Here is a 72089-nt window from a genome sequence, read left to right as displayed (position 1 = left end):
TGCATTGTGCTAGGGAACTACTGTGCCCAACTTCATTGGATGAAACAACAATTTAGCAACTTCGAAGAACAGAACTGGAATATTCCTATCTATTGTGACAATGCAAGTGCTGTAAACTTGACTAGGAATCCAATATTGCATTCAAAAGCTAAGCACATTGAGGTAAAGCATCATTTTATTAGAGATCACGTGAACAACGATGATGTATGCATACACTTTATCGACTCAAAACATCGGCTGGCTGATATATTCACAAAACCTCTGGACAAGCAAGCGTTCGAATTCATCAAAGGAGAATTGGGAATTTCTAATCCTCATGATTAACAAATTCAAAAGGCAAAAGATCCGCAAGTATCGAAAAAGATTAGGTAACCGGATCTACGCAACATTCAAAAGATCAGATACGCCTAATCTTTTAGAAAAATTTACCGTTACGGCTTTTCGATAAACGTGTGATACGATTGTTCTGACAATACATCTACTGTATTGATTGTTGATGTGATTTTTTTGTTGTTACAAATCTTTATTAAATTTTTCTTAATTATTTTTTAATCATTACCGTTATCCTTCTTAAAAAAAATCGTGTGTGCATGTGTGCCTGTTTAAACGGACCACGTTCACCACTCTACCTCCACTACCTTTTCAAACACCTCTCCCACTTTCTTCTTAAGACAGACACTTTCCTCTCCTTTTCACTCAATCCTTATCCACTTTAATTTTCTTCACTCTCACCTTCCCTCGAATCCTCACCATGGCTCCTCATAAATCTGCTCGAAGGCTAAGGCAAAAGCCGCCAATCCTTCCAACATAGATCTTATGGAGACTCTTGAGATATTAGCTCATAGTGCCCAGACGGGAGGAGAACCGGCTGGCTCAATCTCGACAAGCATAGCTTCACAGGCAGTTATAGTGTCTCCTACTACTAGCACGCCACAGTCCTTGGCCGAAAGAACCAAAGCAGAGGTTCCTTTGGATCGTCCTCCCGAGTTCGCCTTTCTAACTGGAGGGATCACAATTCCTCCTATGTTGATTAATTCTCAAGAGAAGTTCGACACTTGGTTCAAAAATATGAAGGAAGTACTAAAACCTAAGAAGAAGGTAGAACCATAGAAACAGATATCTGCTACAATCGCACTAACTCGTCCCGAATCTGCTGCTATCGAATTGTGTGTTGACGCACCCGAAGCTCCCTAGGAAAGGTCGCTTCGCAAATGTACAACAGAGGAAGCCACAAATCCACATAAAGAATTAGAGGAAACCAGTCCACCAAAAGAAACATCCGGTGGAACTCTTGTACTAGAGGTCGGTTTATCCGCTCCCGATCTTCCCAAGTCCCAGGCCCCGCCCGAGGAAAATGTTGAGGTTAATAAAGATCTCCCTAATGCTGATGAGGGAGTGAGTGACAAGAGACGGGAGGATGATGATGATGGAGTTTTTCAGAATTTCGAACCCACAAAAGGTTTTGAACTCAACTTGTCTTTCAACGACCCATTGTTCTTGAGCAAGGAACACGAAAATGCCTAGCTTTCGGTATCCAAAATAACTCTTATTTTTCCTCGCGTGATTGATTTCCAGTATCTTGACTCACACAGAATTTTTTCGACTAAGATTTTGAAAAAACACAAACTTTTAGAACTATGCACAATGGAGGATCCATTTTGTCCAAACTTGATCACAATGTTTTACTCAAACATGTACTTTTCGGATCCCCACTCTTTCATCTTCATGTTTGAAAGGAAAAACTATCTTGCTACGATCGAGGAATTGGTCGAGATTATCTAGAATAATCTTCGTCCCTATCAAAAGATGGAAATCCCTTCTGATGAAGGACATAGTTTCACCTTGGAAACGCCAAACTTCATTTGTGATTTATCGAAAGATTGTGCCTAAAAATATTTTACCCTTCAGAGTGAATTTTCTTCAAAAGATTCTGACTCTCATCCCGCATCCTAAGTACTCATCCTCAAATGATGTGGAAAGATTTGAAGTTAAGGTGATGTGGGCTCTGCTTATTGGATTTTTCATTTCAATTCCTCACCTCATCATCTTGCACATGCACCAGACCGCGAAGAGAAAAACAGGAGGACTATCTTATGGAGCATTGATCGATCGGATCTTTAAGAAAAAAAGCATCAACGTCTGTCGTGACCTAAAATTTAGGTTAACAGATTATCGGGTTAATTAAATCAATCAACCTAATTTGGACACTCTCAAGTCCTACCGAATAGCAACTTAGGTTTATTCATGAGAAAATATTTAATCGAAGCCGCCATTAATCATTTACGGTAGGTTGATTAGAAATCTATATAAAATAGTGAGAGAACTATTTTATCTCTACGAACTAGAGAATATGAGTCCGGGGACTTGATTACGCTAATTGAAAAATTAACGCCCTTTCGATACCAATTTCATGAAAAAAGCCTTTCCAATTGATTGATGTGAATTCGATAATTAATTGAAAAAATGTGACATGAAGACCATATATTAAGCGCCCAGAGGATGATTTTATTTGGTATTTTCGGTAATAAAAGAAAATATTAAAAAGCAATAAAAAATTTGAACAAAAATAAATAAAAATGCCCTCAATATACCTTTTAATTTTCGATTTTTTTGAAAATCCTCTCATTCCCAAAGATCCGGGCTTAAGCGAGATTTTATCCGCTACATCCTTGAGGATTTGAACCAGTATGCGGATATGTGTATAAAAAAACAACATCCCTTTCACCAAAGGGCAGAACATGAATTTCTATACTAAATCACCATCCCATTCCATAAGATCATGGACAAGGCGTGTGATTTATTTTCTCCGACGAGTCAAGGCACATAGCAGCATATATTATGAGCATGTTTGTTTATTTAAGTGCAAACTCTATAACAATCAAAAGCAAACAATCAAATAATCAGATATTACCATACAAAATAAAATAACGACCAAATCATCCATGAATTTCGAGAATCACATGTGGATGTTGAGATTGGTAGGTAATCTTGCTTTTTCTGAAAAGGATTCACATCTTTAAAAATTCGAGAAATTATCTTTTGAGATTTTGAAAGTATTTCGGGTAATTCCCAAGTTAGAAAGAGATAACTCCAGTTCAAGGCAATCTCATCCGCAAGAGTTATGACATGCTCGGGATTTTCGAAAAGATTTCAAATTCGGATATAAAATAATCCGAATATTCCAAAAGACATGTGCAATCTTTTCAAGATAACGTTCGGGATTTAGATTTACTCGAAAACCAAGTCATGAGATATATCTAAAATCCAACAAATATATCCAAAAGCCACATTCAAAGATATGTACTTTATCCACAAGATCTGCTCAACATTTTAGATAACTCAAGTTTAGACAAGAGGAATCTTTGTAGATAATATCGAGCAATCCAAACAAGTTCGGATTATGAAAAGCAAGATAACCTTGATATAAAAGATTAGAACTTTAACTTATCTTGAGATTGGCTTTCCAAAATTCGAACGTGGATCGTCGAGAAGCTTGCGGATATGGTGGACGACGACTTTTGCGGACAAAAGAGTGTTCACAATGGCTCTTGGCGCGGATTCATGTCAATGGCTTAGTGTCGAACAACCCGGGTTCCGTGCACGTCCTCCTCTTCTGCAGTGTTAACCAAATGTGATCTTTCATTCATCCCATAATGTCCGAGAAGGTTCTTGCATGAGTTTCGAGCACGCCGCATTATGGGTGATTGACAAGTCACCAAGGAAACGTGAGTACATGTAAAGAATTTAAGAAAAAAAAAAGAACTTGGGAGGTACCACCGTATCAAGAGAACTTGTGGACAAAAGTAGACTAAACCAACCCTTTTCCTCAAGCATGCAAACGATCGCGGAAGTATTGCTCGGATTGAACAAGGTGAACGCTCAATTTGGTGATCGACTCGGCGTGCCAAGCCGCACTGTCGTGGGACTTAATTCAACGAATCTTTGAGATTCCACGAATGGCCAAGAACATCATCCTTGGGAGGCTCGAAGCATGGGAACAAATTGCTTTCGGTGTGTGAAACTCAAAACAGCAGCCTCGTCTCGACACATGGAGGTTCATGGCTAGACTTCTCGCAACAGCGATGATACTCATATGAGGACTTGGCAAGGCACACGATCACGGTTCACTCGCTGATGACGAGAACTTCAAAGCTGCGCACAACTTGACAATGGATGGAGAAACCACGAACTCATGCGTTATCTTGGAATCCAAAAGGAACTCACTAAGTGCTTGGACTACGGGTAGATCTGAAATTTATCAAAATAAAAGAAGCTGAAGAACTCAAAACCCCTTTTGGTTTAGCTCGATGACCGCCTTGGTCTTCGCATGGAGATTAAGCCTAGAAAGGCTCGGGCTCAAGAGTTTAACGACGAAACAGATCGTGATGATGATTCGCCTTAATCCGATTGCCACGCGGAAACTTGTGGCTGCGTCGATGAAAATTTGCCTTCACCAAGATGGTCTCATTAGAATCGAGGGAATGCCACGATGCGAGAGAGAATCGAGAACAATATCGGCGATTGCTCCTTTGGCGTCTGAATCCTTCTCAGCATGTGTCATGCTCTTCTCTATTCTCGAGACTTGGAAGAATCTGCCAAAAGAAAACTAGATGTCTTTCTCTATCAGAATCCTCTCCACGTCCCTTTGGCCGTGTGCTTCCCTTCTTTGTGACCTCAATGTTGTCTATTGAATTGAGTCGCCTTTGGCCGTGTATTACAATGAAGTGGCCTCCTCTGAACCCTAAGCTTAACGTGGTATTTATATACTAGGGTCACCTAATCCTATTTGAGGTAGGATTCCTTAATGACCACCGGATTAAAAATTCTAATCTTCAAGAGTCCGATCTCATTAAAACTCCTCAATAATTTCCGCCACAAGAGGAATTGTCATGGGCTAGCTCAATTTCCCGCTCTTGCGGGCTTAACTAGACAATCCCAGGCTCAAATTGTGCTTTAATTAATTAAATAAATAAATAATTAAGAGCCTTTAACATTTAAATGAGCATAAATGGGCTGAATTAAATATGAAAATAGGTACAAGCCCTCTTAGAATTTTCGGCAATCTCCCCATGCTTAGCCGAATTTTCCATGTGATGCCTAGTCCGTCTGCTTGTCAATTTAAGCTCAATTACTTTCTCTAGCTCGAATACAATAATACGCACGAATGACAAAAAATAAATATGCAATGCATGAGAAATTTATTTTTGGTGAGAACTATGACTAGTTCTCATTTTATGCTTGAAATGAATGATTTTAGAAGAATCAAAATTTAGGTGTCAACAGCGTCTCCCGACTTTCTAAAAAGGTTCTCACTCAGATTGTTTTTGGGAAAAGGACTCTTGAGAAGATGATGCTGAGGGTTTCTCCGGAAGGATGGCTGAATTCAAGAGATGAGATTGTCAACATAGGACAAGGAGATGATGAGCGGGCAAGAGAGTTGCTCAATGAAAGGTATGTTGAACACCCGATTGCAAGGACCAAGTAGAAGGGCAAGGTTGTCGCAGCCAAGAATGCCTCACACCCCCCTCGACTCGACGAGTTTCACCTTCAGCGGGACCATCTGCTTTTGTGTCTTCGGACGTCCCGCAAGCTGTTGAAGTAGATGTGAGGGAACTAAAAGTATCCATGGTCAACATGTCCAAGTATCTAGTCAAGCTCGAAAGGACCATGATCAGCCTAGATTGCTACAACCCTTTGAACACCATTCTTGAGCCTACCCAAACTCCACCTTCCCACAAATGCAAGCGCACAAGTTCTAAATGATCACACCTACTGTTTTGCGCGTTTCTTGCCTATTCTTGTTGTCCTATGGATATTATTTTGAATGACTTGTTTAGGATGCCTAAAATGTACCTTGTCGTTGCACCACCTTTCTTGATGAATGATATGACATATTCATATCCCGTGTGTTATCTCCTATACTTTTTGTTTTTTTGCTAATGACAAAAAGGGGGAGAGTTTTTATATGGATGGATATGTGGACAATATGTTTACACAGGACATGCAAATTCTAATGGAAGCACAAAAACAAGTGGAGCCTAAAGGCGGAAGCCTAAGGACTTGAGAACAAAAGATTCTCTCTCAAGATATTTATTCTAAACTGCTTATCTTTTAAACATCTTGAACTGCGACTACAAAGCTCAATCAATATTTTTTCAAAATCAAAACATCAGCTTAGTTAGTTTCTCTCCAGATTCATTTCCAAATCTTTTTCAAAGAACTTATATATGCAAATAAGCCTTAAAATAAAATATCAAACTATAGTTTGCAATGCTGCCACATCGTTAATATTTTGATTGGTATAACTTTTCGTGTTGCCTAAAAAAAGACTCTGGCCACTTACCCGGAAAGAAAAAGACACTAGCCTTGGATTTGGATTGACATGTGTTGACGCCTAAATTTTGACTAATCTATTTTTTGCATAAAAATTAGAACTAATTTTAGTTCTAAATAAAAATCATCTCACATATTTATTTTTAGCGTACATTGCATTGGCATATAATTGGGCAAGCGGAACACTTAATTTAGCATGCGTCTAGACTAGGCATGGGATGGAAAAATACACCGAGAAGATTTGAAACTTCAGGGACTATATTGCAAATACTTAAAACTTCAGGGACTGTATTGCAAATACTTGAAACTTCAGGGACTGCATTGCAAATACCAAGAGAAGATAATGAAGGGAAGGTGATGAAGAGAAGATGATGAAGGGAAGGTGATGAAGAGAAGATGAAGAAGGGAAGATAATGAAGGGAAGGTGATGAAGAGAAGATAATGAAGGGAAGATGATGAAGGGAAGATGATGAAGGGAAGATAATGAAGGGAAGGTGATGAAGAGAAGATGATGAAGAAGGGAAGATGATGGAGAAATTTGGCTATAAAAGGGGAGAGTTCTTGAGAATTGAGGGGGAGAGGAAAAGAGAATTGAGAGAGTTTTAGAGTGGAAGAGTATTGAGAGAATTTGTGAGAGAAATTCTTTAGAGAGGAAAAAAGAGAGTTTTTGAGAAAAATCGTAAGAGAAAATTTGAGAGTGAAGAAAAGAGTTTTAGTCGAGCATCATCTTCGACGAGTCCCGGCACGTACTTCGCCTCTCGCCATCCAACAACGCCACTACTTGCCTTTTTTCGACGATAGCCACGTTCTTCCAATTCCGAGATCTTGAAGGAAGCCATAACGTGTACGTGAGTAAGATTTTGTGTAATAGAAGGTAACCCTTTCCATCTCGATCTACAAAAATGTAATCGTTTGGTTTGAATATTTGTTTGTTTATTTTAGACATGCCACGTGTTCCAAATTTTAGCATTATTACATGTTAATTTAATTTTGTAAATACTCGTGATTGGCTGCGTTTTCTTTCTTTCTAAATCACCCATGGTGTATATTGTACAAAGTTCAATGTTTTACATCCCCATAAAAAAGAAGAAAAAAATCAAAAAAATTGCATCTTTGAATTTCAAGTAAAATCCATCAAAATTGCCAAATCAAATTTTTTTCATGAAAATGGTACCGAAAGGGCGTTAGAGTAATCTAGCGTAACCAAATCCCCGAATTCAAAATCTCCGGTTCGCGGAAATAAGATAGTCTTCTCCCGCTATTTTATTTAGGTTTCTAATCAACCTACCGAAAATGATTAGTGGCGACTCCAAATTCAAAACACATTGTATGTTAATTATTTGAACCTTAAGTTGCGATTTGGTATGGACTTGGGAGAGTCCGAGTTAGGTTAGTTAATTAATTAATCTGATAATCCATTAGCCCGAAAATTAACCTGTTTATTTTTTAGGTCGCGACAGCTTAGCGACTCCACTGGGGAATTTAAGAGGACTTAGGCCAAATAATTTCATGAAAAAGGAATCACTTGATTTGGCAAACTTTGGTTGAATTCTCATTCTTAGGTGTTAAATGTTTTTGCAGATTGGGAGTTATAAGGGGAGGAGTGATTGGCTAACCATTTGTTTTGCAGGCTTGGTGAATTGGAATTGTGATTTAACTTTTGAATCATTGAAGCGGTGTTTGCCTTTAATTGTTGTGCATGATTTATCGTCTTTGCACTACACCGCACACAACCCGTGACCGAACCCGGGTCACACTAATAGTTTTAAGATGGTATTTAGATGGTCCTTTAACCTTGGCGGTAAGGCTTCGCTAAAGGTTATCCCATCTGGATCCCGAAATTTTTTTCAAAAAATGGCTCAAGGGTCGTTCTTATGCACGTGAGGCTACGATGCATGAGAATTGCCCTTGTCGACCGAACAAAGCCGAAGTGATTGAACCCGACTAGTCATGACTATTGTACGCGAGGCTGCGACTAGTCATGATGATTGCGCGCGAGGCTGCGACATGTCGCTTCGTTCATCATTTCACTTTGCAAAAGCCTTTTGGATAGATAGAATAAGATTTAAACTCACAATTCATGCGCATGTCTTTGTGATTGACATTTTCTTCATATGAACGGTAATTTCTTGTCTCTTTTATCCTATTATCTCGTTTTTATTTTGAGCTGGTCCATGGTTTAGGAGTATCGTTGTCTTATTTCCAATTTCGCACTTTGCTTCCGTAGCTTTTACAATTTCATCGGTTGTCCTCCATTCTGATTTGGCTTGTTCTTGTTGTGAGATTTTTACTAAATTCTACGATCGAGTTTTGAGTAAGTGCCAAACATGAAAGTTGTAGACCTATGTTTCAACTAATATCCTACAAAATTTCAGAATTAAATTCATAATTTAAGATGGCCTTTCGTTTTTTCAACTACCTGCGGTTATAACAGTTTTCTGAATGCGATTTTTCGGAAAGACACATTAAACTGATTTGATCCGCTCATTTCTAGTCCGATTGGCCAACATGAAAGTTGTTCACCATCTTCTCAACTACAAGCTCGTAAAATTTGGACGAATTTCAGTCAACGTGTGAATTAATACGGATTTTTTTTTAAAAGCGGATAAACTGAAAATTACATGTTTCAATCCTTTGGCTATAATCACTTTGTTCGTTTGAGTCTAGAGGGATGCCATGGACCGGCTCGATATTCTTGCTCTCTGTACTCATTTTGCGTTTGTTACTACGTACAGGTAATTTATCACGGATCCTCCACATATTACTCGATCAGCCGCAAGGAAGATGGCCGACATCAACGCCACCGTCGGTGCTGCCCTAGACGAGAAACTTGGCTCCTTGACCGAGCGCTTCGAAGGGATGATGTCCCGAAAGATGGAAGAAATGATGGCTGCCTTCGCTGCCAAACTTCAATCATCCACCACCAGCCCGCCGCTAACCATTCCTGCTCCAATTCCTCCTATGGACAACTCCGGTAAAGCCCCGGAAACTGCTCCCTATCAGACAATGCCGCTAGAAGACGTGATCTTCACGGGCGTGAGCTCGAGCACGCCGCCCGTAGTCCCAATCCCCCATGCCAGCCCCGTGGCCCCCGGGTTGAATGGTGATACGGCCAAGCGGTTGGCCCAAATGGAACAGAGGATCCGAGAGGTCGAGGGGACTCACAACATACCCCAGATTGACTTGTCTGTCTTTTCAAAGGTCACAATGCCAGAGAAGTTCAAAATGCCCGACTTCGAGAAGTATGATGGGACTTCTAACCCGGTTCAACACGTCCGGATGTACCAGGCAAGAATGAATAAGCACGCGACCAACGGCCCCCTAATGGTCCGGACTTTCCAGGCTAGTTTAAAAGAAGCTGCCATGAGGTGGTATACGGACTACGAGATCTATCGGATGGATGATTGGGAGAAAGCAGCTAATGCTTTCATCAAACATTTCAGCTTTAACTTGGACGTGCTCACCACCGCAGAAGATCTTGAACAGCTTGAGATGAAGAAAGGAGAAACAATCAAGCAAGATGCCACCAGGTGGAGGAATGTGGCATCTCAGCTGAAACCGAGTCCCTCCGGAAAGGGAGCTCATGAAGTTGTTTGTTTCCACTCGCCGCGAATTATGAAAACCCGATGCAGGATCCGTTGCTACGTCATTCAGCCATCTCATCGCAATGGCTGAAGAAATCGAGAACGGTATGAAGAAAGGTTGGTACGATGATGTCACCACGACGACTAAGAGGTTTGCGGTAAGGAAAGATAAGGAACCGGCTCCACGAGTTAACATGACCTACAGCCCGAAACCCATGACCCGCGACGCCAGTGCAGATTCCTAATCGCAAAGAGGCTAATTTCGGCGCACAACGACAAAGAGGGAATCAACGGCCCCCTCGGCGGTTTACTCCTCTACCAGGGAACCCCGTCACGGTACTCACGGTTCTACGTAAGAGAGGTTTACCGACTTCCGAGCCTCTACGATCCGGTAACACGAGCTCGCCAAAATATGATCCATCAAAGAAATGTGATTACCACCGTGGGGAGCCCGGACATGACACCGACAACTGTTTCGTGTTGAAGCATCGGATTCAAGATCTTCTTGATTCTAAGGCATTCTCATTCCAAGGCAACAAACAGCCAAATGTCCAGAAATAATCCTTTGCCGATCATTCGGTAAAGTTAATGTTGTATTCGGGCTGGGAATCACACAGGTTGGTGCTAGTAAGGATGAAGGAGTCTTCGATATCGCCGGTTGTTTTGATGATGTAACCATTGCTGCTATATCTGAAGACGGAGCGCAAAAAGAGGAACCTTACCCGGCGCCTAAACCTTCTAAATCATTCGTCAATGCCATATGTGATGATCCACTGGAGGGTTTAGATTCGGAGTAACATCTTTATGTTTATGCAATCCCCTGCGTGGGACCTTTTCTGTTTCCTTTAGGTTTTGAGTCACATTGGGATTTCTATTCCGTGTTGCACTCTTGAATTTTTTCCTAGAAGATGTAATTTCATATCAATAAAATTGCACTATTTTTCGAATCTTGTTGAAGTATCCCAAACCAACCCGATGACGATAACCAACGACCAACAAGTTTGTCATCATGGTGAGAACCGAGGGTTGGGCTTCTTCAAGAATTCATGTCCCACGGTTTTGAAAAAAAAATAATAATAACAAAAAATAAATAAATAAAGTTCTTCAAAAAAAAAAAAAAAAAAAAAAAAAACCGTAATTAAACCTTGTTTGTTTTTCCGATTTTGTTACTTTATGTTTCAGGGGGATACATGAGGAGGGAAATCTAGTGGATTCAGAAGTATACGACCTAGATGAGTGCATCCAGTTATGAGGAAATTCGTCGGGATTTCGAACGACATGAGGAGATCAAGCCCTTGACCGGTGAACAAACCGTCTCGGTCAACCTAGGCGATGCGAAAAACCCTAAAGAAGTTAAGATCGGGCCAAACCTTTCCAAAGAGATGACCGAGCGCTTGATTAAGCTCTTGAAGGATTACCAGGACATTTTCGCTTGGTCCTATGCGGATATGCCCGGTCTTGACCGTTCTATTGTCGAACATTGTTTGCCAATCGATCCTTCGGCTAAGCCAGCAGTGCAAAAGTCAAGGAGGGCCGGACTAGCACTGGTCCAAGATCAAAGAGGAAGTCATGAAGTCGCTTGACGTCGGATTCCTGGAGACTACAGAATATTCTGATTGGGTTGCCAATATAGTCCCGATCATGAAGAAGGATGGACGTATTCGAGTCCGTGTCGATTACCGAGATTTGAATAAGGCCAGTCCTAAAGATGATTTTCCCCTCCCACATATTGACATGCTCGTTGACGATACTGCAGGGTTTGAATTGTTTTCATTCATGGATGGTTTTTCCGGGTACAATCAGATCCCGATGAATGTCAATGACAAGTTGAAAACCACTTTCACCACACCATGGGGAATGTTTCATTACCGAGTGATGCCGTTCGGTCTCAGAAATGCTGGAGCTACTTACCAACGAGCCATGGTTGCCCTTTTCCACGACATGATGCATAATGAGATTGAGGTTTACGTTGATGACATGATAGCAAAAACAAGGCATGGAGAAGATCATGTCGAAACGCTCAAGAAATTGTTCGATAGACTCCGAAAGTACAAGTTACGCCTCAACCCCGCCAAGTGTGTCTTTGGGACCAGCTCGGGCAAGCTGCTCGGATTCGTGGTAAGCAATAAGGGTATTGAAGTCGACCCTTCTAAAGTCAAGGCTATTCGTGAGCTTAAGCCGCCGACGACGGTTAAAGAAGTTCGAAGTCCGATGGGCAAAGCTAAACTATATTGCTCGATTCATCTCTCGCTTATCGAAACCGCTAAGCCATTCCTCAAGCCGTTAAAGAAGAATGCGCTAATCCAATGGGATAGCGAATGTGAAGAAGCTTTTGGGAAACTGAAGCAAAGATCTCATGAGTCCACCCGTGCTTATTCCTCCAACACCGGGCAACCTTTAATCCTCTACCTCACAATCCTTAGTGAGTCTTTGGGTGCTATGTTAGCACAAGAGAGGCGGGAGGATGGAAAAGAACGAGCCATTTATTATCCGAGCAAGAAATTCACCGCTTTAAATGAAGTACACCGAAGCGGAGAAAACATGTGCGGCGTTAGTCCGGGTACTGCACAGGCTTCGGCAATATACCTTGCATTACCAGGTACTTCCGGTGACAGAGTGCGATCCTATCAAATACTTGCTTAATCAACCCGCCTTGATTGGTAGACTTGCCAAATGGCAGATCCTCATCTCCGAATTTGATGTTCAATATTTGTCCCAAAAGTCAATCAAGGGACGGGCTATAGCGGATGTCCTAGCTGAAAATCCGGGACGAGATGATGATGCCTATTATTCCGAGGATCGGATCATGTCGGTGGAAGATTACATCTGGACTATGTATTTTGACGGAGCTGTCAATTTATCGGGATCGGGCACGGGCGCGGTTCCGATATCTCCAGTGGTCGGCATTATCCTGTGGCCGCAAAATTGGTATTCCCTTGCACAAATAATATAGCGGAATATGAGGCATGCATCCTCGGTCCGGCAGCTGCGATTGAAATGGGGATAGCCCGACTCAAGGTGTTCGGAGATTCCGCTCCGATTATCCTTCGATCGTTGGAAAGTGGAAGACGAGAGATGCTAAATTGCTACCCTACCATGAGTATCTGGATAAACCGGTGAAGGAATTTGAGGATATCTCATTTGAGTATCTCGTCCGGGACTCATAATCGATTCGCGATGCATTGGCTACCTTGTCTTCAATGTTACAAATCGCCAATGGACTTGAGGTTGACCCACCGAAAATCGAGGTATTAAAAAAGCCGGCATATTGTATGGCCGTGATCGATGAACCCGATAGTAAGCCGTGGTACCATGACATCAAAACTTATATTCAGAAGCAGCGGTTCCCTGAAGAAAGTACCGTATCCGACCAAAAGTACATAAGGAAGATGGCTTCGAAGTTCTTCTTAAATGGAGAAAATTTATACAAGCGATCATTCGATTCTCGTCCCGCTAAGATGCGTTGATTCAACCGGCGCGATTCGTCGATGATGGAAGTGCATGAAGGGATCTGTGGTCCACACATGAATGGCCACATGTTAGCTAAGAAGGTTATGAGGTTGGGTTATTATTGGCTCACGCTCGAAAGAGATTGTATTCAGCATGTCCGGAGTTGTCACAAATGTCAGATTCATGGTGACAAGATTAATGTCCCTCCGAATGAGTTGCATCGGTTATCCGAACCATGGCCGTTTTCTATGTGGGGCATTGATGTTATTGGCCCTATCAATCCTAAAGCATCCAATGGGCATCGATTCATCTTGGTAGCAATTGACTATTTCTCTAAATGGATCGAAGCCGCATCCTATTTAGCGATCACAGCACGAAATATCGTGAAATTTATCCGTCGAGATATCATCGCTCGATATGGTTCACCCGAAGCCATAATCACCGACAATGGCTCAAATTTGAACAACAAGCTAATGGACGAATTGTTCAAGGAATTCAAGATCAAGCATCCGAACTCTTCCCCATATCGTCCTCGGATGAATGGAGCAAGAGAAGCCGCCAATAAGAATATTAAGAAAATCTTAGCGAAGACGGCCGAGAATTATCGCGATTGGCATGAGAGGTTGCCATTTGCACTTATGGCGTATCGGACCTCGATCCGGACATCTACGGGGCAACCCCGTATTCTCTTGTATATGGAATGGAGGCTGTTCTACCGGTTGAAGTGGAAATTCCTTCCTTACGTATATCTTGTCTCAAGCTATGTTGACGGAAGCCGAATGGATCCAGCAGAGGGCAAGCCAATTGAATCTGATCGATGAAAAGAGAATTAAGGCTATATGTCATGGCCGGTGTTATCAGCAGAGGGTTGCTAATTCATTCAACAAAAAAGTTCGGCCTCGATATTTTCGGATCAATGACCTGGTCTTGCGAAAATTGTTGCCAATAGTCCCACTCCCGGAAGGGAAGTTTGCTCCAAACTATGGTGGTCCATATATAGTAAAGAAGGTGCTCCCTGGTGGTGCTTTGATTCTGGCCGAGATGGATGGTCGTGTATTTACCAACCCAGTGAATTCTGACTACGTAAAGAAATATTATACTTGATTTACTCTGATGTTTTCATAATCGAGTTATAATATCAAGACAGATTCACAAGTTGTTCACATTCGGGCATTCGTTTGTTTCCTCACTACTAATCTTTGCTGAGAGATTGTTTCAAATGGGGGGGTCTCTCCGGCCCAATTGAATTGACCATCGGGAGCGTGAGATTTACATATCTACAAAGTAAAAGGGTTATCTTGCAAAAAATATGACGACCAAGATAAAATCATCAAAGATATAGAAGATGGAATAATGCGAAAGCAACATGCGAATGAGCAAAAACTTGCATCCATTTCATTCAGCGGAAAACCTTACAAACAGATCGGCGGGGTGGGAACGTAAAGCCAAACGAGAGCCCTAATGAGCATCACAAAGGAGTTCAACCGACTCTCCATACGGTTGATACCCCGCCTACACCGATCGCTCCGAGAATCAAGATCCGCCGCCTTAAAGAGGAGGAGCTCACATTTCTCTTTAAGCTTGGCTACCTTGTCCTCGTGATACTCGACAAAGCAAATTCCAAGTCATGGATCAGCATTCTCCCGCGGGCTATATCCAGGGTCAGATCGTCCATCCTTTCTTCCAGCCATGTGCATTGGAATTTCAAAACAATATTGAGCGGATCACGCTCAAAGATGGTCCGAGACATGGCCAAACGTTCCACCAAGTTCCCCCTCTCACGAATCAGCAGTGAGACTTGATCATTACCGTAGTCAAGGGCCTTCTTATAATTGTCGGCTACAAGACCGGCCAACACCAAGTTATCCGTCCGATCCTGATAGCGTGCCCTCACAAGATGGGCCAAAGTAACATCTTGATGAGCATGATTGTAAGCCTCCAGGAAGTTAGTGAAGAGGGTAGGGAAGATCCTATATTCCTCTTCTAACTTGGTACCTTGAATAGAAGTAGTGTCCATATCCCTAAACATAAGACGAATTTCAGTTTCGACCTCCGGATGGTTGGCTATATAAGAGTAGCCCTGGCCTAGGAGATTATAAAGTTTCTCCCATTTGGCCAAAACCTCAGCCGAGAAGACGTGTGCGGGGAGGGAGGCCATTGTTGTTGAAGCAACCGAAAAAGAATGGATCCGAAAGAGTGCTTAGAAGGTTGGAGATGAAGATATGAAAGCGATAATCGTCTCGGCGTTAAATCCTAATTTAAAGGGCAGGAAAAGTCATAGCAATAATTATTGTGGGGGCCGAGTTAATTATCCGGGTGAAACTACGGACGTTTCGTCCGTGAATCATGGATCTACCATCTCGAGGCTCACGAATTCGAAAAAAGTTGCGAAATGACTTAAAGGTTCCGCCATATTAAAAGAGGGACAAGCATACTGCAGAAAAGATTTGAGGGTCCCACCATGTTAGAAGGAAATGAAGAAGACAGAGCGGGAAACACGAAATCTTGGGAGAAGCACCGGCTTAGTGGTTTTCATCCACGTTAAAAGGGAGGCTCTGGAACATGCATGTTTACTCGGAAGAATTTGGAGAGAGTAAGCATACAACGGAGAGTAGAGTGAACAAAAGGCAAGTAAGAAGTATTTCAATCCAACATGTTTGGAGGCTACCAAAGCACTTACTTGGAGGCAACCAACCTAGACATCCCCGAGAATGAACTGCTGAATTTCGAGGCGGATCCAGCCAGGTAGTAAAACCCAACTCCCTTGGCGGTGAAGTTCAAGATCTCGATAACAAGAACAACAATAGCAGCGGCGGCAGCCGTAGTCAACCCCGTAAAAGAAAACATCAAATCAAAGAGCTCGAAGCTGCCTTTAAGGAGTGCCCTTACGTGAACGGGAAACGAAAAAATGAGTTGAGCCGGAAGCTAGGAATGGAGCCCTTGAAGGTCAGGTTTTGGTTTCAAAACAAGCGGGCCCGAGTGAAGGTTCGAAGTGAAAGTCATGAACTTGCGTCTCTAAAGGAAGAAAATGAAGAGCTTCGAGCGGACATCAAGAGGTATAGGGATGCTCTTAACATCGCTATTTGCCATGTCTGCAAGCAACCCCATCACCTTTGGTGGCATGTTCCTTGATGAGCCACATCCGAGCATTGAAAATGCTCATTTATCGATTCATCCTCCCGAGCAAGTTCTCGCACAATCGGATTTCGTTGGGGATACATCCCGAAAGTCGGCCTTGCGGAGGCGAAACCGATGCCCTTCGAGGGAAGTGACATGCATCACTACAATTGGAGTTTCCCCGATGTCACGATCGGCCAATTCAACACCGATGAAACTCCGAATCAGTAGCCTACATGAAGCTTGAGTTTTTATTATGGGCTTTCAAAATATCACTCTTTTGAGCATTACTAGCTAGCCCTTATGAATTCTCAAGAGAAGTAGAGACATGCGTGAATGAATGTACTGTTTGTTACAAAGTCCCCATGTGAGACATTCTTCCTTTTACGCCTAGAGTTAATCAAGGGGCAAAGAAACAAGACTATCCGCAAATATCATCATGCTTAAATGCGTGAATTCTTTGTCAGATTTGACTGAACGCCGAAAGGAAAAGCATTAAAAGCCTTCACATAGATAGATGCAAAAAGATTTGAGAAAAAAATAGCTGCCTCGTTATTAGAGAAAGCAAAAAGATTCGAGGAAATAACCGCCTCGGGAGGAAGTGAAAAGATCTGAGGAAGGAAATAACTCGCCTCGTTCGTAGGGGGAACCGAAAAGATCCGAGGAAGGAAATAACTGCCTCGTTCATAGAGAAAGCGAAAAGATTTGAGGGCTCCTACATATCAGAAAAGGAAAAAGATGACAGATTGAGTGAGAGGCAAGAGTTATTACGAAATGGATCCAAGGCACTAAGACCGGAAAGGAGAGAAAAAGTTGTCCTCTTTCGTAGAAAAAGCGAGAACCTATATGCGAGACTAACGGATCAGAAAAAGTTTATAAATGACCACCAGAACTCGTCACGAAAGACCACCATCACTTTTGTGATTTTCGGGCGGTGTTTTGCAAGTCCGAGAACATCTAAAGCTCGATCTACGGTCGAAACAGCCATTTTTGATCTACATATGGAAGGTTTTAAAAGAAAAACACGTTCATTCCAAAGGAAGTATGGGAACCTTCCTATCCCGAAGATCTCAGAGTCATGGTCATTGATGGCAACCCCGTTTCCCTCTCAATCCTCGTTGCTATCTTTGAGAAGTTGCATGTACGGGGTTTTTGCTAATGCGAAAGCAACGGATGCCTTACAAGTGCCGAGGCGGTACAAATATGATTTTGACATCGTCGTCACAGGCGTCGTAGGGATCGACATGGACGGTTTCGATCTCTTAAAGATCATTGATTCCCGAGTTGGACATACGGGTCATCGTAGTATCAGCAAGTAATGATCAGCGAGTTCATAACGAGGGCCATATCGCATGGTGCTCGAGACGTCCCCGCGAAGCCGATCTGCGTTCAAGTGCTCCAAAACATTTGGCAGCATGTTTGTAAGGAAGCAATTACTTGTACAAAAAAACCACGACCAAGGCGACGACGACGATTTTGTCCAAAAGAAAAGGCCCCTTTGGTCCGCCAAGCTTCATTCTATATTCATTGAGGCGGTTCGACGACTAGGAATCAATTCAAGACGACCACCGGGCTGTACATAAAATGATGAATATAGACGGACTCACCATGCAAAGTGTCACAAATCACCTTCAAAGGGTTAGAGATAAGGCGAGGAAGCACGATGCAGCTTGGGACCATGGCGACCGGACCGGAGTTGGCTGGAAGATCAATTCCGGGAAAACCTACAGAGCAAAAGGTACCCGGCCACTTCCCAATCAAGAATACAGGTCATACCAACCTTCCGCTGGTGTTTCTAGTAGCGGACCAGTTGATCATCCCTACAAGTTCCCGAGCAACGACGGAGGCTCAAGCTTAAGGAGTCGATCGCTCACGGCAATGTGATCACCGGTGTTAGCAAGTAACAATGCCCAATTCGAGTATCAATTGCTCGAAAAATCAGAAGATTACTTTGATGATGAGCTTGCTACCTTGATGAGCCTGTTTGGAAATGAAGGACCTCCGTAGCCGTGATCCGAAGCAAGTTATTATGGGTCTTCAAACAACGATTGTTGGTGTTTAGTCCAAGACAAAATCAGTTGATCGTTGAAGTGGCCAGCAAGAGAGGTGGAACCAATCTTGCATAAATACTCCTTTAATTCCATGTATAGTTCCCCTGCGTGGGATATTTTTTTTACTTTCTAGCTGTCTAGAATTTACCTAGAGTTAAAGGACGAATTTTCTCCTCTCTTGTCAAATGCGTAAGTTCCTTACTAAGCTAGGCCTATAGCAAATCAATTTGTGGACGACGCCTCCGAACGCCCGTAAAGAGAAATTCCGAATAGCCTTACTTGGGAGAATACGAGTAAAAGGCCAAACGGGCTCAAAGATGGGTAACTCCGTATCGTCCCAATTGGCTCTCGGTCATTTCAAACTCTAAATTATGCTTATTTTATTCTCGACAGGGGATTGCCAACCGTTTTGAGAACAATATAGCAAAAAGCGAACCAACCATGGACGCCAACATCACCACAACCTAGTGGTTGGGGGAATGACAGTGGTCCGAGGCATCCCGGGTTCGATCCTGGGATTTGGCATCAATGTACAAAGATTAATAAAAACTTTTTTGCTTCGCGATTCGGTGCCGATTGAAACTCAGCCAAGATGGTTACGTAACCTGGAGAGATAACATCCCGGACACACGATCGATCCGGATGAATTGATCTTTTCAATTCAAAGTTTGCAAGGAATACGTACAAGGGTAAAGCGGTATCGTTTCAACTCGTTTAGAACGTGAGAACGTACATTGACGCTTTCCCTTTTGATTTTTACGGGGTCACGCCTTTCCGGATAGGGAAGTATCCCTTCTCTCGAAAAATTAATGAAATGAGAAATTCCTGGAGCCTTTGACAATCTCATGTCTCAAACTAGATAATGAAGTTTTGCAACTCATTTGCATGAGCAGGGGCAACTCACAATTCACGCCCTTAAGAATTTTCTTACGTGCTTGCACCAAGATAAAAAGTTGCTACATTTTATATGCTCGAAAACATTCATACATTGCATAGTTTGTGCATGACTGTTCCTCGTATTTAATTTACCAACTCTGAATAAGGAATATGAACTACATAAGATACATCAAATGTATGGAATGGGGCATGACAGGATGATGAAAGGCAATTATTTCCCAAACACGTCCAATTTTTTCAAAGCGAGATGAACGGTGGCAAAATTCCGCATTCCCGAGGTAAAGAGTTTTCTCGCGAAAGGTACGATAACCGAAGTGACGGAGGCGTTCATTTCTCTATCCTAAACACTACAGGTTATCCATTGATTACCCCTTTTGAGCGGTGGTTTCATTTCTTCACCCCTGTCAAGAACCACCCCACACCGGAGTCCAGACGAGTTAATTCCAAGCAGAACACGAGGTAAATGGTTAGAAATTTTCTTGCTCGGACTAACATTAATCTTCGGGTGTTTCTTTGCATTTATACTCGAATTTTAATTCAAGTGCCTTAGGATGATGAAGAGCATTCACTTCTCTATCTATACACTTCATTCTTTGCATAGCCCACTTGAGCCTGCAAATTCATTTCTTAAACCCCCGTTGGTGATCATTTGCTCATTCCAAAGACGAAGATAGCATTTTCCCAAGGATTAGAATTGGAGATGGTCGGGTCAACGAGAGAATTCCCGAATGGACTCATTTCTTGTATGCTAGATTTTTTATGTTTACATAATTTTTCTTTGTAAATGTTTATGTTTGTTGTAATTCCTGGTTAAAAATCATTGGATTGTAAAAAAAAAAAAAAAAAAAAAGGAGAGGCAAACTCAACTTAAAGGAGAAGGGCCCGCTCTCGAAAAAAAAAAAAAAAAGCAAAATAAAGAGATATCGAAGAGCTCTCAAAGAAAAAGGAAAAGAAATCTCTTCTCGAAAAAAGAAAAAAAAAGAAAAAATGAGAGTCGGGAGTAAGAAAAGCAAATGCTGATCTCATATGAAAATTTCAAGCATAGGAAAAGCAAAGTGCCTACCAAAAGTAAGGCCAATGCACATTCATTTGTAAAGTACTTCTGAATTTTGAATGTACATTTTTGCATGTTAAGTTGTAAATTCCATGTACATGTTTGCATTGTGTCTCTTGCAAATCCTTGACAGACACTTGTTGTGAAGAAGACTCCCCAAGAAATCGGTTTGCAAAGTGCAATTTTCAGTAAAAAACTACCATCCCTCATTCAATGATGGTATTCTTTACGAAGACATTTCCGGAAGACCAAGATCGGTGACTAGTCGGCGATGATCACCAACGTCAAGCCCCTTCTCATTTAATTTCTGAGCCAAAACGAGCCTTTTCGTTCCTCGGTCCCCAATCCTAGCCTACGTTATAACCCTCCAAAGTCTCTTCGATTAGGGCACTTGAGTTAACGTAGAGTTAAATGATTTTAAGCATCACTCGAAGAAGTTCGAGCAAGATTATTTCTCTCTCATTTTTGCGGGGTTCTTGACTTGTAAACCCGGAGCAGATAACGAAGAAATTCATTTCAGCAGCCTTGACTCAACTAGAGTCCCCTTTGTAAACCTTTGACCTAGCTCTCATTACGGTCCTAATCAAGACCTCCCGGATCGGCTCGGTCGTATCAATTGCGAGATTACTTGGATCCTTATCGAATGCGATGATGGAAAGATTGAGTGATTTCTCTTGAATCCTAGAGACAGGATAAATAGCTTTTCTCGAGAGTGAGAGAAAGCCCTTTCGGACTGAAGTCCCCCCATTCGACTCACATTCGAGGTATTCGTAATGTGAGAACCTCCCTGGACAAAATTGGTAATGCAAACTTGACGGAATGGTTATGCATGAACCATAGTATGAATGATTGCATTATACTCATTGTTGAATATGTTTGTGTGTGTTACCTCTGACATTCTATGATAGGTAATACATTCCCGATGTTCGAGTTCCCTCCCAAGGTCTCGAAATTCATCCAAGGATTATTGAATGAGCAAGTTTTGCTGGCAAATGCCTACCAGGTACGATACGAGCAATCTGTTTCGTTCATTGATTAATCGTTTGGAAAACCCGGGTAAGTTTTCTGAACCCCTTTTCCAATTAACAACTCTTCTGATGACAGTTGTTATGATTCAATTCGAGCAATATGCCCCTTTTGTACTTATCGATTCCATTCGATGGTGCTCCTATCAAATATTGTTCAATTCGGGCAATATGCCTCTTACGTCAGGTCGTGAAGACATATGCACTGGCGATCTTGATATCTTATCAAATCATAATGACATAGCTCTTATGATTTTCGGCTCCTTTATCAAATCATGAAGACATAAGCACCCATGATTTTGATCCAAACCAAATCATAACGACGTAGCTCTTATGATTTTGGTTCCCCTTTATCGAATCGTGAAGACATATGCACTGGCGATTTCAACATTTAATCAACTCACAACGACGTAGCTCTTGTGAACTTGATTTCACTTCTTTCGACTCACAACGACGTAGCTCTTGTGATCTCGAACGACACACATATTTTGCGCTGTCTCGCACCAGAAAAAAGCCTGCGGTAACGGATAAGGCACCGATACCTTAAAATCCTTGCATCCGCAAAAAGAAGCTTGGAAATTAAGAGAACCATTAGCTTACGAGAAATTTGGTAAAACAGGTATTCTTGTATGCGATCCATGTGCGAGTTTCTCTAACATGAAAAATGAGAAGTTTTGACACATGTTATTTACAGTCTTGCATATCATGCATCACTTCATTACATAAAAAATGGGATTAAAACTCCCGCCAAAAAGTTCATCCATAATTTGCACTGTCAAAATTTAGGATTCAATTTTGTCTTTGAGCGGAACCTCTACGAGCCTCCACTCAAAGAGGGGCAGCATTGTTGACGCCTAAATTTTGACTAATCTATTTTTTGCATAAAAATTAGAACTAATTTTAGTTCTAAATAAAAATCATCTCACATATTTATTTTTAGCGTACATTGCATTGGCATATAATTGGGCAAGCAGAACACTTAATTTAGCATGCGTCTAGACTAGGCATGGGATGGAAAAATACACCGAGAAGATTTGAAACTTCAGGGACTATATTGCAAATACTTAAAACTTCGGGGACTGTATTGCAAATACTTGAAACTTCAGGGACTGCATTGCAAATACCAAGAGAAGATAATGAAGGGAAGGTGATGAAGAGAAGATGATGAAGGGAAGGTGATGAAGAGAAGATGAAGAAGGGAAGATAATGAAGGGAAGGTGATGAAGAGAAGATAATGAAGGGAAGATGATGAAGGGAAGATGATGAAGGGAAGATAATGAAGGGAAGGTGATGAAGAGAAGATGATGAAGAAGGGAAGATGATGGAGAAATTTGGCTATAAAAGGGGGAGAGTTCTTGAGAATTGAGGGGGAGAGGAAAAGAGAATTGAGAGAGTTTTAGAGTGGAAGAGTATTGAGAGAATTTGTGAGAGAAATTCTTTAGAGAGGAAAAAAGAGAGTTTTTGAGAAAAATCGTAAGAGAAAATTTGAGAGTGAAGAAAAGAGTTTTAGTCGAGCATCATCTTCGACGAGTCCCGGCACGTACTTCGCCTCTCGCCATCCAACAACGCCACTACTTGCCTTTTTTCGACGATAGCCACGTTCTTCCAATTCCGAGATCTTGAAGGAAGCCATAACGTGTACGTGAGTAAGATTTTGTGTAATAGAAGGTAACCCTTTCCATCTCGATCTACAAAAATGTAATCGTTTGGTTTGAATATTTGTTTGTTTATTTTAGACATGCCACGTGTTCCAAATTTTAGCATTATTACATGTTAATTTAATTTTGTAAATACTCGTGATTGGCTGCGTTTTCTTTCTTTCTAAATCACCCATGGTGTATATTGTACAAAGTTCAATGTTTTACATCCCCATAAAAAAGAAGAAAAAAATCAAAAAAATTGCATCTTTGAATTTCAAGTAAAATCCATCAAAATTGCCAAATCAAATTTTTTTCATGAAAATGGTACCGAAAGGGCGTTAGAGTAATCTAGCGTAACCAAATCCCCGAATTCAAAATCTCTGGTTCGCGGAAATAAGATAGTCTTCTCCCGCTATTTTATTTAGGTTTCTAATCAACCTACCGAAAATGATTAGTGGCGACTCCAAATTCAAAACACATTGTATGTTAATTATTTGAACCTTAAGTTGCGATTTGGTATGGACTTGGGAGAGTCCGAGTTAGGTTAGTTAATTAATTAATCTGATAATCCATTAGCCCGAAAATTAACTTGTTTATTTTTTAGGTCGCGACAACATGTTACTAATCTCTTTTGAACAGAAAATGAAGGTTAAAGTACATATCAACATCCGAACTATATTTACCCACCGGCCGGTGGCCTAGTTGGTAAGAATACTGTGACCTGGTGGTCACATGTTCGAACCGTGGTTTGACCGCAAGCTCGCCGGGGCTAGGCGGCGTTCGTGCTAACACCAGTGTCTTACCCGGAGCGCCGTGGTGGTGGGGTCCTACGGCTTCCCCGAGGACTAGTCGTGCTTCATCGCTGGTTGGAGCGTAAGCTCACCGGCCACGCGGAACCTCGGTCATAAAAAAAAAACATATGAACTATATGGTAAGTGAATTTAGCAATCGCAAGGAATTACATTGAAACGTCAAAATTGGTAAATGTATGCTTGGGAAATAATAAGCAAGAGTATATTTGGATTTATATAAAATATTTTTTTTTTCATTTCAGGCTTCATTTGTTTCACAAAAAATGAATGATTTGAAAAATATTTTTTGAAAAATGTTTGCTTGCAAAAATGAATATGTTATCATTGTGCAAGAAAATATTTAGACAAAAACTGTTGTAAAAAATGAAAATATTTTTTATTGGCTAATTATTCTGATTGATATAAGTGATTCTTCAAAAAAAAAAAAAATATTTTTTAATCACTTACTTTTTATGAAACAAACAGAGGATAACGGATATCCCCTCAATTGGCTAGGATGAGAATAAACTTCCGGCCCATGGTGCCAATTTCATGAGAAAAATAGGATAGCACCAAAAATTATGATTCGATTTTTAGGCCATTTTTTCCTAACAAAAGAGGGCGCAATGGGTAGTAGAAGTTTGATGTACTAATAATCATAATGAAACAAATTGATGGGATTAGGATAAAACATGAAACCCTATAGTCCTCCTTTTTAAATTACATTAGTAATCATGGTTCCAACGCAAATTGGTGTAAGCCACATTCATGGTGGGCTAATTCCCTAAAAAAATACAAACTTTAGGTCTAATGACTATTCCGGCTCAAACTTTTTTTTGTCTCATAAAAAGCACCAGCTTTAGGTCCAATGATAATTTTGACCCGAACTTTTTCTTATTCGGTGAAAAAGCACCAACTTTAACTCGGGTCCCAAAATCGGCCCCCCTTAATTTGGAACCATTAGTTGTCCAACGTGGCAATTTCACGTCATTAATAAATCCACATGGCTTGCCGACGTGGATTTAAGGCACTATTCACTATATTCTTAGCACGAAATTTGAAGTTGTTCATCTGCTTCACCTTGGGTATAGCTTGAAGGACGACGATTAACCTGTTCATCGTCTCCTTCACTTCACCCGCAAGCATCAATTGCCTCATTAAAATTCAAAGTTGTGTATTATCTCCCATGAAGAGACACCATGGACGAGATCCGTTAACCTCACGATTAGAGCCTTCTTTTTTTAACAAGCCTAACCCCACCCCCTTCCCCGAAGCGGATGAGCAAGTTCAGAACCTATAACCAAGAAGGCAATGAATAGTATCTTAAATCCAGGTCAACAAGCCACGTGGATTATTGATGACATGGAATTGACACATTAAATAGCTAATGGTTCCAAATTAACGCCAACCGGATTTGAGACCCTAGTTAAAGTTGGTGATTTCTCATGAGATGAAAACAAGTTGATGCCTAAATTGTTATTAGACGTAAAGTTGGTGCTTTTTTATGAGACAAAAAAAAGTTAGGGTCAGAATCGTCATTAGACCTAAAGTTGGAGCTTTTAGTGAGACAAAAAAAGTTCGGACTAAAATCGTCATTAGACCTAAAGTTGATGTTTTTTAAGGAAATTAGCCTCATTCATGGTAGAAACCTAAAAGGGCACACTGTCCTCCTATAGACAAATTTTCTTGCTTGATCTATTTTTTTTTTTTTCTCACTCAGATCACGCCTTTGATTGGTAGCTCACAAATTATGAACATTACTCGAATACAAACGTAATTATATATAAACGTGAATGATTTAAAATTCACCAATGTCGGACCCATATTTATAATTCACCAAAGACCCATCAACGGAAATTTCCCCCAGCTATAAATGTAGGAAAATATAAAGTCTATTTGGTTTAAAGAATTGTAATTTCCTCACATATAATTGTACATCGATGCTAGACCATGAAAAAATACTTTTAAACAAACTATAAATCTATTATGTTGATTCGCATGGTATTTACATGATCTAATAGCTCATACGTGTAGAACTTGCGTGAAGATGCATGTAAGAATTGCTCATACTTTAGGAAATAATTTATCGAGGATAATCTTGTTGGTTTTGATAAATGTGAACATATATTTTCAGGCTTCGTTTGTTTCGCAGAAAATGAACAATTTGAAAAAATAAATTCTAAAGATGGTCACTTATGTTGCTTATAAAAATAAATTAACGAAAAATATTTTCATCATCTACGAAGATGTTTCAAATATAAATTATTTTTGATATTGAAAACTAATTATTTTAAACAATACAAACATTATGTTTTAAAAAAATATTTTGTGAACCGATTATTTTTCATGAAGTAAATGGAGCTTTATAACAACTTTTACTTATTAGTTACATGATATGCGCATCATATATTATAAGTGTTTAAGAAAAATGAAAAATAAAATTTATGCGTGTTTACATAATACTTGCATGCAACATCTATTTTGCGTTGGATTAAAAAAAAAAAGAGAAATCTATTTTGCGTATTTACCTAATACTTTCATGTAATTCTTCTTTTATTGGGGAAATCAAACTGTCATTTCATTGGCATGCCAGGCCACACTAACCCACGTGCCAGCCGTGAGGGGGGGAAGAAGGCGGCACGTGCCAGGGCAGGGAGGCGTGAACGTATCCGGGGATCGCGAGCAGTCCAATTCGACGTGGGCGTTCGCGCGTGGGACTGCCATCCTACGTGGCAGTCGGCAACAGCGTGGCGGCAACCGCTTGCCGGGGCTCCCGGCCATTTCGTGCAGGCCGGACACGTGCCCACGGTCGGCGATCGGAACACCAACCCCATGGTGTGCCCACGCGCGATTTTTGGCGGTCCAGCGCGTCGCAGGCACTCCCCGTTTGCGTTTGTTGTTTTTTCGGGTGCGTTTGGCGTGCTTCCTTTGTGGAGTGCTTTTGACTTTCGTCGTTGATTCACTCGTTGCCGAATCCTGTCCGTTCGATTTGTCTGTTTCACTGCCACTGGCCCTCCTTTTCTCTGTCTCGGTTGTCAATCTGTAATCGGCGTGCTTTCATACTTATTATCCCTAGTTGTTATCTAGCTAGACTACCATAAAAACATAGTAGTCGTGTTGGTACATGAATTGAGCTTATTATATCTTGTCGTATTCGAATTTTCGAATCATATTTAATATGAGTACTTATCGATGTTTTCTCATTATACTAAGAATGAACGAACTTACGGTTAAAATGTGAAATATCAATAACAAGAGCTGGATAATGAAGGCGGTAATAATCCAAACGAGAGGATGTTAACATGGCCGAGATTGCCATGTCGCGATATATCGCTCACTAAATATACTAGCCACATCCCTAGATGCCCCACTCATTTTTCATTTCGGTAACCCAGAGACAAGAATGCCGGTGTAGTTCTCTCAAACATTGATCTCGCCTCTTTTCATCGACTAAGGTTTATCCTCTGATACTTCCTTTCCTATTACCTAGCACTCAAGTCTCCCACGATTGTTTATTGCTCATCTCACACCCTCTTCACTTCGGTCTATTCATTGGTATTGACTCGCGCACAACCATGAATGTGCCTTGCAATGAGGAGTCACATGCGAACGTCGAGACAAGGTCCTAAAGATCTAATCCACGATGGTAGTAGTCGGATGAGTGCAAACGATTTCTTCTATTGACACAAAGTTTAGAATTTCTTGCCATCTTATTAACCATAGTAGACGAAACATACTTCAATCATATGGCTCGTGAACCATCGCGTGATCTCCCTCTTCATAGACGCATCTGAAACTAAGATTGTTTAAGAGCTTGATTTCATCTTATACTGACCACCCCACGATACAATGAATATGATTAAAACGTGATGAGGGCCCTAATCACAGGATTAGTCGTTGTCAAGATCTACCCGTTGACCGTCTTGCCGATTCGTCCAATCGAGATTCCGAATGTCTTGGAACTATCCACCTTGTCCCCAAGCTTATGTGCATCTGCAATCTGTTTTTATCGATGGTTAACTCGGGTAACCCATCCATAAGCTTGGCCGTTGACCACTTATTTAAATAATTGTGCATTGAAAAAATCAAGATCATTAAGTGGGCTAAATACTTGCACCAATTCTTCACAAATAAGTCTAATGGGAAAATCCAAACTCATTGCGACAAAGCATTGATTAACAAGATCACTGTCCAAGCCCCAGAAGGACTTGTCATCTACCCTCTAATCGCACATGGGTGTTGTTACCTTGTTAGCAATTTAAAAAGCTTAAACTGTCGTGCATTGAGCCAATGATGAATCAAATTGAAAATGGGAAAGGTGCGTCGGTTTACCCTACATTTTTTCGATACTTTTGCAGCTAATTAAGGGGATGTGTCTAAATATTGCAAAATAATTATACGATATGTTACGACATTTTTCTTAACTTAATAACAATGACGTGGTACAATGTTGTAAGGCGCAAAGGATGTATCACGAAACTGCCGTGCTAACAGAAAACATAGTATCGGCGTGATTCTATAATTTGTATGAAGTAATCTCGTGGGCAGTTCCTAAACTTTTGTCCGACATTCAATGTACTCGTTGAACTTTTTTTTTTCTGTTCTATTTGGTCCCTAAAATGCTCCACTTGGAGAAAATAATTATTGTAAGGTTGTTGCAATCGTCTGAGAGGAAAAAAGATTAGATCTCTCCGGGGCATGCGGTTTGGTTAAAAATTGCAAGGTTTATATTTCTAAAAGCGCAAGATGCAAAGGAGTAAAGTTGCAAAAACTCAAGAGTCATTATCAATAATAATTACTATTACTACGTCAATAGTGAAAATGATAATCATGGTAATAATGATAACAACAATTCTGGGAAGACAAGAAGGCCAGGTGAGTTGACTTTTTGCTTCAGTGCGAATGTGGTGGTTGGGCTGGGCAGGTCGTGCAGTCCATGTTCCCTTGAAATGGGGTAAAAACTCCAAACCTTTCATGCGACCCACTTCCACTTCTTGCCCCCACATGTTCTGTACTTTATTGGCAAAAGATATTAAAAGTGTCAAAAATTTGTGTATGCCGCCCACACTATTGCAAAATAATAATAATAATAATAATAATAATCACTTAAGCGCTAGCTTTTTTGAAAAAATGATTACTTAAGTGCCAACTCCAATATAATTAGTCAAAAATCCGATATGACAATTTTTTTTATTAATATCTAAAACCAGGCGTGGCTCACGGGAGGTCCAGTTAGCACTAACAAAAAAGCTAAAAGTTCAGAGAAAAAAAAAACTTAATTAGATTAAAAAATAAAAAGCTAACAATTTAAATTAATATAAAAAAGATAATTTTTTAAAATAAAGAATGATTGAGAACTTGTTGGCAAGGGCTTGCATAGTCTACGCCGCCGCCTTTGCACTATCATTGCTGGCAATTGCGAGTGCGGGTGGGGGATGGTCGGCGGGGTCGCCAAGTCTCGACCCGTCGCTTGCAACTCATGCTGAACGCAAGGGCCAACGACTCGCCCAATCTGGAGGAGAGCTTGCGGGTCCTCGTTTGTGGCTAGTAGGGATCGCCGGCCACCGGACAGAGCCCAACGACCCCCGCCGGCCATCCCCCATCCTTGTCGACTGCACCTTGCCTCCTAGTTCTCCACTCCACCCTTCTCTCTTTCTTTTTTTAAGCTTATTTTTAAATTCAATTAAAAATTTTGTATCAATTTTGTATTTTAAAAAATTTTATTTTTTGGCTTATTTTTAAATTTAAATTTAAATTTTTATCTTATTTTTAAATTTAGTAGTCCATGAGGACTGAATTTTTTTTTTTAAAAAATATGCTACGTCATATTAACAGTTTAATTATAAATGTCACATAATAAATTTGGCAAGAATTTTTTCGATTTGACACTTAAGTTATTATTATTTTGCTTCGATTTCGCACTTAAGTGGGTTGGCGAAAAATTTGAACACTAAAATACCCTATACAAGTTTTAGCATTTTTAGTGTTCTTTTGCCGTATTTTATAAAATATTTTATGTTAAACTAGGGGATCGAATCCTAGAGCCGACGCTATCGGTTGAGGCGTAAGGGAATTTTCAATTCGGGAATTAGAGGTCGGTCATTCAAATCTGATCAACTCTGGGTCGATGGTCACCTCCATAGACCGAAGGCCCAAACTTAACCGGTTTATGGGGGCTTGCGGGGTGTTTCATAGGTCCACAGGTAGTCGGTTTTTTATGGCTGTGTCCCTGAGTTGTCAAAGAAACAGAAGGAGAAGAAGAAACTTAACTTGTGTGATTCATATGCGACATAAAAACATACTCGGTTTCAATTAGTTCAAACCCACTATAATTAGGAGGGTATATGTAATGTAATGTTGGTCATTTTCCTATGTTGTCATTTTGATTTATGCGCGTACATGGGAAGGGTCTCCTCTCCATTCAAAGGTTGCTCAACCAATCCACCAACTCAACCCTACTTGACAGCTTCTTCCTTCCCATCGACGGCATCATCGCCACGAATTGCTGGTATGAATATATGTAATTGTCACGAGGGTATTACATTGTGACGTATGGTTAGATATTCATATGAACATACTATATGTACAAGTGACTAAATGAACATACTACATTTAGTGTCTTTTTATATTAAAAAAAGAGAGATGAAATAGGCTTTTATTTCAACTTTAGCATAATTTATATGTTCCAAACATTAAAGGAATGGCAGGCAAGTGAACAATACCCAAGGACATTCGGGGATGGATGTAGACCCATTGGGCAAGGATAGAAATGGGAACCATACCACTAGGCCCAATATAGAAAAGGTTGGGATGATTTGTGAATCGAACAGTTCTTAATATATAGTTGAAATAGCGCTAGTGATGCGTCAACTTTTACCCGAAATTCAAGACCGGAGCTCTACTTTTTATTTTTTTGTACGAAACCACGTTCTCTAAAAAGAGCTAGTAGTCATCCCTGAGCCGATCCGGCGACGGAATTTCCTGACGTGGTTTGACGTCCATGAAATATTAGCGGTGTGGGAGAAAATCGGACCGCTCTTTCTCCCTCTTCTCTTGTCTGCAACTCTCCCCCCGTCCCCTTGCGACCATGGCCGCTTGAGTTGAAGCTCACAGCATCCATCGCCCCTCGAGCTCGAGGTCACAGCATCCCTGACCATGGCCGCTCGAGCTCGCGGCATCCACGGCAGCTTTCCACTTGAGCTCGTGGCATCCACCACCGCTCACCGCTTGAGCTCGAGGTCGCAGCTTCCATTGCCGCAATCCACTGGAGCTCACAGCATCCATGGGCACTTGCCGCTCGAGCTGGTGGTATCACGGCCGTTTGTGAAGTAGTTTTGATTCCTCCAAGTCCGCAATTCAAACAGATTTGACAAACAGACATTGAGCTTGAAAACTGAATATTGACCTAACTTATAAGCATCGTTTCCAATGGACGAAAGGGAAGAGAACAAAACATCGTTCTAGCATTTTCGAATGGGCTTGGAAAGTGAATGCCCCAGTTCAACTAGGCCCATTTAGGCCGCCTTGAAAATACCTAAGGGATGGGCTCGGCTCTGCTGGGCCACATCAAATGGGCCGACCTTGGGATTCGCCCTGTTGGACCATCGGACCCGGGGAATTTTCACGGGACTCGCTGTCGGTCCATGGGCCTATGTATTCATCTTTAGCGAAAGTTGTGGACCAATACATATACAATAAAAAAAAAAATTTTGGTCGAAAATATATAATCAAATTGAAAGGGGCAGGACGAGTTTAACAGCTGAAATCGCCGTTAATAAAAATTCACAATTGAGCCACCACGATTTTTTACATTACTGCACGAAAATTAAAGTTGCAATAATAAAAATTAAAGGTTGCTTTTTTATTTAAATGCTAGCATCTTCAAACAATTTTCCAGAAAAGTAAAATGAACCTTAACGAGTTCCACGTACGACGGTTTTAGCGGGCTCAGCAACTGGTGTTGAAGTTTGGTTGAAAAACAAATAAAATATTACCTTTTTTGCATCCCACATAGGATGAAAGGAAGAGAGCAATTCACTTTATTAGTTAGAAGAATAACATTGTCTTTCAAATAAAGAAATGGGCAAATGGACTACACCTCACTATACCCGCGTGCGGGTACGCAGTCGCGGTCCGGAATTGGCTCTATTCAACAATTATATTTTGTTTTTAAAATTTTTTATTTCAAAATTATTATTATATAAATAAATTTTGTGACTCATTGGAACAAGGCGATTGTTCATGGACATAAGATACTTTTGCATCTTTTCGAAGGTTTATGTCTGTTCGGACATAACCACCGAACCGACACTCTTGTAACCTTTGGAATGTTTGTGTCTATTCAAAAATAACTACCAATTCGGACATGAAAATGTGTGATTGGATGTACAATTTTGAATATGAATAGGTATGTCTTAACTATCCGTTATTAGACACGAAGAGTTGCAATTTTTTAAAAACAAAAAACTGTTTTCAAACAATGAAAAGGTATGTGAGAATTAACACTTTTTCGGGACGCAAAAAGGTGTGTTTTTTTCTCATTATATATTTAACTATTCTGCTCATTGTTCACAGCTTCTAATTTCAATTTTCGTCCTTTCAAACAAGAGAAATACAGCCTTCGTTTCCAATCGTTTCCTAAAGAGCTCTCGGAGAAATATTAGAATTGCTATCTAATATTCTCATTTGAGACTCTGTTGTATCCTGGAGGATTTTTGTCAGAAACCATTAGCAACGTTGTGGGACAAATAATTTCTTAAAGAAAGTGTTATCACGCCTGAGAATATGATTCCTTTGTTCATCCCATTTGACTATATTTTACCAACAACCGATAGGTGGAAGATCAGTTCACTCCTTCACGAAGCCCGCCCCGCTGGACTTCTTAGAAACCCGACTGCCAAAGGCCAAAAACCCTAGCGAGTGGCCGCTAACCGTAGCGAGGAAGATGCCGTCGTTGAACGACATGACGGCGAGCATCACCATGTAGTTCAGCCCGCAGCACACCGTGTAGAGAACCGTCCGAAAGATGCCCACGGCGAAATTACAGTCCGAACCTGCTCGCCGGACGAGCTTGCAGCAAGAGAGGAGCTCCACGAGCTCAGCCATGGCGAAGACGAAGGCAAGAGAGACGGCATACATCTTGGGGTCAGTGCCTGGCCACCGGTCGAAGAGGACCTCGGCGTTGTGGCCCCAGAAGAAGGTCATGTGCATCATCCCCATCTTCTTACGGGGGTGCATGCACGTGCAGTTCCGGAGGAAGCCGTAGTGGGGCGGCGGAGGAGACATTTTCCCCGGCATTGCGAGCTAGGGTGTGCTCCGAAGTGGGATTTATGTTGGATCAGTCGAAACGAAGTAGAGGATTTTGCAGCTGGTAGAAATTGTTGGATGAGGCCGAATTGTTGGTTCTGGTGCGCCAAGATACAGGCAAAAAATCAGGGTTTAAGCCCTCTTCAATGCTATGCGCCGGCAAGGTCCTTATCCCATTGTTGATTTAACTCCATCCCTAAAAATTCTGACCAAAAAATAAAATAAAATTTACATCCCTAAGATATTAAATAAGGACGAACATGAAAACTTTATCGTTTCAAAGAGGTTAACCATATCCAAACTTCAAATCTTAAAACCAGAGATATGTTCTTCAAATGTTCCCACATGCCCCTTTTCCATAGCAAAAAGCAATTGGGGCATCATTATTAAAACTAATGTAATGTTGCCTAAAATACTTCTTCACTGCAAATTTGAACTCTTTGATCGATGGATCTCCATGGATGCTATTCCCGTGACGGGGCATTGATCTAGAAAGCATGATCTTCATAGTTCTAATATTATCAGTATGAGAAGTGAGAGAAGTAATCCAAAGCTAACAGATATGCATGCCGGAGAGATCTGCCGTCTACTGAGTTAAGGTTTGCGCGCCAGCAAAGACGGATAGGACACGACCCGAGACGCCTCTAAAGGGCTCTTGGATCGGCCCGACTAGACAGCTGAGTTTTGTTCTGCTGTCTCTCTGCGCGAATTAAATGACCTTGGTTTTGCACTTCCAATATGTTACGACCACATCGTCCGATTGTTCTTCCACAGTTGGACGATAGTAGTCGTGCAAGCTGGGGACATTTCTTTATGGCATAGAACGATAACTTCCTTTGTCAAACGTGGATTTTCAGATTTATTCTTGCAGATTTCATAGGTCATACTGGTTTGGGATCTATTCCATTAATGAGAAGCACTGAAATATTCTAAATTAACCTAAACAACAGCATATATAATCGAAGGGCTAAGATTGAGCACATCGCAAAGTGGTGTGTGGGCGGAGGCCAATGGTTGGGACGCTAGAAGTGACCAAAGGCGATGGTTGTTCTCTGCAGTCGCCCGTCCCCGCAACGCCGAGGTGACCAAAACGCTCCCTCTCAGCTGGCCGATGAGGGACCGCCCGCCATCTCTGTATATGAAGGAGACACCTCAACTTTTGGAGGCTCAGAATGACCATGGAGGGGTTGATCCTCCAAATTCGAAGGTGGCAACTCCTACCAGCCGAAGACCTCGAGGGTGGCACACGAGAATCTGAATTCTACATCTTCTGCTGAGGGTTTCAGTAGTATTGACTTGTTGATTTCCTTTTCCTAATTTTAAAGGAATAGCTTCAACAATTTTACTAGTTTATGCATATTACACTACTATTTGACATGAGATCCATCTATAATGGCTTATAAAATAAAGACAAAGCATAATATTCTGTCATGATCAATATGGTATTGATCTACTAAATATGTTATGGACTTATGGAGAATCATGATGCTTAGTGTGGCAAACTATAATCATGTATAAATCCACATGCGTATTCACTTTCATAAGATAAGATTTATCATTACATATGCTTTACTTAACCTTAGTTTTAGGGCAACCAACAATTTATTTGGCTGTTCGCGGAAACATAAGTATTATGGTGAGCACTTACAGGACTGCTAAACAAGTGTCCTCACTAAATTCATCAAACTTGCAGTCGTCCTAGCGGAGGGCGATGCGAACCGATCCTCCCTGCCCGTTCCGCAACTCGAGCTTCGGGACCTTGATCGTGAGCACCCCATTCTCCATGGATGCCTCCGTCTCGTGAGGCTTGCAATTCTCGGGCAACACGAAGGACGTCATGAACCGGCCCCCGCTTCGCTCCACGCGGTGCCACCAATCGCTCCGGTCCTCCTTCTCGAGGCACTTCTCGCTGGTGATCTTGAGCACCCTACCATCCTCCAAGTCGATCGTCACCTCCTCTCTCTTGACCCCCGGGAGGTCGAGCTTGAAGACATGGGCAGTCGGGGTCTGAGTCCATTCGACCCTCGCGGTTGTGAGCGTCGATGCGGCCGTCTCGGCTGTGAAGTGAGGGCACGGCAGCCCCGGGGAGCTGAAAGGCGCTCCAAGGTGGCGGAATTGTGGAGACGGGTCCCAAGGGTCGAGGGCGAAAGGGTCGTGGAAGTAGGTGGCTTTCCGGGCACCTGGGGCGATGGACATGATTGCTTGCTTACTTGCTTTCTAATTCTTTTTATCGAAGCTTTTGTTATGTACGAGATATAAATGAGAGAGTGACGGATTGACTAGTGTTTGGTTGGAAGGGTTTGTGTTGGTTCATGTTGGGGAAATAAGGAAAACTGCATTTATATAGCGGAAGAAAAGGCACTTCCATGGATGCCTACCACTATTTTGTACTTTTTAAATGTCTACCTCAAAATGGGTTATCACCATTTCTTCAGATTGTAGTTGAGTTGATACATGGAACTAATAGCAAATTATTAACCTATTTGGAAAAGAGCGAGAATGGATGATAAATGTCGTCAAGCCCCTTACTTCACCGTGAGAGTTTCATTCGGCCGGTGACCCTCGCCGGCCCTTAAGGTTTGGGAAAAAAAAATCCAAAGAAAATAGAAAAGAAAAAGATAAAAAAAAAAATATTAAAAATTTATTTTAAAAAAGTCCAGTCATCGCCGGCAATGCCACGTCGGTGTCGACCAGTCAAATGGACTGAATTGGCACAAATGCAAAAAGTTTATGACTGAATTAGCCAAAAAAAAAAATTATGACTGAATTAGCACAATATATTGCAATAGGTTTATAACTTTTTTATGACCAGGAAACTCTATATTTTACGGATGTCAGCCTGACACAAGGCCAACCATCCTTGAGTGGTAATGAGTACATCTATTGAATATATTTAGGTGCCCAAACGTCAGTATTGAAGCATCTCAAATGAAAAATGATGTATGGAGATAGAATTTAGAGATGGAAAAAAGGAGACTCTTTCGATTATTGCGGAATTAGTCTATATTAATCCTGAGGCTTCTAGAAATAATTTGCGCCCATATGAGGAATATTACATGTACCAAACATTACTTTCCGAGATCGAATCTATCCTATACTCGTCATTTTTGGGATCACTGCCACATTTTATGTCATTTTTCAGGATGATGATCATAAGTTAGGGAATAAGAGACATGGCATGGTATGGCATGGCAATATACAATATCACTGCCACATTTTATTAAGTGGAGTCAATTCAAATTTCAACATATATTTTCTTCTACTTAAGCTTTGTTTAATATATGTAAGTTGACTTCATTGTCTTTTGAGCTTTGATACCCCTAAATTATTTTAAACAACCAATTGGACCTAATAGAAATTTAATTCAAGACAAAAAAATGTACAAATGACACAGACCCGCCTCAACTATTAAAATGCCTAAATAGATGCAAGAACAATTTAAAATCAAGATTGTTTTGTGGTTAAACATTTTTGTGTGTGTGTGTGTGATTTTCATTTTTGTTATTATTATTCCGGTAGATCCCAATTTCAAAAGATATTTTTTTGGGGGATGTCTATAAGATTATCTATCTCGGCTATACATATTAGAAATGGGATACAGTTTATTTAGCTTTGTGTGAGACACCGCAGCCTAAATTTGATATGTTATAATATTTTAGACACAATTACTCGGATGCAATTTGAGTTGAAATCCTGGCAAGTACCCCAATTTTTGTAAGGATATTGCAGGAATAAATTGAAAATGTCTTGAATGGGCGCTAAGGAATTGTCACATTTCTGACAAAAAAAAACAATATATATATTGTCACATTAGCTTGTACAAGGATCGTTTATGTGTATGTGGTTTAATGACATGAAAAGGGTCGATGGTCCCATAGTCTATCACGCACCTTGTTCGACAAGCAGAATTTTTCTAACCTTGGAATTATCCTTTTTTTCTATCTGGTCGGTCCTCGTGGTTCTGATTCTTTAATCAAATCCAACACCGAATTCGGATTCGTACTCCACATGAAGGAAAGGAAGGTGTGGGTATGACTGGCCACATCAATCGGAATCAAACTTAGCTTCGTGGACAACTTCTTCTTGAAACTAGAGACGAATATAACCCATTTTACTTACTTTAATAGCCTCTTTCCCGATATTTAGTATGGGTGAGCATTAGCTGGGTGATGTGATTCGGATTATTCGACTGAACCCAAACCCGACCCAACCCAACTCAAGTGGCAAGCTGCCATGGATGCCATGACTGGCCACATCAATCGAAATCGAACGTAGCTCTGTGGACAACTTCTTCTTGAAACCGGAGATATGATTCGGATAACTAGAGATAACCCATTTTACTTGCTTTAATAGCCTCTTTCCCGAAATTTAGTATGGGTGAGCATTAGCTGGGTGATATGATTCGGATCATATTCGACCGGACCCAAACCCGATCCAACCCAACCCACCCATTTGACACCTCTACTTGCCACTATAGCCGCTTCGGTTCAAGGCTGCAAGCATCCATGGCCCCTCGAGCTCAAGGTCACAGCATCCCCAGCCAAGGCCGCTCGAGCTCATGGCATCCATGGCATCTTGCCACTTGAGCTCGTGGCATCCACCCCCGCTCATCACTTGAGCTCGAGGTCGCGACTTCCATTGCCGCGATCCACTCGAGCTCACAGCATCCATGGGCGCTTGCCACTCGAGCTCGTGGTATCACGGCCGTTTGTGAAGTAGTTTTGATTCCTCCAAGTCCACAATTCAAACAAATTCAACAAACAGACATTGAGCTTGAAAACTGAATATTTGACCTAACTTATAAGTATCGTTTCCAGTGGACGGAAGGGAAGAGAAAAAAACATCTTTCTGACATTTTCGGATGGGCTTGGAAAGTGAATGGCCCAGTTCAACTAGGCCCATCTAGGCGGTCTTGAAAATACCTGAGGGATGGGCTCTGCTCGGCTGGGCCACATCAAATGGGCCGACCTTGGGATTCGCCCTGTTGGACCATCTGGCCCGGGGGATTCTCACGGGACTCACTGTCGGTCCATGGGCCTATGTATTCATCTTAGCGAAAGTTGTGGACCAATGCATATATAATCAAATTGAAAGGGGCAGGGCGAGTTTGATAGCTGAAATGACCGCTAATGAAAATTACAATTGAAACATCACGATTTTTTACATGACTGCACGAAAATTAAAGTTGCAATAATAAAAATTAAAGGTTGCTTTTTCATTTAAATGCTAGCATCTTCAAACAATTTTCCAGAAAAGTAAAATGAACCTTCACGAGTTCGATGTACGACGGTTGTAGCGGGCTCAGCAATTAGTGGGTGGAAGATCAGTCCGCTCCTTCACGGAGCCCACTCCGCCGGACTTCTTACAAGCCCGATAGCCAAAGGCCAAAAACCCTAGCGCGTGGCCGCCGACAGCGGCGAGGAAGACACCGCCATTGAACGACATGACGGCAAGCATCACCATGTAGTTCAGCCCGCAGCGCACCGTGTAGAGAACCGTCCGAAAGATGCCCGCGGCGAAATTACAGTCCGAACCCGCTCGCCCGATGAGCTTGCAGCAAGAGAGGAGCTCCACGAGCGCAGCCATGGCGAAGACGAAGGCGAGAGAGACAGCGTACATCTTGGGGTCGGTGCCCGGCCACCGGTCGAAGAGGACCTCGGCGTTGTGGCCCCAGAAGAAGGTCATGTGCATCATCCCCATCTTCTTACGGGGGTGCATGCACGTGCAGTTCTGGCGGAAGCCGTAATGCGGCGGCGGAGTGGATATTGTCCCCGGCATTGCGACGCTAGGGTGTGCTCCGAAGTGGGATTTATGTTGGATCAGTCGAAACGAAGTTGAGGATTTTGCAGGTGGCAAAAATTTGTTAGATGATGCCGAATTGTTGGTTCTGGTGCGCCAAGATATAGGCAAAAAATCAGGGTTTAAGCCGACTTCAATGCTATGCACCGGCGCAAAATCCTTATGGTATTGTTGAATCTGTGGATAGGAGCATACTCTTGAACCGGAATCATGGGTAGTACTGCATGATCATTTTTACAAACTAGACGTTGTTAGTAAAGCTTAGGCTCTGTGAAATATAGAAAATGAAGCGTTTCTAAACAATATTTTTCAGGAAGTTGTGTTTTTTTAAAAAAACTGCTATATTTTCCAGTATTTGGCGGAAACCTGAAAACGAATAAGAAAATAGTGATATTTTCGGGTATTTGGCGGAAACCTCAAAACGAATTGGAAAATATTTTCCGCCATTTAGTGAGAAAAATCAATTTTTATCGCACATAATAATCATTTTTTTTATTTTTTAGTTTAATTTTTTAATTTTTTTTCTTTTCTCTTTCTTCCTCCTCCTTCTTCCTCCTCGTTCCTCCGCCGCTCTTTCCTCCTTCCTCAGCCCGGCCATTGGCCATGGCGCAGGCCGGCGAGCTCGAAGCTCGGCCGGTCCCAATGAGTCCCGAGCTCGAGTGAGCGGCCATGGCTAGCGAGCGAGGAAGTCGAAGGCGGAGGCGGCCTTGGTGATGGACTCGGCGTCGAGGAATGGCTCCACCGGCACACCCCTAAATTTTGATTTTTAGAAAATCATTCATCTTTACATAAGATGAGAATTAGTCATAATTCTCACAAAAAATAATTTTCTCATGCATTGCATATTTATTTTCTATCAATCATGCATTCGGGCCATAGATGAAACAATTGAGCTCATTTTGACATAGAGACTGGACCAAACTTGGTCTGAAATTTTTTACTAAGGCTATGGGGCTGCCGAATTTTATTTATGGGTTTGGACATAATTCAAAATCAAATTCAGCCGATTTAAATATTTAATTATGCGAGGCTTTTAATTAAATACCTATTTAATTAATTAGAGCCCAATTCGAGCCCGAAATGAGCGATAAGCCCATGAAATTACCAAAATTCGGCTGGCTCCATCACTATTATCGTCTGGCCTAATTTTTTAAGGGAATTCTAATGGATATGGACTTTTCAAATATTAAATAAATTCAGAAAAATTATCCAGAAAATTAGAGTTCTGAAAAATTAAAACTCTATCTATCCGGCTGAGAATAACAGAGAGTTTTACCAGTTCTAGACTCCTCCAGGATCAGAAAATTTGATCGAACGGAGATCATTGAATCTTACTCTAGCTAGGAGTTATGATCCGACGGTCTATGGCAACTCCGACTCCAACTAGGATTGCTTGATCAAAGCTCTATATAATAAGACCCTCATCACATGCAGAGGGAGGAGGCCACACAAATTCATATACGGCCACACGAAGAGGTGAAGAAAAGATCGGAGAAATGTGAAGAAGGAGGTGACGTTACGGAGAATGAGATAGACGACTCCCTCCTTCTCTCTCTGATCTTCGCTGACACTTGATAGGAAGAGACAAAAAAGGGGAAAACGTGAAGAAAGATATTGGAAGCTTGAAGTCTAGCATCATCAACAATCCCTCGTGCTTACTGACATCCCTGCTCAAGCCGAATTACTGCAACAATTCACCTCCAGATTTCTTGCTGTTTAACACTAACCAAATTTCGTTTTCTCACTATTATTCGATGCAGGTTCTAAAGCTGCTCGGGCACGAATATTCCTCTGTTTTGGCCTGATTTGAGCTGCTGTTCGCTGCTCAATACCACACCATTCGGCTGCAATTCGAGCTGCTGTTTGGGGTGCAATTTGAGCTGTTTTTGGCGCCGGTTTCCTCTGCTTTTCAACCCAGTTTTCCCTGCTGTCCAGCTTGCTTTGCGCCACTGTTCAGCATTATTTTTGAGGTATTAACCCGGTTTCGTTGTTATTTGAAAATTTGACCTAGCTACTCTTTCCGTTAGATTATTCAAGTATATTCTCGTGGTAAATCAAACTTGAACAGCACAGTTTTGGACAAAAATTCCAGCAAGTACGCGTGTGCAGAATTTTTAGCTTGGAAAAGGTAAAAGTTCTCAACTTTTGATTGCTAATATGTGGTTGTTAATTTGGTAACTTGCATTATTGTTTTTAGATCTCTTTGAACCCATTGATTTTGCAATTAAACTGAAAAGTTCAAACCTTTTCCTATCAAATAATTGCTAAACAGAAAATCACCCCTTTTGCTACACAAAGTTCTGATTTTTCTCTAAGAAATTCAACTTGTTCATGGATTAATCTCCCCATAATCCTTGAATGTTATGGATAATAATTGAGCTACGTTAGATAATATCTAATTTGAAAGCTTCTTAATTCGATAATATCTAACTCTACGGGATAGACTTCTTGATCTCGATGATTATCTCTAATACGTGAAGTTGGTTGGATGATTTTATCTCCTGTGGATATTCAATGCTATGGATGAGGTTTACATGAATCAGACAATTATCCAAATTTTTTAGGATTAATTGAATTAGATAATATCTTATCTGTCTTGGATAATATTTGCTTTGAATTGTTATCTCATGATCATTGAGTTGGTTGGATTGCTTTATCTGGTTGAATGGACTTATCTTGTGGATTTCCTAATGATATTTGATTTAGAGATACGATTTGATTCGAATTGGATGATTATCCAAAATTTTGAAAACTATCCAAAACATTTTCCGATCCTTAAAGATAATTTTCTCAAATTAAATCAAATCTTGGATGAGGAAAGGTGGACCCCATTCATCACAATTTCAGCCACCCCTCTTATATTTTCGAAAATTCAAATTGAGTTGGTCCATTTTACTTCTCGTCTGGTCATGTTTGTTTATTTTATTTTTGTTATAAAGTTTGCACATTTATAAACAAACTTGCCCGTAATATATGTTTCCATGTGCCATGTCCCATCGGAAATTAAATTACAAGCCTTGACCATAATTTTATGGAATAGGATTGTAATTTAGTATAGAATTTTCGAGTTCTACCCTTTGGGAAAAGAGACAGATATTATTCTATACACTTATTCGCATGCCGACTCGAATCTTCGAGGATGTAGCAGATAAAATTCTGCACTAGCCTTGAACTTTGGGAATGAGTGAATTTATCGAAAAATTCGAAATTAAAAGGTATATTATGGGCATTTTTGTTTATCTTTGTTTAAGCTTTTGTTTATTTTATTTTATCAAGAAAACACAAAAAAAAAATCAAATCATTTTATCACATGGAACATTTTTTCAAATTAATCATCAAATTCACATCGATCAATCGAAAGGGATTTTTCATGAAATTGATACCGAAAGGGTATTAATTTTTTCAAATTAATGTAACCAAGTCCCCGGACTTATTTTCTCTAGTTCGCATAAATGAAATAGTTCTCCCGCTATTTTATATAGGTTTCTAATTGACCTATAGTAAATGATTAGTGGCAGCTCCAATTAAATAATTTTTCATAAATTTAACCTAAGTCGCGATTCAATAGGATTTGGAAGGGTCCGAATTAGGTTAGTTGATTTAATTAACCCGATAATCCGTTAGCCTAATTTTAGATCGCGACACTAATGTTTTATATTTATTTATGTGTCTAAATATAAGTTGTGGTCAGTAGATTTTAGTAGTTACGGGTGGTCGGTAAAGCTAATGATTCACCGCAATAGTTTCATTAAGAATATGTAAAAGCCGAGTAGACCTGGGAACCAACTCTACAACCTGTGACAAGGTAAGTTCCAGGTTCCAAGATATACAGAGTATGTTTCGGGTTCAAAAATGAGGAACCTATTCCGACGGATAGGTTCCAAGTGAAACATGTACGTAACTCGGAACCGCTTACCCTTACAAACCGGTGTGTGGGTGGAAGCCAATGGCTGGGACGATCAAGGTGACCAAAAGCGATGGTTGTTTTCTTCAATTTCCCACCCCCGCAACAATGACGACTTCCCCTCTTTGCAATCCCAATCGGTCCTTCCCCCTCTCCCTATCAACTGGCCGATGAAGGACCGCCATCTCCATATATGAAGGAGACGCCTCTACTTTTGGAGGCTCGGCCTCCATGACTATGGAGGGGGTTGATCCTCCAAATTCGAAGGTGGCAACTCCTCCATGGACGGAGGACTCAAGTACAAGTCAAAGACCTCAAGGGTGGTAGAGCGCAAAATAGAAAGGGAGGGAGCGAGACTCATAGCGACTTGAGAAGCTGCTAGAAGCTTGGCGGTGGCTCGGTATGAGTTGGCGACGCGGATCGGGATTGAACGGTTTGAGGTTCTATATAGTTTCCACTTAAAATCCAGAACCTACCCGCCAAAACAGATTCCTCATTTTTTAAAACCTGGAACTACCTTGTATAACTTGGAATCTGGAACCTACCTTGTCAAAAGTTCTAGGGTCGGTTCCAGGGTCTACCCAAATTTCACATGTATTCTTGATTAAACGATTGTAATGAATCATCACCTTAATGACCATCCTTTACTACTATAATCCACTAACATAACTTATATTTAGACACATAAATAAATATGAAATATCAATAAAGTAAAAGCCTCGATCATAAATATCACCGAAAATGAAAGTTCGGACTAATAGTTTTAGATTACACATTCATGATCGGACACCATGGAATGTCGTAGGATTGCATAAGGACATATATCAACAAAAACACAAAAACTTATTATATGTTCCAAGTTCCAGGTTTTAGAATCTACCCCTAGAACAAGTTCCTCATTTTTTTAGAATTTAAAACCTACCCTACATATTCTATCAGTCCAGTTTCAGATTTCATGTTCTACCCTAAAACCATGCTCACCCCTAATACGGATTTCACCGGTGGCGACGAGCTGTAGTTGATGGGAGAAGAGGAGACAGAGAGAGAAAGAGAAAGAGAAAGAGAAACGAGGGTTGGCTGTTGGGGTATTTAGTGAATACTGAATTAGGCGTGGAGTGCAGTAGAGCTGGATGAGTGCATGTCTTGTTACGGTGGAGACCGTGGAGTGGACCCGAGTAGCGGACGTGAATCTGAATTCTACATCTCCTGCTTAGGGTTTCGATACTATTGACTTGTTGATTTCCTTTTCCTAATTTTAAAGGAATAGCTGCAACAATATTACTAAGTTTATGCATGTTACGCTTGAATATTATGACATGAGATCCATCTATAATGCTTATAAGAGAAAGACAAAGCATAATATTCTGTGATCATCAATATCGCAAGATGGTATTGATCTACTAAATATGTTATGGACGTATGGAGAATCATGATGCTTAGTATGGCAAACCATATTCATGTATAGATCCATATACGTATTCACTTTCATAAGATTAGATTTATCATTACATATGCTTTACGTAATCTTAGTTTTAGGGCAACCGACAATTTATTCAGCTATTCGCGGCAACATAAGTATTATAGTGAGCACTTATGGGACTGCTAAAGAAGTGTCCTCACTAAATTCATCAAACTTGCGGTCGTCCTAGCGGACGGCGATGCGAACCGACCCTCCCCGCCCGTTCCGCAACTCGAGCTTCGGGACCTTGATCGTGAGCACCCCATTCTCCATGGATGCCTCCGACTCGTGAGGCTTGCAATTCTCGGGCAACACGAAGGACATCACGAATCGGCCCTCGCTGCGCTCCACACGGTGCCACCAATCGCTCCGGTCCTCCTTCTCGTGGCGCTTCTCGCTGGTGATCTTAAGCACCCTACCGTCCTCCAAGTCAATCGTCACCTCCTCTCTCTTGACCCCCGGGAGGTCGAGCTTGAAGACATGGGCTGTCGGGGTTCGAGTCCATTCGACCCTCGCGGTCGTGAGCGTCGATGCGGCTGTCTCGGACGTGCGGTGAGGGCGTGGCGGCCCCGGGGGGCTGAAAGGCGCTCCGAGGTGGTGGAATTGTGGAAACGGGTCCCACCGGTCGAGGGCGAAAGGGTCCCACCGGTCGAGGGCGAAAGGGTCGTGGAAATAGGTGGTTTTCCGGGTGCTTGGGGTGATGGACATGATTGATTGATTGCTTGCTTTCTAATTGTTTTTATCGAAGCTTTTGCTATGTACGATATATAAATCCGAGAGTGACGGACTGACTGGGGTTTGGTCCGAAGGGTTTTTGTTGGCTTATGTTGGGGAAGTAAGGAAAACCGTATTTATATAGGGGAAGAAAAGGCACTTTCATGGATGCCTATCACTATTTTGTACTTTTTAAATGTCTATCTCGAAATAGGTTAACACCATTTCTTTATATTGTAGTTGAGTTGATACATGGAACTAATAGCAAAATTAATATTTTTTGTTTTTTTTTGTCAAAGTGTTTTTTATTAACCTATTTGGAAAAGAGTGAGAACAGACGATAAATGTCATCAATCCGCTTACGTCACTGTGAGAGTCATCCGGCCGGCGGCCCTATGCTTGGTGTTTGAAAAAAAAAAACTAAAGAAAAAAAAAAGAAATCATTAAAAATAAAAAAATTATTAAAATATTATTTAAAAAAGAGCAGCCTATGCTGGCCAACCAAATGGACTGAATTGGCACAAATACAAAAGATTTGAGACTGAATTGGCCAAAAAAAAAATTAATACTTAATTGGGACAATTGCAATAGGTTTAAGACTTTTTTGGTAATTTCACCTTTTAATATATGACTAGGGAACTCTAAACTAGGGGTGATCGGTTCCAGGATGGTTGGTTCCCACCCTAGAATCGAGAACCGTTCGCTAGGGATCGGTTTCGCAAAATGCGAACCGTGAACCATCCTCTCATTCCATAGATCCACCTAAGAATCGAACCATAGGTCCGATCCGGTTTCCGGTTGGATTCCGGATACGGTCCTAGTGAGCACCAACATCAATTAAAAAAGAAAAGGGAACGAGTCCATAGCGGTTGAAGGAGGAAAATTTTCAATATGCAAGATAACAATGGGGACAACGATTTAATACCATTGCCAAATGGAAAATTTTCAATATGCAAGATAACAAGCATTGTAATATTTGCAAAAGTTATTCCAAAAGGCATAGATCCACTTTAGTGTAGCTATCTAGCTAAGCCTAAATCAATGTACCATAATCTCGCTATGTCACTGCAGTTGTTCCATATTTCATACTTCATGAAGTAAGGCATATCCAAAGTTATGCACTCAAATTAAAAGAATATACATTCGTATTATATAAAAAGACTGGTTGGATGGTTCTCACCCGAAATTGAGAACGGAACTGGTACTCGCCGGTTCCAGAAAATTGAAATAGGGAACCGGACCGTACCCGTCGGTTACCATCCAAAATCAACTTGTTGAGTACGGTGCAGTCCCGTTCGGTTTGGGTGAATTATGATTTTTTTTGCTTACCCCTACTCTAAACTATATGAATGTAAGCCTGACACAAGGCCAACCATCGTAGAGTGGTAAATAGTACATATGTTAAATATAGGGTTAATACCCCGAAAATTTTAAACTGATACATCTATGACAAATTTACCCCAAATTATATTTTTGACTAACAAAGACCCTAAACTAGTATGCATTTGACAAATTTACCCCAAACTGGTATATCCGTGATAAATTTACCCTCCATTAATTTTCGTTAAATTTTATCATCAAATTATTGAGTTCGATGACATTTGACAATTGTCGGATGTACATGTTTGGGGTTTTTACCCTCTATTTGTTAGAGGTGTATCAATTTAAAATTTTTCACGATATTAATCAAATTTAACGGAAATTAACGGAGGGTAAATTTATCACATGTGTACCAGTTTGGATTTTTGGTGATCAAAATAATTAGTTTAGGGTAAATTTGTCACGGATGTATCACTTTGGGATTTTTGGTGGTCGAAAAAATAGTTTATGGTAAATTTATCACGGGTGTACCAGTTTGGGATTTTTTGTGGTCTAAAAAATAATTTATGATAAATTTATTACAAGTGTATCAATTTGAAATTTTTCGTGGTATTAACCCTTGAATATATTTAGGTATCCAAACAGCAATATCACGGCGTCTCAAATGAAAAATGATGTCCGGAGATAGAGATCAGAGATGGACAAAAGGAGATTCTTCCGATTATTGCGAAATAAAGTCTATATTTATTTCGAGGCTTCTAGGAAAAAATTTAGGCCCATATGAGGAATATTACATGCGCCATACCTTGCTTCCCGAGGAATTTAAGTAGAGTAAGATTAATGTAATGGACCATTATGCACATGTGACGTCACCATGGTGAATTATGTCATTTTTCAGGATGATGATCATAAATTAGGGAATAAGAGACATGGCATGGTATGGCATGGCAATATTTCAAAATCAGTGTCACATTTTATTAAGTGGAGTCAATTCAATTTCAGAATATGTTCTCTTCTACGTTCCTTTGCCTTTCGAGTTTTGACACCCCGAAATTCTTTTAAACGACCAATTGGACCTAATAGAAATTTAAAACGAGACAAAAAGGATGTACGAATAACAGGCCCACCTCAACTATAAAAATGGTTGAATAGATGCAAGAACAATTGAAAATAAAGATTGTTTTGTGGTTAGACCCTTTTTTTCCTTTTTTTTCGTGTGCGCGATCATAATCTCCAACTCTCATTTTTGTTGTTATTATTTTGTTCTATCCCAAGTTCAAAAGATTTCTTTTGGATGGCTTTTAAATTATTTACGTCAGCTATATATATAATGGCCTAAATTTATATGTGATGATAGTTTTTGACACAATTACTCGGATGCAATTTGAGTTGAAATCCTGGCAAGTATCCTAATTTCTTTTAGGGTATTGAGGGACTACATTGAAGATGTCTTGTATAGACGCTAACGAATTGTCACATTAGCTTGTACAAGGATCGTTTATGTGTGAGGGGTATAATGACATGAAAAGGGTCGATGGTCCCATAGTTTATGAGGCACCTTGCTCGACAAGCAGAATTTTTCTGACCTTAGAATTATCCTTTTTTTATCTGGTCGGTCCTGATTCTTTAATCAAATCCAGCACCGAATTCAGATCGGGTTCGGATTCCACATGAAGGAAAGGAAGCTGTGGGTACGCCTGGCCACATCAAACGGATTCGAACTTACCTTCGTGGACAGCTTCTTCTTGAAACCAGAGAGGATTATAACCCATTCTACTTGCTTCAATAGACTCTTTCCTGGAATTTAATTATTGCATGCACCGTCAAATAGTGTTTACATCGTGATACGACGGAGCAGTTGAATGTTAAATAGCACATCCATTTGTTAATTTCAACTCTTAATGTCCGTTTGTTTGAAGGACAACTGTTTCCACAAAATTATTTGTCCAACTTTTCTAGATGACGGGAAACAAATCGATTTACGAAAAACGTTTTCCATAGATTGAAATGAAAACAAGAAGTTTAGATTAAGGGAAAATGACCTTCCCTTCTGGCAAGAAGGAAATCTCCTTTCATAAATCACTAAACAAATGAAATCTAACAATTTTGCTTGAGAGATATTTTCTTTTATCATGAGCACACACCCTTCGGTTGATATTGAAGCGGGAGTTTCGATGATCACATCTCTTTGTACCTGTCTCCCTCCCAATTAGTCAATTTTTACATGTTGCGCGAAACAAGCGATCGAACAATAAAATAGACAAAATAAGAAGATAAATCGAACACCGGGTGTACGTGGCTCGGTCAAAAGACTTACGTCCACGGGAAGAGTAATAATGAATTCCACTATAGAACAAGCGATCCAACGAAGATTACAAACCACGGTAAAGTCACTCAAACACTCTCGGTATTTCATCGCCTCAATTACATTCAATAACGTATATAGTGTTTAGCCTCCTAATTTCTCGCGAAATAATCTTTCAATCTCACGAAGGAATTGCATAAATCTTACCACAAGATTTAACCGGCTTTGACACTTAAACAGTTGATGTAATTCTCACGAAGAAATCCTCTGCCAAGCACTCGTTGAAAAAGGCATTTCAATGTCTCGTACTTATTCAACGCATCCCAAACACTCACGTAAACAAGCGCTTCAAGACTCGCATCAACAACGGCACCAGAAAAACGCCCTCAATCACGAATACATATAAATTGCCCAACTAAAAACCTACGTAAGAGGACTCCAACGTGGACATTCAAATCCCATTCAAGATTCCAAATTTGGTCAAAGGGTCAGTAATTTCCCTTTTGTTCTTTTCTGAATTTCCTTTTAACAAATAATTCAAACTAATACGATAGAAACAATCCGAATCCAGCTATGGAATTTCCTATTTTATCGTGATTCCAACACGTAACAAATTCCATAATTTGCAAGATTTGTTTTCTTGAACTTCCGTTTATCATGTTTTTATGACTTCGTTGAAAGGGCTTAAACTCGAGACATATTTTAACAATCTTCACCTTGACTCTACTTTTAAGCTAGGTCACAATCACTTCGCTAGAACTTTGAACTTTACCTACTACTCTCCCACAGCCCTAATGGACTCAACCGCCACAAATGTCTTCCAAGTTCAAGCCGTGCTTGAGTTTCGCTGTGACATCCTAAATTTTCCCCACATTAGGGATAATTAGAGGATAAAGTAAATCTTCTTGACATGTTCTTTAAGGAACCTTTAGAATAGGCTATTTCGTAATTTTTTCGAGCAAGTTATTTTGAAATTTCTCAGGGAAGCTATTACCCGACTTATTTAAGAAGTTTTCGGGGAAATTTCATGTTAGAAAACATGACACAAGAAAATTTCTTGAAGTAATATATAAGTTGATTAAGAACATATAAGTCAACCGCAAATCAATTCGCTAACAGATAAGGGTCAATGTCACTTTCAAGTAATTAATACTATGATAAGATCAATGTCGCTTTCAATTACAAAGTCAAGAAATTATAAATGAATTCACACTATAGGATTAATAAATGCAAGATGTAAATAAATGTATTTCACACTAAAAACTTGGTGAAAAGTTGGAAAACTACTATAAATAGGGGGTAAGGTTTCCTTAATTCCCATAATCACTAATCCTCCCTTTCTTTCTCTCCCTCACGTGCTCCCTCTCTCACAGCTACCCTCCTTCTCCCCCACGTCAACTTTCGTCGCTGCCTCACGCCGCCGCCGCCCCCATCACGCTGCTTCTCGTCTTGTCTTCCTTGTTGCTTGATGTAGCATACCGTAATTCGAGTACCAGAAAAATAAGATGGATTCACCTTGTATCCCGCTATTTGGATTGCCGACTCATATGGAATGTTCCTAGCAAGAAATCGCGAATGTAGAGACTGGTGTTGAAAAGTAAGTGGAAGAATGCTCATGGGTCCTCTACACAATTTCGATGGACCGTCAAGTTTCCAAGGCGGAGTAACACCTTAGGAGAGTACTCAAAAGGATGAGAAAAAGGTCTTAAAAAGTTTAGGAATTGTATGGAGGGGCAGAGTAGCTATAGTCGAGGGTAACCTTTCAAATTTCGATTATACATAATAAGGGAGGTTAGTGTATATTTTAAAATATACTTGAGGCAAATGTGTAAAACTAAGCATATTTATAAATATCTTAAAAGTTGTTATGTCTGTTAAATTAGGTTAGCTTCTAACGTTTTCGCAAATAAAGAATAAAGGTTGGCAGAAAATAATAAATAAATTAGATAAGAGGTAGAATAAAGGGGCAAAGGTCCCGAGGTTGTTGCATTCGCTATAAACGTAGACCTCATCAGAACACCAACCGTACATGCAACTTTAACTGCTCCACAATGACTTTCTGACATAACATCCTCAACCATAGATACAGCAAAATCATTGTTGCATTCATATCCGTAAGGAGATCGAATACATACCTTGTCAATATCGGCAATTACAGCAACCGTTGGCTCCATAGGCTCCACCTCACTACAAGCACTATATGTATCAATTATGATACTAGCACTCTCTATCCCAGAGTTTCCGGTTGCAACCGCACCTCAAGTCGAATACCATCCAGATTCGCATGGACACTACTATAATCACTCCTAGCCAGAAGTACTAGAGACTCGTCAAATATAACTTCTCTGCTGATAATATGTAAATTTAATTTCGGGCACCACAACGGGTAACCACATTCACCTTGTACATAGTCTAGCAACATGTACTTTCTTGCCCTTTCATCGAGCTTACCATCACTAACTCAAACATAACATGAGTAACCAAATATTTTAAGAACAGTATAGTCAGCAACATTATCTGAACATACTTCTTCGGGAGTCCAACATCCAATTGCGGTCAATAGGGATCTATTCATCGGGTAGCTCGTCGTACTAAGTGCATCCGCTAGAAATCTCCTAGCCATACCAACACTAGAGAGCATTTTATGGGTCATCTCTAGTAATTTTCTGCTCATCAACTCTACAACATGTTGTGGTTCATTAGTGCTAGTGCGATGTCTCATTATGCCTTCCTTCAAGCAGAATTCGTTTAATAGCTTCGAGCAAAACTTCGTGCTTTTGTTAGTCCGACATGCTTGATTGTTTTATTAGTCTCCTTTTCTATCAAAGCTCTCAACTATCTAATCCTAAAAATAGCATCAAACTTGTGTCTAAGCACAAATACCCAGGACCTCCTCGAGTAATTATCAACAACTATTAGCATAAATATGGCACTCTTCCTCGAAGGAAACAGCAACAACATGCGAACATTCAAGTGAAATAATTTTGCAATGTTTGTGGTTTCTCTGACAGTCGCACTAAACCGCACTTTCTGCCATTGATCTAAATCATAGCACTTGCATATATTCAGTTTATCAGCAATATAGCCACACAATAAATTTCCTTTACTTAGAATTTTTAGGCTTCTCTAACTAATGTGCCCCAAATTCATATGCCACAATTCAAACTCTCGAACAAATGCATCCGACTTCTCCTTAGCGAATTTTGTCACTGTCTCACCTTGAAGTTCATATAGGCCATTGTGTTTTATTCCTTTCAATTTCACCAAGGCACCTCGAATAATTTTCAGAATTCCGCACTCTAAAGAATACAAACATCCAAATGAATCTAGGCTACTCAAGGAAATTAGATTTTTCTTCAACTCTAGAACATGCCTCATTCCAATCAATGTTCTTACAATACCACATACATTCTAATTCTAATATTGCCAACCTCCACAAGATCATATTCAGCATTGTTCGCCAACCGCACTTTATCGCTATCCATGCACTGATAAGTAGCAAACCAATTCCTATTTGGTGTAGCATGAAAAGAACAACCAGAATCCATAATCCATTCGCCAAACAACGAATCATCGGTGACAAACAAGACATGTTGCAACATCATCATTAGATTCAACTTTAGTTCCCTTACCCTTCTCATTCTTCATCTTAAAGCAATCCCTTTTAAAATGCTCCCTCTTGCCACAATTTTAACAGACAGCACCACCAGTCCTAAACCGACTATGTATGTTCGTGTTTATACTAGTTTTACTAACACGAGTATCAGTTCTTCCTCTATTTTCATCTACTAAAGCAGTAGACACATATTCGCCAAATTCTCTTTTACGAATGTCCTCACTTAGAATCAAATCTCGAATACCATCAAACGTCAAACTTGATGACCCAAAGGAATTACTAACAGCAATAACGGTAGTATCCCAACTATCGGGCAATAATGATAATAGAATCAAAACACATACCACATCTTCAAAGTCAATATCAACTAAATTCAATTGAATAATAATCACATTGAATTTGTTAATATGATTAACAACTAATGCGCATTCACTCATCTTTAAGTTAAACAAATGTTGCATCAAACAAACCTTATTGATCGCGGAGGGCTTCTCGTACATATCTAATAGGGCTTTCATCAAACTTACAGTGGTCTTCTCTTTGATGATATTAAACGCGACATTATAAGCAAATATCAGCCGAATAACACCCATCGCTTAATCGCTTGTCTATCCAATAATTCCCGGTCGACTTACTTCATCGTATTTGGCTTCTCTCTAGATAAAGGTAAATGTAATTTCATCCGAGACAGATAATCATCAATCTGCATTTTCTTAAAACCAAAATTATTCCTATCAAATATGTCGATTTTCACTTTTCCTTCTTCTATCGCCATCGATTTGCTTCAACCCAAGCAAACCTGGCTTTGATGCCAACCGTTGCGCAGAATAAACGCTCGAACAATAAAATAGACAAAACAAGAAAATAAATTGAACACCAAATGTACGTGGTCCGGTCGTAGAGACCTATGTCCACGGAAAGAATAGTAACAAATTCCACTATAGAACAAGCAATCCAACGGATATTACAAATCACACTTGACTCGCTCAAACATTGTCAATATTTCTCGGTCCCAATTACATTCAATAACATACACAGTGCTTAGCATCTCAATTTGTCACGGAAAAATCTTTCAATCTCACGAAAAAAATTAAACAAATCTTACAACAAGACATAATCGGCTTCAACACTTGAATAGTTGGTGTAATTCTCAAGAAAAAATCCTCCGCCAAGCACTCGTCGAAAAACGGCGTTTCAATATCTGCACATATTCAATGTGTCCCAAGCACGCTCATAAACAGGCGCTTCAAAACTCTCGCATCAACAACGATACTAGAAAAATGCCCTCAATCACGAATATATATATTGCCTAACTAGAACCTATAGAAGAGAACTCCAATGTGAACACCCAAATCCCATTCAAGATTCCAAATATGGTTAAAGGGTCAGCACTTTCTTTTTTGTTCTTTTCGGGATTTTCTTTTAACAAATAATTCAAACTAATATATATAGAAACAATCCAAATCTAGCTATGGACTTTCCTATTTGATCGTGACTCCAATACGTAATAAATTACATAATTTACATGATTCATTTTCTTGAACTTCAGTTTATCGGGTTTTTACGACTTCGTTCAACGACTTAAACTAGAGACATATTTCAACAATCCCCACCTTGGCTCGATGTTTGAGCTAGGTCACATTCGCTTCGCTAGAATTTCGAACTTCACCTATTACTCTCCCACACCCTAATGGGCTTAACCGCCATAGATGTCTTCCAAGTTCAAGCCGCGCTCGAGTTTCGTTATAAATGTGGATCTCATCAGAACATCAACTGCACATACACCTTTAATTCCTCCACAAGAACTTTATAACAAAACCTCCTTAACCACGGATAAAGCAAAACCATTGTTGTATTCATATCCGTCAAGAAATCGAATATGTACCTTGTCAATATCGGCAATTATAGAAACCGTTGGCTCCATAGGCTCCCCCTCGCTATATGCACTGTCTATGTCGATACTACATTATTACTCGCTCCATCAGAAGTTTACGGTTGCAACTTCGCCTCAAGTTGAACACCGTTTAGATCCATATGGACACGACTATAATCACTCTTAACTAGAAGTATTGGAGACTCATCGGATGTAACTTTTCCGTTGATAACAGGTGAATTTAATTCCGAACATCTCAACCAATAACCACGTTCACCTTATGCATAGCCTAGGAACATGCACTTTCTTGCCCTTCTATCAAGCTTACCATCACTAACTCAAACATAACATGGGCAACAAAATATTTTAATAACAGAATAATCAGCAACGTCACCCGATCATACTTATTCGGGAGTCCGACATCCAATTGCGATCGATGGGAATCTATTCATCAGCTAGCTCGTCGTGTTAAGCACATCCGCTAGAAATCTCCTAGCCATACCAGCACGAGCATTTTATAGGCCGTCTCTAGCAATTTTTGTTGATGAAGTCCGCAACATGTTGTGGTTCATTAGCGCTAGCGCAGTGTCTCACTATGCCTTCCTTCATACCAAATTCGTTTAATAGCTCCGAGAAAATATTCATGATTTTTGTTAATTAGCACATGCTTAATCATTTTACTAGTCTCCTTTTCGATTAAATATCTCAATTACACGATCCCGATAGTAGCGTCAAACTTGTGCCTAAGCACAAGCACCCAGGTCCTCCTCGAATAGTCATCAACAACCGTTAGCATAAATCTGACACTCTTCCTCCAAGGAAACCGTGACAACCTACAAATATCCAAGTGAAGTAATTCTACAATTTTGTGGTTTCTCCGACAGCCGCACTAAACTGCATTTTTCGTCATTAATCTAAATCGCAGCACCTGCATACATTCAATTGATCGGCAATATAACCACACAATAAATTTCTTTCACTTAGAACCTTCATGCTTCTCTCGCTAATGTGTCCCAAACACATATGCCACAATTCAAACTCTCGAACAGATGCATCAAATGTTTCTGCGGTGAATTTCATCACTATATCACCTTGAAGTTCATATTGGCCATTGTGTTTATTCCTTTCATTGTCACCAAGGCACCTCAAATAATTTTCAGAACTTCGCATTCTAAATAATACCAACATCTAGTTGAATCCAGGGCACTCGAGAAAATCAAATTTTCCTTCAACTCTGGAATATACCTCACTCCGGTAAATATTCTTATAATACCATCATATATTATGATTCTAATATCGCCAACACGTACAACATCATATTCAGCGTTGTTTGCTAAGCGCACTTTACTACTATCCGTGCACCGATAAGTAGTAAACCGGTTTCTGTTTGGTGTAGCATAAAACGAATAACCAGAATCCATAATCCACCTGCCAAACAACTAATCATCATGATAGACAAGACAAAATCAGCATTATCCGAATTACCGTCGCCTACACCTGCAACATCATCGATAGATTCAACTCTAGTTCATTTACCCTTCTCGTTCTTCAACTTAAAGTAATATGTTTTAAGATGCTTCCTCTTGTTAGAATTCCAACAAACAGCACCACCAATCCTAGGCCGACTACGTCTGTTCATGCTTATACTATTGCTGCTAACATGAGTACTAGTTCTTCCTCTATTTTCACATATTAAAAGAGTAACGAATTCCATTATAGAACAAGCGATCCAACAGAGATTACAAACCACACTCAAGTCGCTCAAACACTCTCGGTGTTTCCCAGCTCGAATTACATTCAATAACGTACACAGTGTTTAACCTCCTAATTCCTCAAGGAATAATCTTTTAATCTCACAAAGAAATTACACAAATCTTACCACAAGATTTAATTGGCTTCGACACTTGAATAGTTAATGTAATTCTCACGAAGAAATACTCTGCCAAGCACTCGTCGAAAATTGGTGCTTCAATGTACGCACGTATTCAACGCGTGTCAAGCACTCATGTAAATAGGCGCTTCAAGACTATCGCATCAACAATAGCACCAGAAAAACGCCCTCAATCACGAATATATATATTCCCAACTAAATCCCATAGAAGAGGACTCTAATGTGGACACGCAAATCCCATTCAAGATTCCAAATCTAGTCAAAGGGTTAGCAATTTCTCTTTTGTTCTTTTACGGATTTCCTTTTAACAAATAATTCAAACTAATACAGATAGAAACGATCCAAATCAAGCTATGGACTTTTCATTTTGATCGTGACTCCAACACGTAACAAATTCCATAATTTACAAGATTCATTTTCTTGAACTTCCGTGTATCGTGTTTTTACAACTTCATTCAACGGGCCTAAACTCGAGACATATTGCAACAATACACTCAAGGTTCAAGTCATGTCTTAATCTATTTGCAATGCGAGGTAGGTGCTAGAACATTTCATTGTAAAATCGTGCCTACAGTTCATAATGTAAACCTTAAACTCTACATGATATATACATTTCACTTGTTGATTTATCTTTTATGTATCTTTTTTCGAATTTGATTGTATAGGTTGTGTTGCTTTTTTCCTAGATGCATAAGTAGTGTGATGTGGAGGGTCAATGGTTGCTTTGTAATCTTGAAACAAGAATCTAAATATTTCCCTGTATTTGCACTAGTTTCTTTGCCCGCCATTCCTCTCGGCAAGTGTGGACCGGGGGCCTCCCGGGAATTTGGACCGAGTTATGGAAATGCTAGGGACCTGTGTTTAGGAAAATTTTGTTAAAGCTTCTCTTTTCTACATTTATTTGGCTAGTTTGAAATGAAGTTGTTCATGGCAAGAGTTCACCTTGTCTAGATCGAACAATCTAAGTCGATAGCGTGTGCCGTAAGAAATAGGCTAGCGAATGCTTAGGGAAAATCCCAAATATTTCCCTATATTGGCACTACATTCTCAAAGTTCTCCCTAGAGTTCGTTTTTTTTCCCAAATTGCCCTTAGTACTGCAACAAAAGCGTCTCGAAATGTGCCAAGTCTAATCGGACGTTCGGAACCCTCGACGCCGTTGACATGCACTTCTCTCGAACGACCCTTCCGTTGGGAATTGGAAGGCGGTTGTGGAATAAACAAGCTCTAACCCACCACCCTCGGGCGCAACACTTCTCTTATAATAGAGAAAAGAAATCCGAACCCGAGATGGCAATGCGTTTTTTGCCCTAATTGGTTCCAATTTTGGGGTTTGGGTGCTTTTAAAACTTGTACGGCTGCAAGTGAGGGTGGGTGGTATAGCTTGTTCATTCCGCAAACCCCCTGAATTTACCATGGAAAGGGTCACTTGAGAGAAGCGCGTGCCACCGAAGGTGAGGGTTTTGAACGTCCGATGAGATCCGGGGCATTTTGAGATGGTTTTGTTATAGAATAGGGGGCAATGCGGGAAAAAAAAAGTACCATTCGGGGACTTTGCCAACATGGTTGCGAAAGAGGGCAATTCGTTCATAAGCAAGGGAGAGCCTCGGTCTCACTGGATGAGGCCGGGGTGAGGTCGGGGTGAGGTCGGCCTAGACATGGCCAAATGGAACCGTGGGCCCGAAACCGGCCCGTTGACCGGGCCCACGGTTCCGGTTCTGGTTCCGACCCTTTTTTTATTAAAAAAAAGGGGGGGAGGCCCGGGGGGAAAGAGCCTTTGGGCTCGGGAACCTGCGGTTCTGAATCGGAACCGGAACCGCCGGTTCGGCCGAACCGGCCATGTCTAGGTCGGCTTCACCGGCCCTTGCCTATGACAAGTCGCCGATAAGAGGCTAGAGGGAAAAAAAAAAAAAAGAAAGAGAAACAAAAGGAAAAATACATAAATAGACCATTCGAAAAAAAATAATAATTAACAATTGTTCACATCGATATTGACCGCACCACGTAAGATGGCCGAAGTCAATGTCCACGATTTAGGGCCAAAATTGGTCGGGTGGCCTAAATTGGCATAAATGCAATTTGAACTCAATTAAAAAAAATAGCACTAAATTTGCACAATATCAATAGATTTAAGACTTTTTTGTAATTTTCCCTTTGAAAACTTTCAAAAAAGTTTTAAACGTGTTACACTTACACCAATTCAATCTTAAATATATCAATTTAGCTCTAAACATTTTTAACAATTTGTCAATATAGTCCATTCGGCCAATTTAGATAGGAAATTGATAACGTCGATATTATTTGTCTTACGTGACATGATCGACGATGATATGAATTATTTTTAAAAAGTTCTTCCCTTTTATTCTTTTATTGTTATGGACCGTCAGTCGTCGTCCAACCGTCGAGGCCCAGCAAGGAAAGGGTAAAATTAGAATAAGACAAAGCCCAAAAGAAAGGAAAGGTTAAAGAGAGATTCCACCCAAACAAGCGTCCAAATATTCTCTCCACAATGTTTTTGTAGGGTTTGGTCAACTTTTTCATTCTCTTGGTGCGTAACAGAGAACTTGCCCTTCTTTCCAAAATTACTTAAAGTTTTTTTTGGCAACCTATAGAGTATGCTATGTTTAGGTTCTAATAAGAAGTGAATCCTTCCATTTATAAAGTGTACATGGATTCAATATCTACGGTGGCACGAATAATATGTCAATCTTTTCCATTTAAATGTGTCCAACCATACTAAATCAATTAGGCCGCGTACAACGCTTCTTCATCGATCAAGCACGGATGACCTATTTTTTTCCTTTTTCTTCAAAGAAACCTCATTTCATTCAAGAGGCCTCGGAAGAAGAGTACATAATTTGAGCTTCCAAACATAACAAATTCTTACTGTGCGAAGCACATGTTGATGACGTAGGAGTCGAAACTCTGATGATTCGCCTCGGATGTGGGATGCTACTATACGATTCTACCTAGCGGTAATCATTCGAAGATAACGTGCAGTCTATCTTCCCACCATCACTCCCTAAGTTGAAAGAAAATATTTTTTTTCCTTCATTGCTGGGAATACCTTCGAATTTTACATCTTAGAATTCAGACGAAACAGTTTAAGGACTTTACTCATGTTAAAAAATAAAAAATAAAAAAGAAGAGTAAAGGGGGATTTGCAACCCAGCTCCGAGGAAAAGTGTTTCAAAATGGGGCTTTGGAGACTCAATTCGGAACTTTATTTTGGACTCTAGAGCAATGGGCCGAAGTGAGATTAGGAAACAAGATAAGCAAATTGGAGCACCCTTTGAAACGTACTTGTTCATCCCACGATCAACCTAGTTCTGACCGGGCAAGTGCAAACCGAAGCCCTTCGAGGACTCCTAGGTTTTCTGCTTGAGACGTAGTCTGGGCTTCACCTTCCGATCAACCTCCTCGACAAGTCGCAGCACACTCCGGCAACTGCTCTGGATCTTGTTCGTTCCCGAAACTAATTTGTTCGCAGCACAAGTACTGTTCAAATCGAAGCCCTTTGATGATAGCGTGAATGTTGTTTGTTCAGTAGCCCGTTGGCTCTTTCAATAACATCCATCTACTTAAATTTGCAACCTAAACATCACGATTCCATAGTCAATAGCAAGTTATGGCACATACATAAATTTATACATACATATATATATATGAATGTTATTTGTTCAGTAGCCTGTCAACTCTTTCAATAACATCCATCTACTTAAATTTGCAACCTAAACATCACGATTCCATAGTCAATAGCAAGTTATGGCACATACATATACATATACATAATAATAAAGATTACATATACATATACATATATATGTATATAAACTAGTCGTAGTCACCCGTAGGCAAGAATTTCAAAGGCCAAGCCCTACCGGGACTAGGCCACAAAATAGCTAGCCAGGTGGAATGGACACACAATAATTGATGGGTCATGTGGGTCAATGGAAGTAGTTCTTATGCTATGATAGTCACAACTAGCATCAATTTTGTTCACACACATTTTAGATATTTTCTTTTATTTCACTATCGAGGTTGTGAAACTAAATTTCGTGGTATATAGCACATACTATGTAATGCAAGGGTTTATAAACCAATTTTCACTTTGACAAAAAGCTAATAATAATCACAATAGTAATTTAATAGGCACCATCCTAAAAACATGATATGCACATGCTCCAATCCTTTGCCCGAATGCATAACAAATATTTCCTACTATGGTTTCCCTCTTTCGTTGCTTTCCCCTAACGTGCATTTGGCTGGTCTTTAAAACATTAAGGCTCTACTTATTTCACGAAAAATGTGGCATTTACAGAAAATATTTTTTAGGAAATCATTTTTCAAGAAAATGACAATATTTTCATATGCTTGGTTGGAACACGAAAACGAATTGGAAAATATTTTTCGCCGTTTCATAAGGAAAATTAATTTCCACCACACATGCCTTTTAATCATTTTTATTTTTTTATTTTAAAAAATCAATTACTTAATTACTTTCTTTTATCTTTTTTCTCTTTTATTTTTTTTCTTTGTTTTCTTTTTCATTTCCTCTTGAGATGGCGACCAACCACCGAGCCTCGCCACTAGCCGGTGAGGCTCGAACTCACCAGATTTTGGCAGCCGAGCCTCGCCAACCTTGGCCACATGGGATTTGGGGAGCCTCGAGATCGCCATCGGCAAGGCCGACAATGGCCTCGCTTGATTGTGATTAGTTACAGGCCGAAGAGAAGGAAAAATTAAAAAAATTAAAAAAGAAAAGGGAAAAATAAAAGAAAAATAAAATTTTATTCAAGAATCGAAGTAGGTTTTCTATATAATTCAAATTTATAAAAAAAATAAATATTTAAAATAAAGTAAAAATTTATTTAAAATAAAGGGCTTGCGAAAGAGAGGATGAAGGAACAATAGGAAAATGTTTTCCTCTTCTCAAAAATAGGAAAATATTTTCCCTACTCTTGAAGGAGTTTTTTTCATGGGTAGAAAATATTTTCCTTGACTAGGTTATTTTCCGCGAACCAACCGCCAAAAAATCCGAAAAATATTCTCCTGAAAGTTATTCTTCGCGAAATAAATAGAGCCTATTAGAAAGAATTTTTTCCACCAAAATTGAAAATATGTGTGTATGTACTCATTCAACGCTAGAGAATTTGTAGAAACATTTTCGTTGGCGGTAGGTGATGACATGTTTGTGTTTTTTAATCGTCAGAAAGCAAAAACCTCCATAACTAAACAGAGAAACAGTACACACCCGGTAGGTGATGATATATTTATTTGCTTTAATGTTTTCTTTTTATTTAGAAAGAAAAATGTCCAAAATAAAACAGAAAAACAATACATGCGCGTTAGGTGATTATCCGGTAGTTAGAGTAAAGCAATTTTTCTAAACAGAATGTTGCGTCAGGATTACAAAACCACTCCCACGGTTGTACTTAGAATTATAGGAAAAATTTCAAATAAAGACCCGAAATGTCCCCATTTTCCGAAACAATGCTTCAAATTAACCTTGTTTTAAATAAGGGTTTGAATTGGACATTATTTCACATAAAAGGCCTAAAGTGGTCATATCAATCTAAAAAAAGAGGCTGACTCACCGTTTAGTTAGGGACATTTTCGTCATTTATATTTTTTGTCAAAATATAATTTTAACCTAATTTTTAGTTAAATTAGTTATAAAAAGCTAAAGGCTAAAAAAAGAAAAAGAAAATACATGCCCTTTTTTCACATTGATATGACCAAGTCGAGCTAGAATATTTAGCGGATCAGCCGACCGATGAGGTGAGGCCCTTATTTGAAATAGTCATAACCACTTCAGGCCCTTATTTAATACAAGGATAGCACTTCAGGCCTTTATTTGAAATAATGATCACTTCATGCCCTTATTTGAAAAAATAATGACATTTCAAACCCTTATTTGGATTTTTTCTCTAGAATTCTATCATACCATAGTCTTCCACCTGATATCTCCAGTCAATTGGAATCTTGGTTCACATGATTTTCTAATAATGCTTTCACACTCCTATGTTTTTTGAACACTCCCACCTATGGTATTACTTAATACAATGTTCATCCAACGATCGATGATTGACTACAACGGCCTAAAAGAATTCACTCGGACACGTGATCTTTGTTTTTGTTCTATTTTCTGCCAAAAATCATGTAATTTGATTAGAGAATTCTGATTCTCCCACATGAGACATAGGCCAAAAAATAAACACAAATTTTTAGTCGGATTTATATGAATAATGAAAGTTAATTAAAATAATAATCACTCCCCAAGACAATCCAATAATTTAGCTAAAAACTCCCGCAAATCTCATGAGGAAAAAGACATAAATGCTCCCTGAGTTTTGCCCCAACATACAATATCGTCCCTAAACTTTTAATTTATTCAATATGGTCTATAAACTTTAACTAAATGTGTAATTATTTTACAATCATATTGTGCCTTGAAAATTAGATGCTAAAAAGGGGTTGAGTGCGCTTCAACCGGATTGATGAGCCGAAACCATGGTGAATTGGTTTTGTAATATGACCGATTTAGAAAGAATGGCTTGAAAGGTTGAGACTGAACATAATATTTTTAAATTATTAAGAAGTCCATGGTTATGAGGGGATAATACGAATTATTTCTATATTATGTACCATAGAATAAAAATCATACACTTGAATTTATAATTATCTTGCTTAAAATTGCCGATGAGATCGTTATAACAACTTTAGATTTTTTTTAATTGAAAAATGAAACAAATGAGCTTATCAAAGTTACAATTGTTTGGCTTGGGTTGAACTGATAAATAATCGATATTGTTGTCACTAAATAATAAGCAAAGCATAGTACATAATGCTTGAAGTGAGATATAGATTAAAGACGGCGTTTGATAGTCGGGATAAAAATCAAGATAAGACAAGATTTATCATCTCCTGTATTTGGCTCTTGTGTAGGATAGGATAAGAGATAAAAAGGGGATATAACCTGGATATAATTATTCCATGGGGCAGGTGGGATAAGGGTGGATAGGATTCTTATGTCCATGATATAAAAGCTATTTGTTTCGCACAACAAAATTCTTAAATAATAAAATTAAAAAAAATTAATTTTGAATTATATTTGAATTCTAATATTAATGCTCACATAAAAATAAAAGATAATTTTTTTATATATACCCGTATGTATTTATAATTTTGAGTTTCTTTCTACTTTATAATATATATTTTGTGCATACACACATTTCATATCCATATCATTACATATTTTAAGTATGGTAGCAAATCTTTATTAAGAAATGATGGAACGAAATAAAAATAATGAAAAAAAGATATATAAAAAATTAAAAAATAAGTAAATAAAAATGAAGTAGAAGAACCATATTTTAAATGAACAAATTCAAACTTAAAAATGATCTTTCTAATTCTCGAAGAATGTAGGACAATGAAATTCTATAAATAAAAAAATCTAGAAATCTCCATCTTCTTCTCTTATGTATCTCTAGTTCATGTTGAAGTTTCAACATTCCGTTATAGTTTTTTAATTCACATCAAAAATTTACGAAAACGGCGAGAGAGTCGAAACTTTTTCTAGATAGTTGGTTTTTGGTTCACGTCAAAAGTTTATAAAAGAAGAAAGAGAGTCAAAACTCATTCTTCTCTGTAATTTTATTGCTCATGTCAAAGTTTAACCAAAGTAACGAGAGAAAAAAGCTTTCCGTAATTGCAAATGTAAATGATCATATTTTCTCTCTCTTATTAGAGTTGGAAGTGAATTATGAGAGATTTGTATACTCTCCGTTCGTGCATTTTCAGATTCATTTACATCGATATGTGCAAATGCTAAATAACGAACATCATAGGATATGTACATATCCGACTTTATTACTGTGATTCACCAAACAGTGGATATGATATGGTAAAATTCCTGAATTTCATATACTATACTGTCCAATCTTATTCTAGCTAGAAATCCAAATAACCAAACGCAGAGTAAGTATAGGAAGCGTAGCACTAAGTATATATAGAATGATGGGGGTCTCTAACACAACATGTGTAGATTAATTGTGTATGCAATATAGGAAGCGTAGCACTAAGTATATACATAGAATGATGGGATTGGGCAAACTTCGGGGATGGAAAAATTATAAAAAAAAAAAATCATAACCTATTGTAATTGTGTCAATTTACTTTTTTTTTTCTTTGCCAATTGAGTTGGAAACATTTTGCATTTATGCAAATTCAGTTCATTCGATCGGTTTTGCGGCGACGTGGCACGGCCCGAACTAATGTAGACAGTTTTAAATAGTTATTTAGTAGTTTTTAAAATTTTTATTTATTTATTTATTTATTTATTTTTCATTTCTTTCTCTTTCTTTTTTTTTTACTCCCTTCCTTCTTCCTCTAACAGGTCGACGAAGTCAGGCGATGGCCGATGAGGTCGATCTCGCTGTCGTTGGGCATGGTTGAGGCTCATCGTAGCTAGGCGAGGCTAAAAAAAAAGGGAGAAAATTTTGTGAAAAAACTTTGTAATAGGTTGAGTCCTAAACTTATTGTCCAAATATCAATTTAGTCCTCGATTCTTCGATTTGCTAATTTAGTCCTACTAGTTTGCGCAAAATTTTAATGTAGTCCTTTCGATTAGGTTTTTTTTTTAAAATTGTTGACTTGACAACATGCCATGTAGGACGAACGACCGAAATCATAAGAAAAAGCCCCTCTCGACGATTTTGATGAAGCTTTTTTTTTTTTTAGTCATCTTTTGAATTATTTTCCACGTGGATAGATAGGAAGCTTTTCTTTATTTGCAAGAACACCCCAAAAGGAAAAGAGGTCCCCAGTTTCCACTGTCCCACTAAAAAACAGTTTTGTCAGGGGCCAATACGAAAGCAGATTAGACCGAGACAAGCCCAGAAGAAAGGGAAAGCTTAAAGGGTGATTCCCCCCAAAGAAGCGTCCAAACATTCTTTCCTCTATGTTTTTGTGGGGTTTGGTCCCCTTTTCCTCTTCTCTTGGTGTCCATACAGGAACTTGCCCATTTTCAAAAAACCTAATCAAAATAGCTGCATCTTTCTCTTAAGAGATAATGACACAAATGATCTTCGAACTTTGGCGCAATGTGTAATATGATCTCTGAACTTTAAATTTGTTAAATATATTCCATAAACTTCAGTCCAATGCTCAATATTGTCCTCGAACTTTTAATTTGTTCAATGCGGTCTTTGAACTTTTGGTACATGTTCAATTCAGTCCCTAAAATATATAAAATTGTCCAATATTGTCTCTAAACTTGAATTGATGGAATGAGAACATTCAACAATTTCATACGGTTGATGGACTAATTGATCATCAACCAAAAGTTCATGAACTATATTGAACAAATTAAAACTTCGAGGACGGCATTGCATATTGGGTCAAAGGTCGGGGATCACGTTGAACAAATTTAAAGTTCATGGGCAACATTGCACATTGAGTCAAAATTCTTTTCATTGTCCCTCTCCATAAGCCGGTCGTGTCCAATTTTTTTTTTTTTTTGTTTAAACATAAGATTAGTCATCAAAAACATATTTACATGTTACTAAAAACGATATGTTCGTTAAATTTAAGAAACACATTCTCATTTGTGAAGGCGCACATGAACACAATATGTATGTTGGTACGAACAATATGTCGATTTATTTTCATTTAAACGTGTCCGACCATACCAAATCAACTGTCCCGTATACGGCGCTTCTTCATAAATCATGTATCCGAACTAACTCATTTACAACACATATACAGCTCAGTCGAAGCGCATCGACAGTACTAAGAACGTGAAATGTGTCCCTAGCCGTCCAACTCTTTCGATAACATTCGCGTGCTTCAATTGGTAGCCTGAAACATCACGAGTTGAGGGATATATTCACTTGGGCAAAAAGGCTAAGTGAACACAATAGTATTTCCAATAAGGACTGTCCTAAAATCATGATCTTCACATGCTCCACTATTTCGACCGAATATTTCTACGATACTTCCCTCTTTTGTTGACTCTAACTAAAGTGCGTTCGGCGGGTCTTTTAAAAAAAAAATAACCGAAATAACTTTGCACACTCGCTTATTCAACGCTAGAGAATATATGATGAATTTATATGGCGTTAGGTGATAATTCATTTATTTGCTTTTTCAATTGAAGACAAAAACCACTCCAACGATTTTCATATGAAAGTCTTTTACATAATATCCCCGATCACGAAATCAGAATCCGGAATCGCTCCAATGACGAGGATCATGTGAAAGTTTTTTTTTTTTTTACGTAATATGCCCGATCGTTTTTTATTGAACGAAATCGAAATCCGGGTCCGGGCAATTTCCTAATTACTTTATTTAAACACCTAGAAACAACAGGTCCATCGAACGATGGACCATTGATTTCGGGGGCCTAGAAGTAATTCCCTCGAAGACGTGTGATCTTTGTTTTTTCTTCTTCTTTTTTCTTCTTTCGGACAAACATGGAATTCGTTGGGAGAGTTCTGATTCTCCCATATAAGATATATAATATAGGCAAAAAAAAAAAAAGACAAATTCTTTATGTCGGATTAATGTGAATAATTACGTTAACACTTAACAGTAATCACCCGAGAAAAAATCCAATTCGCCAACGACCGGGGACCAAGCGTGGGGCCCCGGCACGAGGGCATCGGGATTCGGTAAAGAAATGCACAACTCGCCACGTGGGACCCATCCAGCCACCCCCATCCCGTTTCCCTAGCACTCGCTCTCCGCCGTCCGATCCGAAACGCCTCACTAGCGCTCCTCTCTCTCTCTCTCTCCCCCCCCCGCAATTTTCTTCCCTCTCCCTCCATCTCCAGTCACTGCAAGTCAGGCAGAGGAGAGAGAGAGAAGGAGAGTTTTTCTCTGCAACTAGTCTGGAGCTTTCCCCTGCTCCGAAGAAATTCAGGGCCTAGCTAGCCACACGCACAGTGTGTGTACAAGCTGACGTGCTTGCTGATCCGTCGCATCGATTTCGCCTCCATTTTTGGCGCGACCCTCAGCTCCCTCTCTTTCCTCTGTAATCGCCACATTGCCTCGCCGCCCCGCTTGCTCTCCTCCTCGCTCGGGGGGATTTGGACTGGTGGGCATCGATTTGCTTCCCGCCGCCGTTCGCCTCCGGTACGTTGTCTGATCTCCCTCCTAGAGTGGCTGGTCGTGTGCCTTTTTTTGCGGTGGCTCTGTGTGCGTTTGGCTAGTTCGCCCCGAACATTGTGGTTTTCTCTTTCGTATCTTCCCGTTCTGTTCGTTTCGATAGCTGAGAGCCTTGTGGAGGGTGGGAAGTTTCGAGCCTGTTTGGACAATGGAGTTCTTATGCTGATTGATTGGTGCGAATGTCGGACCTTTCTTGGCTGGTCTTCTTCTAGTTGGGTTTGGTTTTAGAGGTTCTGTTTTTTTCCAGGGCTATAATCCATTTAGAGAGTGAATTTTATTTCCTCGGGTACTCAGCAGGAATCTTCCTATTTGCGCGCTTGAAACTTTTGGGTTCTAGTTTTGGTCACTAGATCCGGAGTCCATGGCATTAACTATGAGTTTACTGAACATTTAGATGTAATGCTGGTGAATAACCGGGACGATTTCAATGATAGAAGGCCAATTTAGTACATAGAGCAGCACGCCTTCAGGTCTAAATTTGACTGCCAGTCCTTAATTCATGGTGAAGAAAATGCATTACGCAAAGGTGCTGTAGTCACCTACCCATTAACATTGTAGAAAACCAGCAAGTTTGTGCTATTAGGTTCTTGTGACAAGGCCAGTGTTTATGCCCTTGGGCGCCAGTGTTTTCTTTTTCCTTTATTCTTTTCCAGGTGCGTGCAAGTGTTTTTTGTCCATTAGAATGTTTGAGGCATATAATTGTGCATGCTAAAATACTAACTCATTAATCAAACTTATTTCTCCTTGTATCCCCTGAATTATGCTGGTCCGATGCGTTGGTCATGTCATCAATTAGTGGCAGATGGAAGAAAAGGACTGCCTTCTTGCATTTATTAACTCGGCCTTCTCCGTGTTGGCAGGGCCTTTTTTTTACCCTTGGGTTCGGTATTGCATTCAGATTGTCACAGAATAGCAATTTGTCATCGTGAACTGAGAGCAAAAGCCCAGATGTGAATTCTGAGAATATCTGATGTCATGCCATCTGATGTTTGATCTGGAAATTGACACCTAGTATCTGCTGGAGATATGGGAGCAAACGTTGAGGTGAAAAGTTACCCAAAGCTTCAACAAATCTCCAAGAAGGGGAAGGAGAGGATCTTGTCACCTCGTGGGTCTCAAAGTATAAAGTTCCCAGAAAAGTTAACGGTTGAAAATCGTCAGTGTCTGCAAAATGTGCGTCAGCACCGTGAACCAGAAGAAAATTTAGATTCCCGAGCAATCTGCCAGAACAATTCGGGAAATCAACAGAAGCACTTCTTAAAGGGAAAGGTCACCAAGGATGATGAGCTCGTCAAGCACATGAAAAACTTGCCAGGCTATCTCCAGAGCATGGAAAAGGGAGAAAACCTTCAAGGTAATGCTCTGAATGTTGGAGTTCTTGATTGGGCACGTCTTGAGAAATGGAAGCCAAGTCAAAACTGTGATTTTAGAAAAGGTAGGTTCAGTTCATCTCTGAGTGGCAGCGACAAGTCTTTGAATATCCCTAAAGGGTCATTTAGCACTGATGCTCGCACTGAGACACTTGCTCAGAAAAGCAAGCTACAGGCTTCCGCTGATTTTGGTCCCTGTTCTTCTGGTAAAGATGGCCTTTCTCGATGTCCAAGACCAGCTAACCGGAAATTCGTGTGCGCTCAAGATGCCGAAAATGTTTCCAATTTCACTTTGGATGAGAAGATGAAGAAGAAACTAGCTTCCACATATGAATCTTCTGAAGGAAACCATTCTAACATTAAGCGTAAAACTGGCAGGACTGAAGAAGGTAAAAGGACTGCTTCGGGTACCAATAATCCATCGAACTTGAAAAATCACAAGAAATTTCTAAGTTCGAAGGACAATTTCAGAGGTTTTGATGCTCATGCAGTGAAGAAAGTTGTGGAAATTCCTCAACTGGTTTCTAAGGAAAATTATGTAGAGCGAAAAAACACTTCAGGCATAGGTGCTTCATCATCTTCAGAATCAGGGAAACTTGAGGTCCCTTTGATTGCAAACAAAGATGAAATCAATGAAAAAGTGGATGGTCCTCGGGATTCAGATATACATTTGGATTACAAGTTGTCTTCTGGAAAGCAGAAAAACATAGTTCTTCTTTTGCCCAAAAGATTTCCCAAGAGCAATCTTGCAGAAATGTCACAGCAAAATGATATCATAAGAGTCTCAGCTCAGAGTTCCTGTCGAGTAAATCAGAGTAGTTTCTCTGGTTCCTTACTCTCCGAGGAACATTCCACTGAACTATGTCCTGAAATTCCATACTCCTGTCCTCTGCCATCTCATGACACGACTCCTCGTGAAATCCTTCACCGACCTGTGATGCTGTCTCCTGATTCATCTCCCTATTTTCCTAGTTTCTCTGGTTCCTTACTCTCTGAGGAACATTCCACTGAACTATGTCCTGAAATTCCATACTCCTGTCCTCTGCCATCTCATGACGCGACTCCTCGTGAAATCCTTCACCGACCTGTGATGCTGTCTCCTGATTCATCTCCCCATTTTCCTAGTTTAAAGAAACTGCCTGACATTCCCTCAGAAGTCAAATGTGGTCTGAAGCACCGTTCAAGCGGTGCGTTGTTGAATCAAAATCTAGCTGCTAACTTGAAAATACTGGAGCTAGAAGCAGCTGAAATGGAATCAAGGAGAGGCAGCAATTCATCTCCCAATTGCCGATTCAGCTTTAGTTTAGGTCGGATGAGGCGGAGTTTCAGCTTTAAAGAAAATACTTCTGTTCCACAGTTGAGGTCAACATATGTCAGTGCCAAGTCTGGTCCAGTGGGAACTGGAGATGCTCCTTGTCTTGACATCTTAAGCCATGACAGAGTGAACGTTCCAACAAGAGGTAGGTCCAGCCCTTTAAGAAGATTGTGGGACCCGCTGCTGAAGTCCAGATCAGCCAATTCTCATAGTTCAGCTGAAAATATCGCGCCATTCAAGGGGAAGTTGCACTCAATGAGCCCCAGGCCAATAACTGCCAATGAACTACTAGTCGTCGAAAAGCATGACGAATCGAAAGTTCAAGCTCTATTGCAGCTCACAATGAAGAATGGGCTACCTTTGTTCAAGTTTGTGGTTAACAACGACAGCAACATTCTTGCAGCCACAATGAAAGATTCACCTCCTTCTGGAAAGGATGGTGCTGGTCATAGCTACACCTTTTACTCTGTTAATGAAATCAAGAAGAGAGGTGGGTGGATGGGTCAAGGGAGCAAAGTTAAAAGAGGTGATTTCGAGTACAGTGTTGTTGGTCAGATGCAGGTATCGGACGAATCATTTTCTCATTTGGCAGCAGAAAGTTTCGGTGAGCACACTATTACAAGAGAGTTTGTCTTGTCTGGTGCAAGACAGGCAGATGCAGAGTTGCCAGACTTTCTTCCTATCAGGGAACTCGCTGCCATCGTCTTCAAGATAGGAGCTGATAATATTAGATGTGATGGAGAACAAGCCAATTGCTGTAAATATTCGAGTAACTGGAACCCCGAAGATTCTTTACAAGAGCATAACTGCCATTTCAAGTTCGCTAATTCGAACCACAAACCTAGCTGTGTCTCTGTAATACTTCCAAGGGGTGTTCATGCCTTGCCTAACAAGGGGGAACCTTCACCACTGATTTACAGATGGAAATCTGGTGGATCATGTGATTGCGGTGGCTGGGACATTGGTTGCAAATTGCGAGTGCTCTCTAATCAGAACAATTTCTCTAATACTCCGAACTCAAAAGCCTGCTCATTCTCAGATTGCCTCGAACTTTTTGTCCAGGTAGTTGTTTGATCTGATTGACATCTTTCTCTTACGCATCTTGTGTGGCTTTAATCATTCATGATGTTGCGTGTTTGTTTTCATTATGCAGGGAGAAGCTCAACTGAAAAGCCCCATTTTCAGATTAGCACCATTTAGGAAGGGGATCTACTCCATCGAGTTTGACTCGTCGATCTCATTGTTACAAGCATTTTCCATATCTGTTGCAGTCCTTAGCTGTCAAACTTCTTCCGATCCATCTGAAGCTGATTGCTCGCCTGAAATAAGCACTCTGGGAGAACTGGCTTTGAGTAGGAACGTCCCTATGAGAGCCCCCTCTATGATAAAACAAGGCCGAGCTAAATATGCTCCATTCCCACCCCTGTCCCCTGTCGGGAGAGTTTGAACCTGAACTTTCTGCAGAGATGGATATTTACATTCCCAGCCGTGAGAAACCTTCAACAGGACGGCAAAACAGGTAATGCGCCTTGAAAAAAACCTTGGCGTACATTGCTGTTGCGGACACTTGTCGTCGGAGACTTGAAATGACGATCAAGAAAGATCCATTTCGACGCAAACATTCGGCAACGGATTCGTCTTTCCATTGCATTCCTATGCAAGCCGTAGTACCGTATTAGAACCAGCCTTGTACAAAGAAAAACAACGTCAATTAAGTGTAATCCTCCATTTTGTCCTTGAGTGAATGTAACACCTACTACTCTCTTGCTTATAGCAGCAGCGGCAGAACAAACGGACTGAACGTTAAAAGTTTTGACGTTGTTGGTGCTGCTTGCATATTTACCTATATTATTTTTAAGTAAATGACACAAAACATCATGTCATTCTCATTCGCTTGTTTGCCTGTGTTATTTTCACAACCCCGACTCTACAAGTGCAACGGTAATGAGACAGCCGACCTCCTATCGGAAGAATGTAGCCTCATAAAACAGCAAGTCGGTATCATGGTCAGAGTTATAAAAAATAAAAAAAAAGGTTGTATACATGTCCATTACTGACAAACTAAACACAACAACAATTGACGTTTGACCATTTATTCAACTATC

General features: G+C 40.0%; 5 protein-coding genes across 7 annotated transcripts; 1 reads left to right on the top strand and 4 right to left on the bottom strand.

The window, feature by feature from the left end:
• Positions 1-32772: 32772 nt before the first annotated feature.
• On the bottom strand, positions 32773-33239 carry LOC115734699 (copper transporter 2-like). Its single transcript, XM_030665599.2, has one exon. The coding sequence runs from the start codon at positions 33237-33239 to the stop codon at positions 32790-32792; it is 450 nt and encodes a 149-aa protein (XP_030521459.1). The 3' UTR covers positions 32773-32789.
• Positions 33240-34811: 1572 nt separating this feature from the next.
• Positions 34812-35557, bottom strand: LOC115734973 (18.1 kDa class I heat shock protein-like). Its single transcript, XM_030666011.2, has one exon. The coding sequence runs from the start codon at positions 35442-35444 to the stop codon at positions 34947-34949; it is 498 nt and encodes a 165-aa protein (XP_030521871.2). The 5' UTR covers positions 35445-35557; the 3' UTR covers positions 34812-34946.
• A 2907-nt stretch (positions 35558-38464) lies between these two features.
• On the bottom strand, positions 38465-39068 carry LOC115734879 (copper transporter 6-like). The gene has a single exon (XM_030665852.2). It carries the CDS (start codon positions 39024-39026, stop codon positions 38550-38552), a length of 477 nt encoding a protein of 158 aa, XP_030521712.1. The 5' UTR covers positions 39027-39068; the 3' UTR covers positions 38465-38549.
• Positions 39069-44393: 5325 nt separating this feature from the next.
• LOC115734769 (18.1 kDa class I heat shock protein-like) lies at positions 44394-45228 on the bottom strand. 2 transcript variants are annotated; one of them, XM_048282358.1, is made up of 2 exons: positions 45062-45228; positions 44394-45028 (listed from the first exon to the last, which is right to left on the bottom strand). In XM_048282358.1, exons 1-2 carry the CDS (start codon positions 45116-45118, stop codon positions 44597-44599), a joined length of 489 nt encoding a protein of 162 aa, XP_048138315.1. In that variant the 5' UTR covers positions 45119-45228; the 3' UTR covers positions 44394-44596. The 2 variants fall into 2 exon arrangements, with proteins under 2 accessions (XP_048138315.1, XP_030521541.2); XM_030665681.2 differs by having other exon boundaries at positions 44394-45228.
• A 21725-nt stretch (positions 45229-66953) lies between these two features.
• Positions 66954-71729, top strand: LOC115734670. Of its 2 annotated transcripts, none has more exons than XM_048282499.1 (4): positions 66954-67585; positions 68160-69517; positions 69671-71046; positions 71138-71729. In XM_048282499.1, the coding sequence occupies exons 2-4, from the start codon at positions 68326-68328 to the stop codon at positions 71429-71431; spliced, it is 2862 nt and encodes a 953-aa protein (XP_048138456.1). In that variant the 5' UTR covers positions 66954-67585; positions 68160-68325; the 3' UTR covers positions 71432-71729. The 2 variants fall into 2 exon arrangements, with proteins under 2 accessions (XP_048138456.1, XP_048138455.1); XM_048282498.1 differs by having other exon boundaries at positions 68160-69625; positions 69779-71046.
• Positions 71730-72089: the final 360 nt, after the last annotated feature.

The sequence above is a fragment of the Rhodamnia argentea genome, chromosome 7 (assembly GCF_020921035.1).
Source record: "Rhodamnia argentea isolate NSW1041297 chromosome 7, ASM2092103v1, whole genome shotgun sequence".
NCBI classification, from domain to species: Eukaryota; Viridiplantae; Streptophyta; class Magnoliopsida; order Myrtales; family Myrtaceae; genus Rhodamnia; species Rhodamnia argentea.
Note: the sequence above shows the minus strand (reverse complement) of the source record. Positions and strands in the feature narration are given on the sequence as shown.

Bases quoted from the DNA above. Each gene is read 5' to 3' on its own strand.
- LOC115734699 (XM_030665599.2), bottom strand. From the start codon at position 33,239: ATGCCGGGGAAAATGTCTCCTCCGCCGCCCCACTACGGCTTCCTCCGG.
- LOC115734973 (XM_030666011.2), bottom strand. From the start codon at position 35,444: ATGTCCATCGCCCCAGGTGCCCGGAAAGCCACCTACTTCCACGACCCT.
- LOC115734879 (XM_030665852.2), bottom strand. From the start codon at position 39,026: ATGCCGGGGACAATATCCACTCCGCCGCCGCATTACGGCTTCCGCCAG.
- LOC115734769 (XM_030665681.2), bottom strand. From the start codon at position 45,118: ATGTCCATCACCCCAAGCACCCGGAAAACCACCTATTTCCACGACCCT.
- LOC115734670 (XM_048282499.1), top strand. From the start codon at position 68,326: ATGGGAGCAAACGTTGAGGTGAAAAGTTACCCAAAGCTTCAACAAATC. The intron at 69,518-69,670 runs ATTCCACTGAAC...TCTCTGAGGAAC, and splicing joins TTCCTTACTCTCCGAGGAAC to ATTCCACTGAACTATGTCCT. The intron at 71,047-71,137 runs GTAGTTGTTTGA...TTCATTATGCAG, and splicing joins GCCTCGAACTTTTTGTCCAG to GGAGAAGCTCAACTGAAAAG.